The following is a 72,089-nucleotide window of genomic DNA, read 5'->3' as shown; positions in this document are numbered from 1 at the left end:
TCATCATTCACGAGAAAAATGGCTGGTAACTGGGATGCCCAGTCCCATGATCAAAAGATCAAAATCAAAAATAATTGCAAACAAAACTCCCCCAGGATTGATGTTAGTTGGAGGCACCCGTTGTTTCGGGCAAGCCATGGATTGATGATTGTTGGTGGAGGGGGAGTAAAAACTTCACCATTTTGTTTGGGAACCACCTATAATGTATGTAGTATATGGAAGATATTGGGAACTCTTGGTTGTTATGTTGACAATGAGATCATACCTCTCAAAATTATTTATCTCTATTTCAAAATCGAGCTCTGGCACCTCTACAAATCCCTGCTTCCCTCTGAGAAGGGCCTATCTTTTACTTTTATGCAAGAGTCAGTAGTATTCCTTTTCATTCCAATCTACTCTTTAGTTGGCAAGCATCGTGTGTTGGGGAAAGATCTAAGCATATATGGCCATGCAAATATATTTGATCATGAATTATTATTGTTGACAATTATCTATATGATAAGTGAGTTGGGAGGCGAAACACTAAGCCCCTATCTTTCTCTGTGTTTGATGGATGCTATTTGTTCTAAGAATATGCTCTGAGTGATAGCAATCATGGAAGACTATATGATAGTTGAGTATGTGGAGTTTGCTAAATCAAAGCAATGACATAGACCCTTCCTGAAAATAAGATGAATTGTAATTGTTTGATGACTGAGAATGAAGTTTGCTAGTTTTCAAGAAAGTTTATGGTCTATGCTTTAACATGTGAATAGCTTGTTACTTGATCTTGAGAAGTTTTATGAGATGAGCTACTGTTATGACATATAATCATGCTAGGAAAGGTGATTGAAATTATCATTGATCAAACTTGTGCACCTGCTAGCATTCACACTTCATAAATTCTTTCTTTTATCATTTACCTACTCGAGGACGAGCAAGAATTAAGCTTGGGGATGCTGATACGTCTCCAACGCATCTATAATTTATGATGCATTCATGCTATTATATTATCTGTTTTGGATGTTTACGGGCTTTATTATACACTTTTCTATTATTTTTGGGACTAACCTATTAACCGGAGGCCCAGCCCATATTGTTGTTTTCTTGCCTATTTCAGTGTTTCGAAGAAAAGGATTATCAAACGGAGTCCAAACAGAATGAAACCTGCTGGGAAGTTATTTTTGGAACGGAAGCAATCCAGGGGACTTGGAGTGCACGTAAGGGAAGATTCGAGGAGGCCATGACGCAGGGGGTGCGCCCACCCCCTGGGCGCGCCCTCCACCCTCGTGGGCCCCTCGTGGCTCCCTTGACCGACTTCTTTCGCCTATATATCTCCATATACCCTAAAAACATCGAAGGACACAATAGATCGGGAGTTCCGCCACCGCAAGCCTCTGTAGCCACCAAAAACCTATTGGGACCCTATTCCGGTACCCTGCCGGAGGGGGGATCCCTCACCGATGGCCATTTATCCAGATGATCTCCATGACGAGGAGGGAGTAGTTCACCCTCGGGGCTGAGGGTATGTACCAGTAGCTATGTGTTTGATCTCTCTCTCTCTCTCTCTCTCTCTCTCGTGTTCTTGAGGTGATACGATCTTGATGTATCGCGAGCTTTGCTATTATAGTTGGATCTTATGATGTTTCTCCCCCTCTACTCTCTTGTAATGGATTGAGTTTTCCCTTTGAAGTTATCTTATCGGATTGAGTCTTTAAGGATTTGAGAACACTTGATGTATGTCTTGCCGTGCTTATCTATGGTGACAATGGGATATTCACGTCATCTACTTGATGTATGTTTTGGTGATCAACTTGCGGGTTCAATGAATCTATGCATAGGGGTTGGCACACGTTTTCGTCTTGACTCTCCGGTAGAAACTTTGGGGCACTCTTTGAAGTACTTTGTGTTGGTTGAATAGATGAGTCTGAGATTGTGTGATGCATATCGTATGATCATGCCCACGGATACTTGAGGTGACAATGGAGTATCTAGGTGACGTTAGGGTTTTGGTTGATTTGTGTCTTAAGGTGTTATTCTAGTACGAACTCTATGATAGATTGAACGGAAAGAATAGCTTCATGTTATTTTACTACCGACTCTTGAATAGATAGATCAGAAAGGATAACTTTGAGGTGGTTTCGTACCCTACCATAATCTCTTCGTTTGTCTCCGCTATTAGTGGCTTTGGAGTGACTCTTTGTTGCATGTTGAGGGATAGTTATATGATCCAATTATGTTATTATTGTTGAGAGAACTTGCACTAGTGAAAGTATGAACCTTCGGCCTTGTTTCCTACCATTGGAATACCGTTTACACTCACTTTTATCATTAGTTACCTTGCTGTTTTTATAATTTCAGATTACAAATACTCATATCTATCATCCATATTGCACTTGTATCACCATCTCTTCACCGAACTAGTGCACCTATACAATTTACCATTGTATTGGGTGTGTTGGGGACACAAGAGACTCTTTGTTATTTGGTTGCAGGGTTGTTTGAGAGAGACCATCTTCATCCTACGCCTCCACGGATTGATAAACCTTAGGTCATCCACTGGAGGGAAATTTGCTACTGTTCTACAAACCTCTGCACTTGGAGGCCCAACAACGTCTACAAGGAGAAGGTTGTGTAGTAGACATCACTTACCAGAGGCGCAAGAAACTGAGGCTACCATCACCCCCTCCCCCCCGTCCAGCTTCACCAATTGTGCCACTCCATCCAACTTCACCAGTTCTGCCCCCAGCCCATCGCAAAGGCCATCTTCACCAAATGCACTGTCAGCATCTAAAATTCATTTAGCTACGAAGAATGTTGTGGTCCAGGAGCTTGGTATACGTGTGGCTGAAAAGGGAATTGGTGTTGCCGTCCCACTATCCACCATGCGGAAGGAGGCCCCACGCAGGTGAATGATTTTTCCATGGTCTTTTTATTAATGTTGTGCCTGATACAACATGGTAAATCCAGTTGTTTGAGTATTGTAGTTTGGGTAATTTCATGCTGCACCTGGCAAACAATCTGCTGCTGCTAAGGATTTAGAAATTGCACCACTAAAAACGTATTCATGTTCTTACTTTCGTTTATGTTCAGTAGTTCTTTTCTGTTTTTCTATACTATTTTCATGTGCACTGAAACTATAGTTATGTTTTACACCTACCAACACGCTGGTTATTTTTGTTCTTTTTGTCTGATAACTTATTCTGATGAACATTGATAACTCAAATATGCCCCCCTGATAATTTAGAGTTACCAATCTTAGTAACTGTTTGTGTTTGTAACATTTGATTTTTTTTCATGCAGTCCACCTATGAAACAAGTTGCTGCTGCTAAGGGTTCACCAAGTGTATCGGGAAAAAGGTGTTTATATACCTTTCTTGTTTGGAGTTATACAAAACAAATTGCTGGTTTTTTGTTCATATCATTTGATAACTTTATATTTCTAGCCTTAATAACTTTGTATTTTTTTCCCCAGGGTGTTAGTTACACTTGAAGTATGTGACATCTTTTTTTGTTTGTAACATGCGGTAACATAGGTTTAACAACATGCGTAATCTCACTACTACTCTCGTGTACCCATATTTCAGTCGTTCAAAAGATTAATCCGCTATGAAAAAGGTGCAATTCGCCAAGACCAGATCCTCTCCACGACTAAGGGAAACATTGTCGCAGACAACATCATCGGAGACAACAGAAGTTATCCATCTTGATGAATCTCCCACGGCGACATCTCCGTCTGATAAAGTAGAAGCAGCTAGCAAGGGCGCATCTCATGCTGTTGCAGCGATATCAGTTGGTGTTTTTGATGACCCTGTAGGTCAGCTCGTTGCAGCGGCAACTGTTACTGCTGTTGTTGAAGATATTGCCAGCATGGCTGAGGCTGTTGAATGTGAAAATGAAGTCGTTGCCAATGTAGGGCATGATGAAGGTGAAGGTATTTCTGTCTCCCATCACCTTTTTTTCTTGTATGTAATGATGGTTTATGTTGACGATGTGTTAAGTCTTTTTCCGCTGTAGCCATTCGTGTCATTGAAGAAGTTGTGGAAGGTACTCGAGTCAATATGCCTATTGATACGGCTACAGCTGGAGGTCAAGAGAATGATGCCCAGAATCCTGCGGCCACAGGTTGGTAACTTCACTTTCTTCTGTTGATAACTTGTCTGTTTAAGCCATGATAACTCTAGTTAATGTTCTGACATTAACAAATACAATGTCCACTTCATGTTTACCTGATGCATTTTTTCCATTTTGTGTGTTACTTTGGGTGTTTGTTGCAGTAGCTGACCCTGTGTTGGAGTCAAGCACCCCTGGAGCTGCAGAATACGATGGTAATTTTACGCCACCCAGCTGCTCTCTTGGGCTTGATGCCATCTTTAGTGCGAGTCCACAAGTGCCACCATCTACTAAAGCAACTCCAACGGCTCAAGCTGCACTAGCATTGGCTCAAGTACCACCTGTAGCACCAGAAGCATCGGCGGCGGCGCCATCGGCTCAAGTTCCACCTGCAGCACTAGAAGTATCGGCGACAGCGCCCTCTTCTCAAGTACCACCTGCAGCACTAGAAGGACTGGCGGAAGAGGGATCGGATCAAGTTCCACCTGCAGCACCAAAAGCACCTGCGGCAGCGCCATCGGCTCAAGTACTACCTGCAGCACCAACTACTAGCCCTGTCGCTGTTCTAGGGCTTGCATCTCCTGTTGCTGCTGGCTCCAAGGGCAAGACAGTTGTGAAATTTGTCAATGCGCAACCGGTTGCTCGGGCTCCGCCACCCAACTCTGGTAAGTGAAGACCTTGCGTCTTGCTTTCTGCAGCGAGAGTGATGGATTGACATATGTCAGCGTACATCTTCTGTTTGTGGTTTGGTGTGCTCCCTTATTTATGTGTTTGGAATTAGCTATGCTTTCGTGTGTATGGATGATTGTAATACTACTTCTATGCTTTTTTGTGATGTAAATGAACATATGTGCTTTCAGTACCCGAAATATATATTTCTGTTGTGTTCCCTACAATATTTTGTACGAAGCTAGCATAGATGATAACTCCAACCTCTTTCCCCTGGTAACTTTGTCAGTTTTGAAAGCTGAAGTTATTCGTTACTAACTTTTATCCGTTGCTAACTTAGTAAGCGCGTGATACATACATCTCCTATCACTGCCTATTTATTTTCCTTAATTTGTTGTCATGCTTACAAAACATTATTGCACTGGTAGTAGCAGGCGTGTACTCTTATTCATCTGAAATTTGTTATTATTCCCTCATTTTTTAATTACCCTGATAAGTCTATTTAACACTATCTTGGTAACTCAAATGTTCAAATCCTGATAATTTATGAACCATTGACATGATAACTCCAGCCACATATATATTCTTTACCAATTCTAGGCTATACAATTCTTTTTGGTCTTCTTTTTAATACATGTTTTGATGTTATCACACCTATTCCTCATTATGCACCAGTGCTATCTAATTTGTTCTTTAAAAAGCCCATACCAGTGTGCTGGTAATCCACATTCACATCACCTGGTATTTTCTGTAATGTGGGCCTGATAACTTATTGTATATTGTCTCAATTTTTAATACTTGTTTCTTTTAATATATTATCTTGTTTATCACTACTGTTCATGTCCTCATCACTCTTTCTTTTATTTATGTAACACCGAAGGTGGTCGTGTGCAAGTGTATGATGTCGAGATTGACGATGATGAGGTTCTCATGTGGTGGGAAGAATTTGAACATGACATTCCAACATTAAAAGGGAAATCTAATGTTTAAATAGGTGATTTTGTTTCCTGCTCCATGAACATTGCAACCCTTGCATAAACCCCTTTCTTTGTTTTTCAACTATGGACCACCACTTGATAATTAAAACATGTGGCAGTTGATAAGTTATGACCCACCACTTGATAATTCTTTCACCCTTCTGCTGATAACTCATGTTTTCAATGTTTTTTTTTACTTTTTGCTTTACTCATGTCCTTATTACATTATACATCTTAGTTATGTTTTTTCTGTTTTTACCAGACAACCCTCAAAGTCCAACATTTGTTACACTAGAGTTACAACCTCACACAGATCATTTAGTTCACAGTTCAACCCCTAAATCCTTTATTCGAAAAGTTAGGGTCACCCACCCGTCCAAATACCTTCTCCCGACTTTTGCCACCCTCACACCGACCGAGGAGGAAGAGTTTGCTTACAATGAAGTTATCAAGCATACTACTAATTCTAACTCTAAGATTAAAGAGTATGTTTCCATCCTTTTCTCATTTTTAACATAAATCATTATTTGTATGCCATTTTTTGAAATGTATTTTTAAATCATTTTTGTATTTGTAGTGTTAGGGTCATCGACATTGATGGTAGGTGGGTCACCCTCGGTGAGCTTGCCAATTGTGTGAAGGGAATTGGGTAACTATCAACCAACATTGCCGAGTTACATGTTCACATTCTTCAGCATAAAGAAACCCCAAACAGGCTCATCTTCCCTTGGGTGATATCTGTGTATCTGTTGATAGGAGACTTCACATCTAAGTGTCTATTGAAGTATTTCGGATGGGATCAGTTTTACATTCTTAGTCTCCAGGATCAGGTATGTTATGTTTTCTAGTTCTAGTAACTTTACAGTTAGTGTCTTGGTAACATCCTGTTAATATCAGTACTCTTTTTTTATTTTTTTACCCTGACATTGTTTGTTCTTCATGTCATGATAATCTCTATCCTGCACACTGGCAACTTTGACCTTTATGTCCTGATAATTTTTTTCTAGTTGCATCCCATGTGAATTTCATGACCATTTGTTATCTTGGTAATTTTGTTTCTTTCTCTCCTTCCATGCTTATTGCATTTTACTTTTTTGCAGCTGATATTCCTTGCTTTGCAAAAGTTGGGCCTCGGTCCAAATGACGGGCATTGGTATGTGTTCACTAAATCTCAGGGCGAAGCGGTTCAAAGTTCTAGATTCATTACGTGAACAAGATAGTCCTTCTCTTCTCGAGCATGCGACACGATACATGAACGCTATAAAGAAGGCTTGGTTGATAAATTACAAGGACTCGCATAAGCAGATTCAGGACTATGAACTTGTGTACATTGATGTGTTGAAACAGGATAATGGGTTAGTTGTGGATTATTCACTCTCTTTTTAACACCCCATTATATGTTCTTATCCTTGTTTATTGACCCGGCCGCAAACTCTTGTGTGTTGTTTTTTTCATCACAAATGTTTCAGCATTGATTGAGGATTTTTTTGCCTGCACGTATCTTGAGGTGTGGGATGGCAAAAATGTTCCGACCTTAACTCATGATCAAATTCCAGCTCTCCGGAAAATTTTGACATTGAGGTGGTTAGATCATGATCAAAACAAATGCAAGCAGTGGCGTTATCATCTGTTCGGCAGTGGGTGATGAGGTGATAATGTTTTTACGACAGTGTGACAACTTCTACCAAAATGTGCTGATAACTTTTTTGCATGAATCTGTCATGACAATGTCATGGGGCAAAGTGTTGGCATGCTATTTTACTATAGTATACATAGTCCAAAGTCAATGACCAGATGATAAATTCACTGTTGTCATTATAATTTGGATCACATTTTATTTGATAACTGCAATCATCTTCTGGTTGAAGACCGGGATTAGTTGATTCTAATTTTTAGAAGTCCAAGCAGGCATAATTTTTTGTTCATAAGTAATACAATGCAGTGCCGGTAGCCTTCAAAAAACGTAGATATAAACTTTTTGGATTTACAACTCCATGACAATTCCATCATACATTGCTGGTAACTGGCATAATAGGGTACTGATAGCTTGCATAAAATATAGATATACACCTTTTTGCATTACAAAGCCACGATAAATCCATGATACAATGCTGATAACTGGAATGTTATGGGGCTTGTAGGTTGCACATTATGGTCCATGAAAAGAATGTAGCCACCATCTTCCCTTTTCATAGCGCCTTCTTTCATTTATCTTGCTAGGGGAGATTTGCATTTGCGTTTGTCATGGTCCAGACTCCCGCACACACCACATTTCCTTTTTGTCTTGGGTTTTGCAATCTCAAAACCTGACTAATTCCTTTTTGACTTTGGCCACCCCTTCGTTGTAGTCTTGGGAGGGTCTAGTATGAACTTTGTGTTTGAGGACGGAGCTGCATCAGGATGTGGGGGCTGGATGACAAAAGCATGATTGTTTTTGCTAGCATGTATCATCACACACACACTTTCTTGCTGTGTGGCGGGGTTACCCTGTCGTTGCACATTAGTATCACTTTCTTGTTATGTGGCGGGGTTCTCCTGTCGCTGCACATTACTGGCACTTGTTTTCTGTGTGGCTAGGTTCTCCTGTTGTTTTGCATGGGGAGCGTTTTGGTGCTCTGTGACGGAGTTGTCTTCATTCACCCGCCCCACAGGTATCAAGCAGGGATCCGGCTGTCCTTGAAATGATCCTTTTGCTTCTTCCTTTTCCTTTCTTGCTTTTCTAAGTTGATTGTTCTTCAGGGTTTCAAGCTCCCCCTTGAAATTATACAGGTGTTTTCTTGCCAATCTGGTCCCGTCATCTGTTAGGCAAGCGTCTTTGGCTGATGCCTTAAATTCTTTAAGAATTGACGTTTATCGCATGACGCTTTCCCCCTCCTCTAGCATCGACTTCTTAACTGTTGGATGTTCGAAATCAGGTTGAATAAGATCCTCCTCTGGATCCCAGGTCCACCTTTTTAGGATGTACTTTTCAGGTATGTCGTATACCCCAATCTGGTCCATAACTCGTAGTACGTGTGCTTTTCAGGTATCTCGTATACCCCAATCTGGTCCATAACTCGTAGTACGTGTGCGCACAGTAGTCCGTCACGATCAAACTTGCAGCAAGTACATGAGTATGTCTCTTCATCCATGTTTGCTTGCACATGGTAGTCCATCTCTCCATATTTTGGTATTATCCCCCGCACTGAGCTGACCTTGAAAGTACCATCATCCAATGCGTCGCATCTATAGGCTGATTTCACCTTCATCTCCACCTGGAACTTGCAAAACAGGTTATGTGTGTACAACCCCCGCACCTGCATCTCCAGCGGGTTCATCGAGTACATTTCTGTTTCTTTGTACACTGTTTCCAACTGCTCTTTTGACACTCTAGCCATCACCTTATCCTGTATCGCAGTGTACTATTGTGCTAATTCGACCAGTGAGTTGTTTGGGTTGACATACTTCTTGAGCACAGAGTTAAAACCCTCGCTTCTTGTCGTGGTCTGCAAGAACGGAAAAAATGTGCATATAGTATACCGGGACCCAACACTTCCTGTTCTCCCATAACCATTGGAAATGCTCGTTCTCGGTTTGGCCATACGCTTCCATCATCACCCACCACTTGTGCTCAAACTCCTCAACTGCATTCATAACATAAACATGGTAACATCAAGTATTGAAGGCTGGTAACCTTGGTTCGAACATATTGGTAATTAGGAATACCACTGCTGTTGATTATTCTATCACACACACTTGGTTACTTTAGTTCAAGCATCATGGTAAGTACTCTGCACACATGATGATTTTTTTGTCCACAACGAATACCACTCTGTGTGTGTAGTACAAGCAACATTTTTAACTAGCAACAAAAAGAGATTCCTATCAATCACCACTAGCTGGTGATTGAAAAGTTTTGTTGTAACTAGTGGGGTGAACAACTGAAATGCGTTCAACAAACATGAACATGATATGGGTAGTACAAAAAATAATCAATGTAGGTAATTTTGTTATAATCCTCTGGTAACCTGTCACCTTATCACATGGTAACTGTTGATATCATGCATGTAAACCCATTTCTTGTGTTTTAAGTTAGTGAGGGTGGGAAGTAAAATACCAGTTAGGATGTATTCAACACAATACTTGAATGCATTGTTTAGTGGCTCATCGTCAGCCATTAGCTTCCCAAGCTTCTCCTATGCTTTTTTCATTATATGCCAGCGGCAATTCCTGTGTACTATCCCGATGAACACCTCATTAATAGCCTCCTCGTTGCAAAAACTTGATGTGTTATTATGTTCTTTGGCACAATTCCACCCATTGCATGCAAGAATGCATGAAACAACCACACATAGTTACCAGATAGTTTGTTTCGAACAAACCCACAACCAAACTGGATTGACTGCCCATGGTTATTAATGCCAATGAAGGGCGCACAAGGCATCTCGTACATGTTTGTCATGTCTGTTGTGTCGAATGAGATGACATCATTGTATCTAGCATATGCCCTGCGCGACGCACCATCTATCCAGAACAAATTTTCCACTCTGTCCTCATCATCTAGCTTTATTCTCCAATAGAAATCTGGATCTTGTACCTTCATATCTTGGAAGTATGAGATTGTGCTCCCCACATCAGCATGGCGGTACTCCATGCGGAACTTAGCTCGCTGGTTTGCGATGACCTTCGTCGTGTATGGTACATCTTTAGGAGACCCATAGAACCATGACATTAATTGCATCTGTCTTGCTGTCTCTATGTTGCATCCGTGCAATATCTTCAAGAAGTCCTGCTCATCCTTTGGAATGTTCCTATGTGATGTTAGGAACTTTGTCAAGGACGACTTTCTTATTAGAGGGTGGTTATGTTCATTGTTGAAGCGTTTGACTCTCCACCACGCATCCGTGTGGGTGATGTAAAGGTGGGTCGGACATCCTGACCTCACAACCTTCCCTCTTTTCCTCTTCTTCATGATGCCTTTTGGGTCCTGCACATCCTCTATCTCCTCCTTGTTTGCTTTTGGCTTGCCGTATTTCCCACAAACCAAGAGGACTCTGCTTACAGTATCGTCTTTAATTGTTTTTCTGTATTCCAGTCTTATTCCAAACCCAGGTCTGAGTGCATATTGCTTGTAGTGATCATAAGCTTCCTCAAAAGTATCAAACTTTATCATTTCAGCAGGAGGATTTGGTGTGGAGTATGCCTCGGTGTTTTTGTCTCCCTGTTCAGCATTCTCTGCTCCTGTTTCTGGACTCGCTGGCTCGCTGACTGAATGATCAAAGAAGCTTTCTCTCCCCCCTATGCTGCTAGTAGTCGGTTCTTTGCTTGTCTCTCGGACCATCAGGTTGCTTCTAGATGTAACACCTGTAATGTTTTTGAAGTTGTTAATTTGTGTTATATTTCTGCACGCCAAAACTAGTGGTAACTTGTACTCCAATTGCTTGGTAAAGTTTGCATGCATTAAGATGTTTTTGTAGCTGTAAAGTGAAAGAATGTAGTTCCATTTGTAATACAGATTGCAATGATAATTCGTATGCAGCAAGAGTGGTAATTCTACCTAATTTCATGGTAACTTTTTTTGTGTGCATCAAGCTTGGTGATTGTGAATTGATTCATGGTGAATGTGGTAGTTGTAAATAACATAGGTGGTAGTTGCAATTCAAGTATGATGGTAACAAGTCTGTGTATAAAAATGTGGTAGCATGGTAAATGTTTTTACCTTCATCTGTTTTGTTGTTGCTGGTAGAACCAAAGCTTGTTGTGTGTGCACATTCGCACTGTTGGTTTGTCCCCACAGCACACATCATGATATCCACATTACCCCCGTTGTCATGCGCCATTTTTTTGTGTTGCAGCACCTGCTAGCACATACAATTGCATCCATCAATTCCACACTTACAAGCAATTTTGATTTTTTTTTGCAACAACTTTTTTTTTTCTACACTGATTACTTCTTTTTTATAACAGGTATCATTTTGGGAGTAACCAACGTATGGGAGTATGATAGCGATAGTTCCTATCAATCTTATTTAATCAACATCATTTCTTTATCAAAAAAATTCTGGTGGCAACAATGTAAATCAACACATGGTATTATTGGAGTGTTTTAGCACCTTTGGTTATGAGATTTCCTGGTATATTGTAATGAATTAGCATGATACATTGTTCAATAAAAAAAGATCTTTTTTATGTTGAATAAGTGTTAAAGGATGCTGATTACTCAATGCACACACTCTGGTAATCTATATTCAATCGAAATGGCAACTCAGTTATTAATGAGAAATTTCATACATGTAGTTCTAACATGCTTCAAAAAAGATAGCTTAATAGAGTGATGATGATAACCTATATGGATTTATGATGGTAACTCAATGATGTAATCTGTAGGTAGGAACATTGATCAATTTTACCAACTTTTTGGCTGTAAAAGAGGAAAATCTATTCAATTTTTTGTTGGTAACCTGACTGAATTTGAATGGTAACTCAACTACAACCGAAGAATTACACACATGCAGTAAAAGGGCTACCTTCTTCTGCATCTTTTTGGCTTTCTTATTTAGTTCTTGTTGTTCTTTCCTCATGTTTCTTTCCCTTGATTTTGTTTGTATGAAATGCAAATGCAACATGTGTATATAAGTTGAATCACTTACCTCCTTGCTTTTTTGCCTGATTATAGTGAAATTGAGATGAACTGATGTATTTGTCCTAGTAGCATGCGGTAACCCTTGTGATGTTGTTATGGTAAACCAGATCCTCTCTCAAATCCTTGTGTTTGGTAGTGTTTTTCGTGGTTTTTTGGTGGATCAGATCTGGGGCGCACGTCGCTGGCTGATACATCTCCAATGTATCTATAATTTTTAATTGTTCCATGCTATTATATTATCTGTTTTGAATGAGTATGGGCTTTATTATACACTTTTATATTACTTTTGGGACTAAGCTACTAACCGGAGGCCCGGCCCATATTGTTGTTTTCTTGCCTATTTCAGTGTTTCAAAGAAAAGGAATATCAAATGGAGTCCAAACGGAATGAAACCTTCGGGAGCGTGATTTTTGGAAAGAATATGATCCGGGAGACTTGGAGTTCACGTCAGAAGAGCCTCGAGGAGGCCAGGAGATAGGAGGGCGCCCCCCCCTACTCGAAACACCCCTGTCTCCTGGGCCCCTCGAGCACCCCCCGACCGACTTCTTTCACCTATATAATCCTACATACCCTAAAACATCGATAACAAAGATAGATTGGGAATTCACCGCCGCAAGCCTCTATAGCCACCAAAAGTCAATCGGGACCCTGTTCCGGCACCCTGCCGGAGGGGGATCCTTCACCGGCAGCCATCTTCATCATCCCGACGCTCTCCATGACGAGGAGGAGTAGTTCACCCTCGGGGCTGAGGGTATGTACCAGTAGCTATGTGTTTGATCTCTCTCTCTCTCGTGTTCTCTCTCGTGTTCTCTCTATGGCACGATCTTGATGTATCGCGAGCTTTGCTATTATAGTTGGATCTTATGATGTTTCTCCCCCTCTACTCTCTTGTAATGGATTGAGTTTTCCCTTTGAAATTATCTTATTGGATTGAGTCTTTAATGATTTGAGAACACTTGAGGTATGTCTTGCAGTGCTTATTTGTGGTGACAATGGGATATTCACATGATCCACTTGATGTATGTTTTGGTGATCAACTTGCGGGTTCTACCCATGAACCTATGCATAAGGGTTGGCACACGTTTTCGTCTTGACTCTCCGGTAGAAATTTTGGGGAACTCTTTGAAGTACTTTTTGTTAGTTGAATAGATGAATCTGAGATTGTGTGATGCATATCGTATAATCATGCCCACCGATACTTGAGGTGACAATGGAGTATCTAGGTGACATTAGGGTTTTGGTTGATTTGTGTCGTAAGGTGTTATTCTAGTATGAACTCTATGATAGATTGAACGGAAAGAATAGCTTCATGTTATTTTACTACGAACTCTTGAATAGATCGAGCAGAAAGGATAACTTTGAGGTGGTTTCGTACCCTACCATAATCTCTTCGTTTGAGTTGTTTGGCTATTAGTGTCTTTGGAGTGACTCTTTGTTGCATGTTGAGGGATAGTTATATGATCCAATTATGTTATTATTGTTGAGAGAACTTGCACTAGTGAAAGTATGAATCTTAGGCCTTGTTTCCTACCATTGCAATACCGTTTACGCTCACTTTTATCATTGGTTACCTTGCTGTTTTTATAATTTCAGATTACAAATACCTTTATCTACCATCCATATTGCACTTGTATCACCATCTCTTTGCTGAACTAGTGCACCTATACAATTTACCATTGTATTGGGTGTGTTGGGGACACAAGAGACTCTTTGTTATTTGGTTGCAGGGTTTTTTGAGAGAGACCATCTTCATCCTATGCCTCCCACGGATTGATAAACCTTAGGTCATCCACTTGAGGGAAGTTTGCTACTGTCCTACAAACCTCTGCACTTGGAGGCCCAACAACGTCTACAAGAAGAAGGTCGTGTAGTATACATCAAGCTCTTTTCTGGCGCCGTTGCCGGGGAGGTGAGTGCTTGAAGGTATATCTTTAGATCTTGCAATGGAATCTTTTTGTTTCTTGTTTTATCACTAGTTTAGTTTATAAAAGAATACTACAAAAAAATGGAATTGAGTTTGTCTCATACGCTTCATCTTTTTAATATCTTTCGTAAGAATGATGGTAAGGAAAATTGTGCTCAAGTGCTAGAAGAAGAAATCTATAAAATGTTTTGCACTAAATAATTGAATGATGAGAATGATTGCAATGTTGTTAGTATGAACTCGTTGAATATCCATAGTACTAATGACGATTGCTCTAGTCATGATGAAAATATCTTTTATAAGCATGTCAACTTTTGTGGAGTGCATGTTTGCATGAACACACCAAATAGAGAAGATAGATATTGCAAGAAGCATAAGCATTTAGAAACTAAATTGTTGCAAGAAAGGTTAAATGTGAGTGATGAAAATTTACATTTCCTTTGCCGTACTTGTGAACTTTGCAATGAATGCGGTCATTTACATCTCCGATGCAAATTATTTCATGATTGAATCGTGTCCAAAAATTGTGATGATTTGATTTCCCTTGCACATTATAATGAACTTAGTTTGCTTTTGGATTATGAAGAAATGAAATGTTTAACTAAGCATCTTCCTGAATTTGTCCTTGAGAAGCTCTTTGATTTTGATCTAGAGGAAATTTATATGTATTGTGCGGTGAATTGCATTGAAAATCCTTATATTGCCAATTACCTAAAGAAAATAAAACAAATGGAAGATGAAGAGAATACTAATGAAAGGGAAGATACTTCCCAATATCCTCCTATTATTTCTTATGATGAATCAAGTATCGAGGAGGTGCCTTCTATTCAACCAATCTCATCAATAAGGAGCTCAAAGAAGAGGGTTGAACCCACACATAATGTGAAGAAAAAAAGGAAGAGAAGGAGAAGCAAAGGTAAAAGGTATCCCTCCCAAATGATGTTGCTCATACTACTCATTGTGATGATGATAATTGCTATACTATTGGTGCTATCCATACTATTAATGATGAGAGTGATTGTGCTTATGATATGAAAAGGCCCAAGCTTGGGGATGCTATGTTTGATGAGGATGACATATTTGAGAATATATTTTCTGAAATTAATGTTTGTCCCAAGCTTGAGGAAGCTACGTTTAATGAAGATGATATTTTTAGCCTCCCAAGTTTTGTTATGCAAAGTTGTTATGATGATAGCATGCCTCTTATATATGATGATTATATTAATGAAAGTGGGTTTGGAAGAGTGTCAACTTTAGGAAGTAATGATCCCACTATTCTGGAGGATGTTGAATCTTATTGTGATGAATATGAAAGTGGATTTGGAAGTGTGTCAACTTTATTTAGTGATGATTCCACTATCTTGGAAGAGGTTTCAATCGATTATGATGAGAACAAAGTTGCTACTTATGATGATTTTTGTGATGAAACTTATGCTATAAAAAGTAGTGATGATTATATTTATAAAACTTGTCATGGTTATGATTATCCTTTTTCTGAACATTACTCTTTTAATGTGGAAACAATATATAGTATTCAAGTCTCTTATGATACTCCCACCATTCCGAATGAGAAGAAATTCGATTATGTGGAGAGTAATAAAAATTCTATGGTTGTAGAACATGAAAATAATGCTTTATGTGCTGGTTATATTGTTGAATTCATTCATGATGCTACTGAAAACTATTATGAGGGAGGAACTTATACTTGTAGGAATTGCAATAATATCAAGTTTCCTCCCTATGTGCTTAAAATCATGAAGTTATGCTTGTTTTGCCTTCCTATGCTAGTTGATTATCATTCCCATAAGTTGTTTGCTCACAAAATACCTATGCATAGGAAGTGGGTTAGACTTAAATGTGATAGTCATATTCTTCAGGATGCTCTCCTTATGTTTCAATTCTTATCTTTTATGTGAGCAACATTGTCATCATCATGCCTAGCTAGAAAGGCATTAAAGAAAAGCGCTTGTTGGGAGACAACCCAATATTTACCCTTACTATTTTTGTGTGCTCACATGATTATTCTACTGTATTAATCATGTTTTATAACTCTTGTTTCAATAAAGTGCCAAGTAGAATCTTTGGGAAGACTTGGGTGAAGTCTTTATGATCTTGCTATAAAAAATAGAAACTTTAGCGCTCACGAGAATAGCTGCCATTTTTTACTGGAGAGTGATTTTAGGTTGATTATTTTTGCAGATGATTAATAGACAAATTCCTCAGGTCCACCAATTTATTTAGGAATTTTTGGAGTTTCATAAGTATACGTTTGATACATATTACTACAGACTGTTCTGTTTTTGACAGATTCTGTTTTCATTGTGTTGCCTGCTTATTTTGATGAATTTATGAGTAGTATCGGAGAGTACGAACCATAGAGAAGTCGGAATACCGTAGTTTTAACACCAATATAAATAAAGAATGAGTTCATTACAGTACCTTAAAATGGTGGTTTGTTTTCTTATACTAACGGAGCTTACGAGTTTTGTTTTGAGTTTCGTGTTGTGAAGTTTTCAAGTTTTGGGTAAAGATTCGATGGACTATGGAATAAGGAGTGGTAAGAGCCTAAGCTTGGGGATGCCCAAGGCACCCCAAGGTAATATTCAAGGACAACCAAGAGCCTAAGCTTGGGGATGCCCCGGAAGGCATCCCCTCTTTCGTCTTCGTTCATCGGTAACTTTACTTGGAGCTATATTTTTATTCGCCACATGATATGTATTTGCTTGGAGCATCATTTTATTTTGTTAGTATTTGCTTGCTGTTATTTATAATAATGTTTTGCATCCTTATTTTCAATAAAAATGTCAAGGATATCCTTTACCATGCTTATTTTGCAAAGTATACATGTTGCTGTTTCAAAACAGAAAGTTTACTGCTGTTGCAAAAATTCCCTAGAAAGGTCAGAGAATAATATAATGTTGAATCTTTTTTCATAATGAGATCTGATAAATCTTATACAGCTTATTATTTTTCTTATAATTTTTGGAGTTAGGGAAGTATGATGAATCTTGCATTCTTTACAGACTATACTGTTTTGGCAGATTGCTGTTATGTTTGCATTGTTTGCATATGTTTGCTTGTTTAATGATTCTATTTAAGGATAGGAGTGTTAAATATGCAGAGACATTTAGTATGCAATGTTGAATAATAATGTTAGTAATTTGTTACAGTAGAAAATGATAAGGTTTTTGCATTGTTTTATAGTAACTTATGTCACGAGTTCTTGTTGAGTTTGGTGTGGATGAAGTTTTTGAGATTTAGGAAAACCGTGATATAAAAGGAATTAAGGAGACACAAAAGCTCAAGCTTGGGGATGCCCAAGGCACCCCAAGATAATATTCTGAGAAGTCTCAAGCATCTAAGCTTGGGGATGCCCCGGTAGGCATCCCACCTTTCTTCTTCAACAATTAATGGTTAGTATCGGTTGAACCTAAGTTTTTGCTTCTTCACATGAGTTGTGCTATCTTTGCAGTGTCATTTGTTTTGCTTTGATTTCTATTTGAATAAAGTACCAAGATCTGAAATTCTTAAATGAGAGAGAGTCTTCACATAGTTACACAATTATTTAACTACTCATTGATCTTCACTTATATCTTTTTCGGAGTAGTTTATCATTTGCTCTAGTGCTTCACTTATATCTTTTAGAGAACGGTGGTGGTTTAATTTTGAAGAAATTGTGGATCTCTCATGCTTCACTTATATTATCTTGAGAGTCTTTTAGAACAGCATGGTAGTTGCTATGTTTATAAAATTGGTCCTAGAATGATGGGCATCCAAGTTGGGTATAATAAAAACTATCATAGAAAGTGAATTGGATGCTATGATCAATTTGATACTTGATAATTGTTTTGAGATATAGAGGTGGTGATATTAGAGTCATGCTAGTTGGGTAATTGTGAATTTAAAGAATACTTGTGTTGAAGTTTGTGATTCCCGTAGCATGCACGTATGGTGAACCGCTTTGTGATGAAGTTGGAGCACAATTTTATTTATTGATTGTTTTCCTTATGAGTGGCGGTCGGGGACGAGCGATGGTCTTTTCCTACCAATCTATCCCCTTGATACGTCCATTTTGCATCATGCTTTTATATTGATATTTATCGCATTATGGGCTGTTATTTCATGTTATGTCACAATACTTATGGCTATTCTCTCTTATTTTACAAGGTTTACATGAAGAGGGAGAATGCCGGCAACTGGAATTCTGGGCTGGAAAAGGAGCAAATATTGAAGGGCTATTCTGCGCAACTCCAAAAGTCCTAAAACTCCACGGAATACCTTAAAATAAATAAAGAAAAATTGTCGCCAAAGATGAAGGCCAGGGGGCCCACACCCTGCTCACGAGGGTGGGGGGCGCGCCTCCCTACCTCGTGGGTCCCCTGGTGGCTCTCCGACGTCCATCTTCTCCTATATGAAGTCTTTCATGAGAAAAAAATGGCAAGCAACCTTTTGGGACGAGACTCCGCCGCCACGAGGCGGAACCTTGGCGGAACCAATCTAGGGCTCTGGCAGAGCTGTTCTGCTGGGGACACTTCCCTCCGGGAGGGGGAAATCATTGCCATCATCATCACCAACGCTCCTCTCATCGGGAGAGGGCAATTTCCATGAACATCTTCACCAGCACCATCTCATCTCCAAACCCTAGTTCATCTCTTGTATCCAATTCTTGTCTCCAAGTCCGGGATTGGTGCTAGTAGGTTGCTAGTAGTGTTGATTACTCCTTGTAGTTGATGCTAGTTGGTTTACTTGGTGTAAGATCATATGTTCAGATCCTTTATGCATATTATTACCCCTCTGATTATGAACATGAATATGCTTTGTGAGTAGTTACGTTTATTCCTGAGGACACGGGAGAAGTCTTGCTATTAGTAGTCATGTGAATTTGGTATTCGTTCGATATTTTGATGAGATGTATGTTGTCTAACCTCTAGTGGTGTTATGTGAACGTCGACTACATAACACTTCACCATTATTTGGGCCTAGAGGAAGGCATTGGGAAGTAATAAGTAGATGATGGGTTGCTAGAGTGATAGAAGCTTGAACCCTAGTTTATGCGTTGCTTCGTAAGGGGCTGATTTGGATCCATATGTTTCATGCTATGGTTAGGTTTACCTTAATACTTTTGTTGTAGTTGCGGATGCTTGCAATAGAGGTTAATCATAAGTGGGATGTTTGTTCAAGTAAGAATAGCACCCAAGCACCGGTCCACCCACATATCAAATTATCAAAGTACCGAACGCGAATCATATGAGCGTGATGAAAACTAGCTTGATGATATTCCCATGTGTCCTCGGGAGCGCTTTTCTTATTATAAGAGTTTGTTCCGGCTTGTCCTTTGCTACAAAAAGGATTGTGCTACCTTGCTGCACCTTATTTAATTTTGTTACTTGTTGCTCGTTACAATTTATCTTATCACAAAACTATCTGTTACCACTTATTTCAGTACTTGCAGAGAATACCTTGCTGAAAACTGCTTATCATTTCCTTCTGCTCCTCGTTGGGTTCGACACTCTTACTTATCGAAAGGACTACGATAGATCCCCTATAATTGTGGGTCATCACCCCCTAGGAGCATGCACGTAATACTTTGTTTTCAATGGCTTGTAGATTTTTGCAATAAGTATATGAGTTCTTTATGACTAATGTTGAGTCCATGGATTATACGCACTCTCACCCTTCCACCATTGCTAGCCTCTCTTGTACCGCGCAACTTTTGCCGGTGCCATACACCCACCATAATCCTCCCTCAAAACAGCCCCCATACCTACCTATCATGGCATTTTCATAGCCATTCTGAGATATATTGCCATGCAACTTTCCACCGTTCCATTTATTATGACACGATCATCATTGTCATATTGCTCTTTGCATGATCATGTAGTTGACATCGTATTTGTGGCAAGGCCACCTCATAATTTTTCATACATGTCACTCTTGATTCATTGCATATCCCGATACACCGCCGGAGGGATCTATATAGAGTCATATCTTGTTCTAAGTATCGAGTTGTAATCATGAGTTGTAGATAAATAAAAGTGTGATGATTTTCATTATTAGAGCATTGTCCCAGTGAGGAAAGGATGATGAAGACGATGATTCCCCCACAAGTTGGGATGAGACTTCGAACTTTATAAAAATAAAAGAGGCCAAAGAAGCCCATGAAATAAAAGAGGCCAAAGAAGCCCACCAAAAAGAAAAAAAAGAAAGAAAGAAAAAAATAAGAGAAAAAGATAGAAGGGACAATGCTACTATCTCTTTTTCCACACTCGTGCTTCGAAATAGCACCATGGTCTTCATGCTAGAGAGTCTCTTATGTTGTCACTTTCATATACTAGTGGGAATTTTTCATTATAGAACTTGGCTTGTATATTCCAATGATGTGCTTCCTCAAAATGCCCTAGGTCTTCGTGAGCAAGCAAGTTGGATGCACACCCACTTAGTTTCTTTTGTTGAGCTTTCATACATTTATAGCTCTAGTGCATCTATTGCATGGCAATCCCTACTCACTCACATTGATATCTATTAATGGGCATCTCCATAGCCCGTTGATACGCCTAGTTGATGTGAGACTATCTTCTCCTTTTTGTCTTCTCCACAACCACCCTTCTATTCCACATATAGTGCTATGTCCATGGCTCACGCTCATGTATTGCGTGAAAATTGAAAAAGTTTGAGATTACTAAAGTATGAAACAATTGCTTGGCTTGTCATCAGGGTTGTGCATGATTAAATACTTTGTGTGATGAAGATAGAGCAACAGCCAGACTATATGATTTTGTAGGGATAAATTTCTCCAGCCATGTTATTTTGAGAAGACATGATTGCTTTATTAGTATGCTTGAAGTATTACTATTTCTTATGTCAATATCAACTTTTATTTTGAATCATTTGGATCTGAACATTCATGTAACAATAAAGAGAAATTACATTGACAAATATGCTAGGTAGCATTCCACATCAAAAATTCTATTTTTATCATTTACCTACTCGAGGACGAGCAGGAATTAAGCTTGGGGATGCTTGATACGTCTCCAACGTATCTATAATTTTTGAATGTTCCATGCTATTATATTATCTGTTTTGAATGAATATGGGCTTTATTATACATTTTTATATTACTTTTGGGACTAACCTACTAACCGGAGGGCCAACCCATATTGTTGTTTTCTTGCCTATTTCAGTGTTTCGAAGAAAAGGATATCAAACGGAGTCCAAACGGAATGAAACCTCCGGGAGCGTGATTTTTGGAAAGAATATGATCCGGGAGACTTGGAGTTCACGTCAGAAGAGCCTCGACGAGGCCAGGAGATAGGAGGCCCCCCCTACTGGGCGCGCCCCCTGTCTCCTGGGCCCCTCGAGCACCCCCGGCCGACTTCTTTCACCTATATAATCCCACATACCCTAAAAACATCGATAACAAAGATAGATCGGGACTTCCGCCGCCGCAAGCCTCTGTAGCCACCAAAAGTTAATCGGGACCCTGTTCCGGCACCCTGCTGCAGGGGGGATCCTTCACTGGTGTCCATATTCAACATCCCGACGCTCTCCATGACGAGGAGGGAGTAGTTCATCCTCGGGGCTGAGGGTATGTACCAGTAGCTATGTGTTTGATCTCTCTCTCTCGTGTTCTCTCTATGGCATGATCTTGATGTATCGCGAGCTTTGCTATTATAGTTGGATCTTATGATGTTTCTCCCCCTCTACCCTCTTGTAATGGATTGAGTTTTCCCTTTGAAGTTATCTTATCGGATTGAGTCTTTAATGATTTGAGAACACTTGATGTATGTCTTGCCGTGCTTATCTGTGGTGACAATGGGATATTCACGTGATCCACTTGATGTATGTTTTGGTGATCAACTTGCAGGTTCCGCCCATGAACCTATGCATAAGGGTTGGCACATGTTTTCGTCTTGACTCTCCAGTAGAAACTTTGGGGCACTCTTTGAAGTACTTTGTGTTGGTTGAATAGATGAATCTGAGATTGTGTGATGCATATCGTATAGTCATGCCCACGGATACTTGAGGTGACAATGGAGTATCTAGGTGACATTAGGGTTTTGGTTGATTTGTGTCTTAAGGTGTTATTCTAGTATGAACTCTATGATAGATTGAACGGAAAGAATAGCTTCGTGTTATTTTACTACAAACTCTTGAATAGATCGAGCAGAAAGGATAACTTTGAGGTGGTTTCGTACCCTACCATAATCTCTTCGTTTGTTCTCCGCTATTAGTGTCTTTGGAGTGACTCTTTGTTGCATGTTGAGGGATAGTTATATGATCCAGTTATGTTATTATTGTTGAGAGAACTTGCACTAGTGAAAGTATGAACCCTAGGCCTTGTTTCAACGCATTGCAATACCGTTTGTGCTCACTTTTATCATTACTTACCTTGCTATTTTTATATTTTCAGATTACAAATACCTTTATCTACCATCCATATTGCACTTGTATCACCATCTCTTCGCCGAACTAGTGCACCTATACAATTTATCATTGTATTGGGTGTGTTGGGGACACAAGAGACTCTTTGTTATTTTGTCGCGGGGTTGCTTGACAGAGACCATCTTCATCCTACGGCTCCCACAGATTGATAAATCTTAGGTCATCCACTTGAGGGAAATTTGCTACTGTCCTACAAACCTCTGCACTTGGAGGCCCAACAACGTCTACAAGAAGAAGGTTGTGTAGTAGACATTACCGACGATGGAGGCGCGTCGGGGAGAGAGAGAGGAGGGAACAGATCGGGGCAGGTGGCTATTTCTTGCGATGGCGGTAAGAAACTAGGTTTTGGGTAGGTAAGTCACGTGCGCGGGAGGGGGGGGAGGGGGGTGGTGAGCCAAAAGGGGCTGTGTTTTTTGTCCTGGGCCTCATGCGTTGCGCATGGTGGGCCTTGCGAAAGAAGGCTGGGTCGTGGGTGGCTCTGTCGAAGTGGGTAGCGCGCGGGAGGGACGCGGTTGTACGATCGTGCGGATCTGATGTTTATCGTCTAGTTGACTGGTGGTTACTCGCTTCCATTTTTTAATACTTGAAGTTGTGTTACTGCTTTCATCTGGGGCTGTTAGCTTCGAAATCGGTAGATTTCAGCCGGCAAGATAAATCTTGCCAGTCTCTCGTTGCCGCGCAGCGGCGGTGCTGCCTCTATTCTATTTTCCTCTTTGTAGCGCAAGGAAACACAAGGATGGTCGTGATGGGAGCGATGCTCGCCACCCCACCTTCATGGCTACTCCGAAGCACTGACGATGTGGTGGTCGTCGCTGGCAATCATCCAGTGAGCTAATCAACAAGGAAACACAAGGATTGTGGTGAACTCGAAAACCGGACAGCGTCTCCCGCGAGTCCCCCACGACTCCGCCTAGGGTTCCCACCCGCCGCCGCCGCCGGCGGCCTCGCCCCCAGCCGCCGCCGACCGTCGGGCGCGCCTCCCCTGCCTCGCTCTCCCTCCCCCCTCCTCCCCCCTTTCCTCCCGCGGCGCGCCCGCGCGCACCGGGGAGGATCCCCTCCTACCGCGGCCCTCGCCTCGCCTCCCTCCCCTCTCCCCCCGCCGCCGCCGGCGAGCTCCGTCGGGCAAAGCCCGGTGGGCATGGCAGCGGCGGGGCCTCTCTTCCCCCTCCGCTTGTAGGCGCCGACGCGGGGCGGCCCCTTCGAGCGGTGGCGCTAGTTGTCGCAGGATCCAGCGGTGCGGCGGCGGTCTCGCTGGGCGGCGGGGTGGCCTGCTGGTGGCAGCACTCTGGCTCCCTTCGTTCCGCGCGCGGCGGGGCGGCTGCGTCGCTCCCGTCTTGGGAGGTGGCGCATGGCCGGTCTCTTGCCGGATCCGGCCAGATCTGGCGTTGGGGGCCGACCGGCGGCGCGTGGCCCTGGTAGTGCGTGCCCGGCGGCTCTGGTAATTGGAGGTCGTCGGGCGACGCGGGTTGGGCAGTGGTCAAGCGTGGCCGCTGCTCCGGTCGTGGGCGGCGGCGTGGGCAGGTCTCGGTGGTGGCCTCTCGGTGTCGTGGCGGCTTCACGGTGGCTCTAGGATCTGTCCGCGGCAGCGGCCGGCTTCTCCGACGTCGGCTCGCCGTTGGTCGGGCCGTCTCGACCTTCATCCCATCTCCTCGTCGCCCGGGCGCTTCTCCCATCAATGGGCTGGTCCTCTCACAGTTGTGGTCCATCGCTCGTCTCACGCCCGGTGCCGCAGGACCGAGCTCGTCTCGCGCACGATGCAGCAGGACCGAGCTCGTCTCGCGCACGGTGCAGCAGGACCGACCTCGTCCCCCTCTCGATGCTGCAGGACCAAGCTCGTCTCGTGCTAGGGGCAACAGGACGGGTCGGTGGATGCCAGTTCTGGCCGACCTATTGGGTCTCGACGCTGGGGGTGGCCTAGGGGCGCAAAAGGTGAGACCTTTCCGCTCGTCTCTTTCGTTGGGATGCGGCGGGTCTCGGGTGAGGTGGTGTTGAGGTCTTGGATGCTGGGGCGGCGGCCCTGGTGGTGGTTGCGCAGTGCTCTTGGGCAGAGCCCGTGCCTTGGTGCTGCCCGGTCACCATGGTCGTGTGGGCGGCGTTGTTGCCGGGGTGTGGCGTTCGGTGGCAGTGATGGTGATGGTTGGCCGAGGTGAAAACCTGCTCTATCTTCGGACGGACTGGCGGCGGCGAAGATCGTTCCCTTCTTGAAGGAGTCATCGCGGCTCTCATTGCCCGTCATGCGGCTCCGGGGGAAACTCTGATCCTTGGATCGGGCGGTGGCGGCGCTCCGGTGTCGTATCCTTCCTGAAGGCGCCGTCTTGGAGCGCATGGTTCGTCATATGTAGTCTCACCTCTTCTGGGCCGTAGTGTTTGTGGTGGTGTTGCTGCGCTCAGCGCCTACGTATCCTGTCCTGGGTGTGTGCGTGTGTTGCGGTGACGTGGCGTGTATTTGTACTGGATGCTTGTGATTTGATGTTTTATATATAAAGCGGGGCGAAAGCCTTTTTCAGTAATCAACACCCTCGTCTTTGTAAAATGAGATTTATATAACAGGAGTCTTGTGAAATTGGAGTGCATCGCCTAAGATTTTTTTTTTGCTGATGCTTTTCACAATACAGGTTGATAATTAGGAGGATGTCTTCCCTTCCTTTTGTAGTGTTGTTGGATGAGAGAACAATAATCTAGGGCGTCAATTAGAGGTGCACATACTTCATCGCTGAGATCCTGGGTCTTCACATGCACTGAATTTGTTTGTTTTCCGAGTCAGGTGCAACACATGCTGCCATATGAAAAATCATTACTTCCACGGTGTATTCCCTTGGCATGTACATCAAAGATGGGATAAAAATTCATGATGGAAGGGCTGGTTTATTGCTGGTCGTGTTTGGTGGTAACTGGTAAGTTGCTTTGTTTTCCTTCCATGGAACTAAGTAAATCAAGTTAGAGTAGAATTTTGGCAGAACAAGAGACGATTCTTGTTGTCTGCTATTCTTAAATGAGTATAGGTCTGTTACCAGTGATTTGCAATATGTTTCATTTGTATCTGTTCTGATACTTAAGTGTGTTTGTGTGATGCTTTATTTCTTCGATAACATGATGTTTCATGCTTATGGACATGAATAAGGTATGGGTTTTGGATGGACGTTTGCTCCAATGGTGTGCTTATGGGTATGCCGTGGAACTAAGTGCCTCTGCTGATGCTATATTAAAAGCTAAGGCTGCTAGTGAAGCAATCGCAAAAGTTTATCAGGGCATTGTTTTAAACCTCTTCTCATTTTTTGTTTTGGGAACACTTCATCACGAATCTCAGTGAACGTTACTAGCACTACTGACTTATCAACCTCTTAATTGTGATAGCTACTATTGTACTAGGTGTTCCTCTTCAACTTTTAGTTATGAAAAAAAAATCATATTATCTATTCTATGTAGGTTGCCCCCCGCCCCAACACACAGACACGCATTTCAAGCGAAGTTCCAGCCCCATCTTCTTTGAAATCTTGGTCAGGTTAGAAGTTTTTTTCGATAAAGGGCGCTTTTATTATCTCAAAATGTAGCATCAAGCGATACAAAGCATTTAGAGTATCACCCGGCCTCTGCATAATTTGGATGCACACAGCCAAACATCAAAAATCTGACAAGAAAAAAAAATGACAATTCGGCAAAAGTAGAGTCCTATAGACCGACACTATGCCTATGTCAAAACGGTTGGTGGACCGATGTGGAGATTATGCTGCCATCCATGTCGGGTAAAAAACTCCATAGCCACCTGCTCCAATCGCGTACACACCGCCTTGAATAGCGATTGGTACTCTGCACGTTGTAGCATAGACCACATACGAAGCGAGTGCGTACAACGGAAAATAACCTGCAAAGGAGAATCATTTTTGTCATTAAAAACCAAATCGTTTCTACATAGCCAAAGCGACCATAGTAAGGCGTACGCTCCCACCCTTATTAGGGTTTTGAACCTATTTGAAATACCGTCCAACCAATGACCAAAAATATGGGCAACACTTGTGGGCGGATACAAATTTGACGTTATTTGGATGACTGACCACGTAGAACGCGCAAACTTGCATTGAAAAAAGAGGTGTTTGATTGTCTCGTTATGAGTACAAAAACAACACTTCTTACTTCCTGGCCAGTTGCGTCGTGCAAGGTTGTCTTTGGTTAGCACAACACCTGTACGAAGATACCACATGAATATTTTAACTTTTAGTGGAATCTTTGTCTTCCAGATTTTTTTGTTATTGCTCTCCGGTACCTCAGAATGCGTGAGCGCACGATACATAGAGTCTACCGTGAAAGACCCCGATGTAGTAAGGTTCCAGCGAAACACATCACGGCCTTGCGTCAGGTTATTCAGATCCAGACGGGATAAGAGATTATGCCATGACATAAGTCGGGCACCAACCAAATCCCGCCTGAACAAAATATTCGACGGGGATGAGCTGAGCACCTGCGCAATAGTATTGTTCTTATCGCGAACAATGTTGTACAAGGCTGGATATTGCTCTCGGAGACTGGCATTGCCTAGCCAGATGTCTTCCCAGAAACGAATCTCCGACCCGTCCTTTATCGCGAAAGACCCAAAGCGAAAGAGTTGTTTCTTTGCCGCCATTAGGCCAGCCCAAAAGTGTGAGTCGCCAGGTTTCCAATATGCCTGAGACACCGCCTTTTGGCCTAGATACTTGTTGCGCAGCATGGTTTGCCAAACACCATCCTTAGTAAGAAGTTTGAACAACCATTTACTAAGTAGGGCCTCATTCTTGACCTGCAGGTCATGAATTCCAAGGCCACCTTGGTCTTTTGGCCTACAAACCACGCTCCATTTGGTCAGCCGATATTTTTTCTTTTCACCATCTCCTTGCCAAAAGAATCTGGACCTAAAATAGTCCAATCTTTGCAAGATCCCTTTTGGGAGTTGGAAGAAAGAAAGCATATAGATAACCATATTTGTGAGGACAGAGTTTATCAAAACCAGTCGTCCTCCAACTGAGAGCAACTTGCCTTTCCAACTGCTCAACCGTTTCTCTAGCCGCTCCTCTACATGCTTCCACTCCGCAATGGTGAGACGTCGATAATGAATTGGTATTCCCAGATATTTGATCGGGAATTGGCCAAGTGCGCAACCAAATAGGTCCGCGTAATCGGCCGCTACCTCGACGGCTTCTCCAAAGCAGAACACTTCGCTTTTATGGAAGTTAATTGTAAGACCTGACATTTGCTCAAACGCTGACAACAGGAGTTTCATGTTTCGAGCCTTGTCCAGGTCATGTTCCATAAAAAGTATTGTGTTACCAGCATATTGCAGAATAGAGAGGCCACCATCCACAAGGTGTGGCACTACCCCAGCAATTTGCCCGTCCTGCTTGGCGCGCTCAATTAGAATTGTCAACATGTCAGCCATAATGTTAAATAACATTGGGGACATGGGGTCACCCTGCCGTAGTCCTTTTTTTGTTTGGAAGTAATGACCTACATCATCATTGACTTTGATGGCCACGCTACCTCCAGTTACAAAATTTTGGATCCAATGACACCATTTTTCAGAGAAACCTTTCATCCTTAGGGCCTGTTGGAGGAAAGACCATTTGACCTTGTCATAGGCTTTTTCAAAGTCAATTTTGAATACTACTCCACTTAGGTTTTTCCGATGCATCTCGTGGACGGTCTCATGCAGGATTACTACACCATCAAGTATATTCCTTCCTTGCATGAAAGCCGTTTGAGATGGTCGGACAACATGGTCCGCTACCGAGTTAAGCCGATTCATAGCCACTTTGGTGAAAATCTTGAAACTGACATTAAGGAGGCATATGGGTCTAAACTGCTGGATCCGTTCAGCCTCCTTAATCTTTGGCAACAAGACAATCTCGCCAAAATTAAGCCTAAATAGCTCAAGTCGGTCGGCATGAAGACAATTGAACAACTCCATAAGGTCAGCCTTGATGATATCCCAGAAATTCTGATAGAATTCTGCGGGGAAACCATCTGGACCTGGAGCTTCGTTATATTCCATTTGGAACATTGCAGCTTTCACCTCCTCTTCTGAGAATGGTGCCGTCAGAATATCGTTTTCTTCTGTCGTGACTTGTGGAATATCATCTGTTCGAGTCTCATCAAGGGTGAAATTCCCTTCAGCCGGCGCTCCGAACAGCCGGTCTCATGCAGGTTAGAAGTTTTACGGGGCCAAAAATATGCCTACAACATTCCCCACTCAGTCACCATGACGCAATTCATTAAATCCATTCTGTGTGTTGCACATAACCGATGGACATAATTTACTCTGGTAAAAGAGAAGATCAAATCTGAGACGCATCAACTTATAGATACTCGATCAAAGCTTAGGTACTTGTAATATTTTATTCCAGAAAGCTATGCTACAGATTTATGCGCTATAAAGCGTTCTCCTTAATTCTCATGTTTCAGTTTCGTATTGTGGTGATTTATGTTGGCTTAAGAGGCACTTCTGTTTTCTCTTTTTGGCCTGGTTGCTGGACACTATGGTAAACAATCTTTTTTTGAAACCACAACAGAAAGTCTCTGAATTTGGTAATATTCAGTAGCTAAATAGATAGTTGTAGTACTGCAGTGCACATCATAGAGATATGACACAGTGATCCGAAATTTTTATAGTCAACAGACTTATTTCTATAATTTCTAGTCATAGACTCGTCATAGTATTCTTTGAGATTCTAAAATATGCAAATAAATAATTGCAGCTTTTGCATTTTGAGTATCTATTATCCATTTACCCCCTGCCCAACCGTGATACTGGACGTATCACTAACCTTTTAACATTGCATACATTGTTAAACCTATATCACCTGGTCAACCTCTTGTGACCTGCGGCGGCGCCGATGTGACATCAAGTGTATTGAGTTTGGTATAGGTGCAGCTGGAGCTTGAGATCGCTAGGTTTCTTTTGCAGATGCCAAACTGTGTTGCTATAACTTACATTCCCATTTTAGGGTCTGCATAGCCTTGGCAAAATCGATGTTGCTATATACTGTATGATGGATCATGGACTGATGAATGGGGTGCTCACCCTGACGCTCCAGTTGGTATTGCACTTGCAGTTTGTGTAGGATAATCTTTTGTACTATGCAATGGTGGTCAGGAGTCAGGAAATTGGAGAGATTGGGTTGTTGTTTGACGTTTTTGTCTAAAAATGAAAATTGTAGTATGTGAAACCACCTGGCGAAAGGATAACGGTGAAGCGCGCCTGGTTCTCTGCTAGCTAGCCCCGCCCCGCACGCCTCGCCGACGGCCATTCCGGCCCCGGCGACCACCAAACAGCGCTCGCCCGCGCGCCTGCGACCGATGGCCTCCCCCGCCTCCGGCGGGCGCCCTCGTGCGCTCCGCTGGCAGGAGTCCAGCACCTCCTCTGCCGACCCCGCCCACCGGCACTCCGAATGCCGTCGTTGCCGCTACTTTGGGCACGTCGCCCGCGGTGCCCCGCCTCCTCCGCCAGCGCCTCCGCGCTGCACCCTCCAGCTCGGCTGGCTTCGCCCCTCGCAGCTCCGATGGCGGCTCCAGGCCCGCGTCCTCCGGGTCTGGCTCCGTGCAGCTGTCCGACGCCGCGCCGTCCCGCTCAGCTTGGCATCGCCTTCGGCTGGGCCATCGCTTCCGCCCTCCCCACCGGCATCTTTTGCATCCCAGGCCTCCGCCATGTCAGGACACCCCTCCCTCAGGCCGGCTGCGGCGGTCTGCTTCCTGCCTCGGACTCCGGCCATCGCCGCCGTGGAGCTGGCCCTCGAGCAGCGCGCCTTGCTCGCGATTGCGGCCGGCGCTCGCTCAGGCATCTCCGCCTCCGAGGTGCAGTCCTTCCTCTGCGACAGATTCCGGCTCCCAGCGGACGCGTTTTCCGTCCATCGCCGGCCCCCCGATGAGTTCCTCCTCCGCTTCCGCGACGCTGCCGATCACGCGCGCGTCGCCGCGGGCAACCCCCGGGGGTCGCGCTTCAGGCTGATGAAGCAACCTTGGTGCAGGCTCACCGGCGGCGAACCGGTCACCACACGCTTCCATGTCTCTATCGAGATTGGGGGCATCCCAGACCATGCTTGGCACCGCTCCTCGGCTGAGACATTGCTCTCCCCATTCTGCGACATTGACGAGCTGGCGCCGGAGACGCTGGACATGTCGGACTTGTCCTCCTTCCGCCTCTTCGCTTGGACGCTCAACCCGGACGCCATTCCTCGTCTCTCCGAGCTGCTGCTGCCCGTCCCTGAAGCTGGCCTGGAAGACGCCGACCCGAGTATGGTCTTCCACTTCGGGCGCCCCTTGCTGCGCTTCCCGATCTCCATTCACATTTCAAGCTCTGAAGACTACCGCCTCCCCGGTGCCCCCGCTCCGCAGCCGGGCTCCGGCGAGGAGGGGCAGGCACCTCCATCGTCTCCGCCCGTCCCGCCTCCTTACCCGCGCCGCCACGACTTGCCACCGGGCTCCGGGTTTGGCGGTGCTCCCACTGCGCGGCGCGGCTTCGGGGCGGGCGCTCATCGGCGGCGCCGTCGCGCCTCGCCGCCGGCGGCCTGTGTTTGGGGCGGGATTCTGGGGCCACACCCCTCCGCTCTCCCCAGGACGGCTGGCCCCATCGCGCTCTGTCGCATGACCTTTACCCCCTGCCCGCAACAGGCGACCTGCCACTTTTGGAGCCTACGACTGGCCCACTTTTGGAGGTTTCCAAGCACGCGGGCCCGCCTGAGTGCACGGACGGGTCTCCCTCACCTAGGCCCACCCACTCGGTCGCCATGCTGGTTGATGCTGACCAACATGTGGCCAATGAGAGGCCGTCTCCCCCAGCTGAGGTGGATAACGGGCCGATTTCCATTTGTCAACCCGCGCCTGTCGGCCCTGCTGATGCTGCTCTATGGGGCGCTGCCTCACTGCCCGACCCCGCGCCTCTGGCCTGCCCCCCGACAGCGGTGGGCTGTCTCTCTGATGTGATCGTCATGGACCCCGCCATCCGTACTCTTGGCGGAATCTCTGCAGCCTACCACAACTCCTATTCATGCCAGCAGGCGGGGTCACAGGCATGCAACAGCGCTGGCTCCATCCTCGAGGCGGGCCCCTCTCTTCGTCCGGTGGGCGAATCGCTGGCCTTGGTTCCCATGCAGCCCATGCAGGATCCTGACCACGTCCCCACCACAGCTCCGGCTGGCTCAGCGGTTCCGCAAGACGCCCTAAACGCTTTTATGCTATCTGTGCAACACAGTTTGAACCTGGTGGTGCTGCCCCTGGCTCGGCGTCGTAGACATGAAGTGCCACCCAACTTCACCCTGCGCAGGAGCGACAGAATTGCCAAGGCCGACCGTGGCCTTGACTCGGAAACGGAGGCCAAAAGGGTTCTCTTGCAGCGCCTGGGCCTCCTACAAGACGATGAGGCCGTTGACCCCGTCGCATAGGACAAATATGCCAAGCTGTTCAAAGGATCTCTCGCCCCGGATGTCCTGCAGGCTTTCGCTGACTTTTACGGGTGGGATGTCCCCGCAGATGGTGCGCTGCCCATCCCCGCCTCGTCCTCGCCGGGCATTACGGTGGCTTAGCTATCCCTCCCGCCAGCCTCTCTCCCTGGGATCCAAATCGTGTTTTATGGAGTGCAACCCTAAGATTATTTTCTGGAATGTCCGTGGCCTCAACTCGGGTGCCAAGCATGTTGCCGTCCGTAGTGTCATCTCCTCAGACCCCCCGGCCATCATCTGCCTACAAGAAACGAAGCTTGAGCTCTTCACGCCCCCTCTCGTCTCAGAGACACTGGGCCCGGCCTTCGACGCCTTCTTATTCTTGCCCGGGGTGGGCACGTGTGGTGGCATCCTTCTTGTTGGAAATATGCCCTAGAGGCAATAATAAATTAGTTATTATTATATTTCCTTGTTCATGATAATCGTTTATTATCCATGCTATAATTGTATTGATAGGAAACTTAGATACATGCGTGGATACATAGACAACACCATGTCCCTAGTAAGCCTCTAGTTGACTAGCTCGTTGATCAATAGATGGTCACGGTTTCCTGACCATGGACATTGGATGTCGTTGATAACGGGATCACATCATTAGGTGAATGATGTGATGGACAAGACCCAATCCTAAGCCTAGCACACAGATCATGTAGTTCGTATGCTAAAGCTTTTCTAATGTCAAGTATCATTTCCTTAGACCATGAGATTGTGCAACACCCGGATACCGTAGGAATGCTTTGGGTGTACCAAACGTCACAACGTAACTGGGTGGCTATAAAGGTGCACTACAGGTATCTCCGAAAGTGTCTGTTGGGTGGGCACGAATCGAGACTGGGATTTGTCACTCCAGTTGACGGAGAGGTATCTCTGGGCCCACTCGGTAGGACATCATCATAATTTGCACAATGTGACCAAGGGGTTAATCACGGGATGATGTGTTATGGAATGAGTAAAGAGACTTGCCGGTAACGAGATTGAACAAGGTATCGACATACCGATGATCGAATCTCGGGCAAGTGCAATACCGCTAGACAAAGGGAATTGTATATGGGATTGATTGAGTCCTTGACATCGTGGTTCATCCGATGAGATCATCGTGGAACATGTGGGAGACAACATGGGTATCCAGACCCTGCTGTTGGTTATTGACCGGAGAACGTCTCGGTCATGTCTTCATGGTTCCCGAACCCGTAGGGTCTACACACTTAAGGTTCGATGACGCTAGGGTTATAAAGGAAGTTTGTATGTGGTTACTGAATGTTGTTCGGAGTCCCGGATGAGATCCCGGACGTCACGAGGAGTTCCAGAATGGTCCGGAGGTAAAGATTTATATATGGGAAGTCCTGTTTTGGTCACCGGAAAAGTTCCGGGTGCTATCGGTAATGTATTGGGACCACCGGGAGGGTCCCGGGGGTCCACCAAGTGGGGCCACCGGCCCAAAGGGCTGCATGGGCCAAGTGTGGGAGGGGACCAGCCCCAGGTGGGCTGGTGCGCCCCCCACCAAGGCCCAAGGCGCCTAGGGCTTGGGGGAAACCTTAAAAGGGGGCGCACCCCTTGCCTTGAGGGGCAAGGCAACCCCCCTGGCCGCCACCCCCTCCTCAGATTGGATCTGAGGGGGACGGCCCCCCTCTCCTTTGCCCCTATATATATTTGGGGGTTGGGAGGGCAGCCGCACCCAAGTTCTGGCGCAGCCCTCCCCCTCTCCCAAGTACTCCTCCTCTCCCGCGGTGCTTGGTGAAGCCCTGCAGGATTGCCACGCTCCTCCATCACCACCACACCGTTATGCTGCTGCTGGACAGAGTCTTACTCAACCTCTCCCTCTCTCCTTGCTGGATCAAGGCATGGGATACGTCACCGGGCTGTACGTGTGTTGAACGCGGAGGTCCGTCCGTTCGGCACTAGGATCTCCGGTGATTTGGATCACGACGAGTACGACTCCTTCAACCCCGTTCTCTTGGACGCTTCCGCTTAGAGATCTACAAGGGTATGTAGATGCACTCTACTTCCCCTCATTGCTGGTTTCTCCATAGATAGATCTTGGTGACACGTAGGAAAATTTGAATTTCTGCTACGTTCCCCAACAGTGGCATCATGAGCTAGGTCTATTGCGTAGATTCTTTGCACGAGTAGAACACAAAGTAGTTGTGGGCGTTGATTTTGTTCAATATGCTTACCGTTACTAGTCCAATCTTGTTTTGACGGTATTGTGGGATGAAGCGGCCCGGACCGACCTTACACGTACACTTACGTGAGACAGGTTCCACCAATTGACATGCACTTGGTGCATAAGGTGGCTAGCGGGTGCCAGTCTCTCCCACTTTAGTCGGAACGGATTCGATGAAATGGGTCCTTATGAAGGGTAAATAGCAATTGGCATATCACGTTGTGGTTTTGCGTAGGTAAGAAACGTTCTTGCTAGAAACCCATAGCAGCCACGTAAAACATGCAAACAACAATTAGAGGACGTCTAACTTGTTTTTGCAGGGTATGCTATGTGATGTGATATGGCCAAGAAGAATGTGATGAATGATATGTGATGTATGAGATTGATCATGTTCTTGTAATAGGAATCACGACTTGCATGTCGATGAGTATGACAACCGGCAGGAGCCATAGGAGTTGTCTTTATTTATTGTATGACCTGCGTGTCATTGAACAACGCCATGTAATTACTTTACTTTATTGCTAACCGGTAGCCATAGTAGTAGAAGTAATAAGTTGGCGAGACAACTTCATGGAGACACGATGATGGAGATCATGATGATGGAGATCATGGTGTCATGCCGGTGACGATGATGATCATGGAGCCCCGAAGATGGAGATCAAAAGGAGTAAAATGATATTGGCCATATCATGTCACTATTTTGATTGCATGTGATGTTTATCATGTTTCTACATCTTATTTGCTTAGAACGACGGTAGTAAATAAGATGATCCCTCATTAAAATTTCAAGAAAGTGTTCCCCCTAACTGTGCACCGTTGCGAAAGTTCGTCGTTTCGAAGCACCACATGATGATCGGGTGTGATAGATTCTTACGTTCGCATACAACGGGTGTAAGCCAGATTTACACACGCGAAACACTTAGGTTAACTTGACGAGCCTAGCATGTACAGACATGGCCTCGGAACACAATAGACCGAAAGGTCGAGCATGAGTCGTATAGTAGATACGATCAACATGAAGATGTTCACCGATGATGACTAGTCCGTCTCATGTAATGATCGGACACGGCCTAGTTGACTCGGATCATGTAATCACTTAGATGACTAGAGGGATGTCTATCTTAGTTGGAGTTCATTAGATGAACTTAATTATCCTGAACATAGTAAAAAATATCTTTGCAAATTATGTCATAACCCGCGCTTTAGTTCTACTATTTTAGATACGTTCCTAGAGAAAAAATTTAGTTGAAAGTTGATAGTTGAAATTATGCGGACTGGGTCCATAAACTGAGGATTGTCCTCGTTGCCTCGTAGAAGGCTTATGTCCTTAATGCACGCTCGGTATGCTGAACCTCGAATGTCGTCTGTGGATGTTGCGAACATTTGACATACACGTTTTGATAACTACGTGATAGTTCAGTTAAACGGTTTAGAGATGAGGCACCAAAGCCGATTTCGAAACGTCGAGGAACATGTGAGATGTTTCGAGGGCTGAAATTGGGATTTCAGGCTCGTGCCCACGTCAAGAGGTATAAGACCTCCGACGATTTTCTTAGCCTGCAAACTAAGGGAGAAAAGCTCAACGTTGAGCTTGTGCTCAGATTGTCTGAGTACAACAATCACTTGAATCGAGTGGGAGTTGATCTTCCAGATGAGACAGTGATGTTTCTCCAAAGTCATTGCCACCAAGCTACTAGAGCTTCGTGATGAACTGTAACATATCAGGGATAGATATGATGATCCTTGAACTATTCACGATGTTTGACACCGCGAAAGTAGAAGTCAAGTAGGAGCATCAATTGTTGATGGTTAGTAAAACCACTAGTTTCAAGAAGGGCAAGGGCAAGAAGGGATGCTTCATGAAACGGCAAAACAGTTGCTGCTCTAGTGAAGACCCAAGGTTGAACCCAAACCCGAGACTAAGTGCTTCTGTAATGAGAGGAACGGACACTAAAGCAGAACCACCCTAGATACTTGGTAGATAAGAAGGCAGGCAAGGTCGACGGAAGTATAATTGATATACATTATGTTAATGTGTACTTTACTAGTACTCCTAGTAGCACCAGGGTATTAGATACAGGTTCGGTTGCTAAGTGTTAGTAACTCGAAATAAAAGCTACGGAATAAACGGAGACTAGCTAAAGGTGAGCTGACGATATGTGTTGGAAGTGTTTCCAAGGTTGATGTGATCAAGCATCGCACGCTCCCTCTACCATCGAGATTGGTGTTAAACCTAAATAATTGTTATTTGGTGTTTGCGTTGAGCATAGACATGGTTGGATTATGTCTATTGCAATACGGTTATTCATTTAAGGAGAATAATGGTTACTCTGTTTATTTGAATAATACCTTCAATGGTCTTGCACCTAAAATGAATGGTTTATTGAATCTCGATCGTAGTGATACACATGTTCATGCCAAAAGATATAAGATAGTAATGATAGTACCACTTACTTGTGGCACTGCCATGTAAGTCATATTGATGTAAAAACGCATGAAGAAGCTCAATGTTGATGGATCTTTGGACTCACTCGTTATTGAAAAGTTTGAGACATGTGAACCATGTCTATTGGTGTATATGCATGAAGAAACTCCATGCAAATGGACCATTTGGACTCACTTGATTTTGAATCACTTGAGACATGCAAATCATACCACATGGGAAAGATGACTGAAAGCCTCGTTTTCAGTAAAATGGAACAAGAAAGCAACTTGTTGGAAGTAATACATCTTGAGGTGTGCAGTCCAATGAGTGCTGAGGCACGCAGTGGATATCGTTATGTTCTTACTTCACGGATGATTTGAGTAGATACTGAGTGTATTTACTTGATCAAACACAAGTCTGAATTATTGAATGGTTCAAGTAATTTCAGAGTGAAGTTGAAGATCGTCGTGACAAGAGGATAAAATGTCTATGATATGATCATAGAGATGAGTATCTGAGTTACGAGCTTTGGCACGTAATTAAGACATTGTGGAAATTATTTCATAATTAATACCGCCTGGAACACCATAGTGTGATGGTGTGTTCCAACATCATAGTTGCACCCTATTGGATATGGTGCGTACCATGATGTCTCTTATCGAATTACCACTATCGTTCATGGGTTAGGCATTAGAGACAACCGCACTCACTTTAATAGGGCACCACGAATTCCGCTTGAGACGACACCGTTTGAACTATGGTTTGGAGAAACCTAAGTTGTCGTTTCTTAAAAGTTTGGGGCTGCGACGCTTATGTGAAAAAGTTTCAGGTTGATAAGCTCGAACCCAAAGCGGATAAAATACATCTTCATAGGACACCCAAAACAGTTGGGTATACCTCCTAATTCAGATCCGAAAGCAATAGGGATTGTTTCTTGAATCAGGTCCTGTTTCTCTCGAAAGAATTGAGTGGGAGGATGGTGGAGACTTGATGAGGTTACTGAACCGTCACTTCAACTAGTGTGTAGCAGGGCACAGGAAGTTGTTCCTGTGGTGCCTACACCAATTGAAATAGAAGCTTATGATAGTGATCATGAAGTTTCGGATCAAGTCACTACAGTACCTCGTAGGGTGACAAGGATGCGTACTACTTCAGAGTGGTACAGTAATCCTGTCTTGAAGGTCATGTTGCTAGACAACAATGAATCTACGAGCTATGGAGAAGCGATGGTGGGCCCATATTCCGACAAATGGTTAGAAGCCATGAAATCCGAGATAGGATCCATGTATCAAAACAAAGCATGGACTTTGGTGGACTTGCCCGATGATCGGCAAGCCATTTAGATAAATGGATCTTTAAGAAGAAGACGGACGTGGACGGTAATGTCACCGTCTATGAAGCTCGACTTGTGGGGAAGAGTTTTTCACAAGTTCAAGGAGTTGACTACAATGAGATTTTCTCATCCGTAGCGATGCTTAAGTTCGTCAGAATCATGTTAGCATTAGCTGCATTTATGAAATCTGCCAAATGGATGTCAAAACATTGTTTCCTCGACGATATCCTTGAGGAAAGGTTGTATGTGATACAACCAGAAGGTTTTGTCAATCCTGAAGAACGCTAACAAATATGCAAAGCTCCAGCAATCCTTCTAAGGACTGGAGTAGGCATCTCGGAGTTGGAATGTACTCTTTGATGAGATGATCAAAGATTTTGGGTTTATACAAAGTTTATGAGAAACTTGTATTTCCAAAGAAGTGAGTGGGAGCACTATAGAATTTCTGATGAGTATATGTTGTTGACATATTGTTGATCAGAAATGATGTAGAATTTCTGGAAAGCATATAGGGTTATTTGAAAAGTGTTTTTCAATAGAGAACCTGGATTAAGCTGCTTGAACATTGAGCATCAAGATCTATGAGGATAGATCAAAAACCGCTCAATGGTACTTTCAAATGAGCACATACCTTGACATGATCTTGAAGTTTTTCAAGATGGATCAGTCAAAGAAGGAGTTCTTGCCTGAGTTGTAAGGTATGAAGTTAAGAGTTAAAGCTCGACCACGGCAGAAGAGAGAGAAAGGACGAAGGTCTTCCCCTGTGCTTCAAACGTAGGCTCTATAGTATGCTATGTTGTGTACCGCACCGGAAGTGTGCCTTGCCATGAGTCAGTCAAGGGGTACAAGAATGATCCAGGAATGGGTCATTGGACATCGGTCAAAATTGTCCTTGGAGTAAATAAAGGACATGTTTCTCGTTTATGGAGGTGATAAAGAGTTCGGCGTAAAGGGTTACATCGATGCAAGCTTTAACACCTATCCGAATGACTCTGAGTAGCAAACCGGATACCTATAGTGGAGCAACCATTTGGAATAGCTCCAAGTGGAGCATGGAAACATCATTTACAATATGACATAGATAATTGCAAAGTACGAACGGATCTGAATGTTGCAGACCCGTTGACTAAATCCTCTCTCACAAGCAAAACATGATCAAACCCAAGAACTCATTGAGTCTTAATCACATGGTGATGTGAACTAGTTTAGTGACACTAGTAAACTCTTTGGATGTTGGTCACATGGTGATGTGACCTATCAGTGTTAATCACATGGCGATGTGAACTAGATTATTGACTCTAGTGCAAGTGGGAGACTGTTGGAAATATGCCCTAGAGGCAATAATAAATTAGTTATTATTATATTTCCTTGTTCATGATAATCGTTTATTATCCATGCTGTAATTGTATTGATAGGAAACTCAGATACATGTGTGGATACATAGACAACACCATGTCCCTAGTAAGCCTCTAGTTGACTAGCTCGTTGATCAATAGATGGTCACGGTTTCCTGGCCATGGACATTGGATGTCGTTGATAACGGGATCACATCATTAGGAGAATGATGTGATGGACAAGACCCAATCCTAAGCCTAGCACAAAGATCATGTAGTTCGTATGCTAAAGCTTTTCTAATGTCAAGTATCATTTCCTTAGACCATGAGATTGTGCAACTCCCGGATACCGTAGGAATGCTTTGGGTGTACCAAACGTCACAACATAACTGGGTGGCTATAAAGGTGCACTACAGGTATCTCCGAAAGTGTCAGTTGGGTTGGCACGAATCGAGACTAGGATTTGTCACTCCGGTTGACGGAGAGGTATCTCTGGGCCCACTCGGTAGGACATCATCATAATGTGCACAATGTGACCAAGGGGTTTATCACGGGATGATGTGTTACGGAACGAGTAAAGAGGCTTGCCGGTAACGAGATTGAACAAGGTATCGGCATACCGACGATCGAATCTCGGGCAAGTGCAATACCGCTAGACAAAGGGAATTGTATACGCGATTGATTGAGTCCTTGACATCGTTGTTCATCCGATGAGATCATTGTGGAACATGTGGGAGCCAACATGGGTATCCAGATCCCGCTGTTGGTTATTGACCGGAGAACGTCTCAGTCATGTCTGCATGGTTCCCGAACCCGTAGGGTCTACACACTTAAGGTTCGATGATGCTAGGGTTATAAAGGAAGTTTGTATGTGGTTACCGAATGTTGTTCGGAGTCCCGGGTGAGATACCGTACGTCACGAGGAGTTCCGAAATGGTCCGGAGGTAGAGATTTATATATGGGAAGTCATGTTTTGGTCACCGGAAAAGTTTTGGGTTTTATCGGTAACGTACCGGGACCACCGGGAGGGTCCCGGGGGTCCACCAAGTGGGGCCTGTTGGAAATATGCCCTAGAGGCAATAATAAAAGCATTATTATTATATTTCCTTGTTCATGATAATTGTCTTTTATTCATGCTATAATTGTATTATCCAGAAATCGTAATACACGTGTGAATACATAGACCATAACATGTCCCTAGTGAGCCTCTAGTTGACTAGCTCATTGGTCAACAGATAGTCATGGTTTCCTGACTATGGACATTAGATGTCATTGACAACGGGATCATATCATTAGGAGAATGATATGATGGACAAGACCCAATCCTAAGCATAGCACAAGATCGTGTAGTTCGTTTTGCTAGAGCTTTTTTCAATGTCAAGTATCTCTTCCTTAGACCATGAGATCGTGTAACTCCCGGATACCGTAGGAGTGCTTTGGGTGTACCAAACATCATAGGTATCTCCGAAAGTGTCTGTTGGGTTGACACGGATCGAGACTGGGATTTGTCACTCCGTATGACGGAGAGGTATCTCTGGGCCCACTCGGTAATGCATCATCATAATGAGCTCAAAGTGACCAAGTGTTTGGTCACGGGATCATGCATTACGGTTCGAGTAAAGTGACTTGCCGGTAACGAGACTGAACGAGGTATTGGGATACCGACGATCGAGTCTCGGGCTTGTAACGTACCGATTGACAAAGGGAATACTATACGGGGTTGCTTGAATCCTTGACATCGTGGTTCATCCGATGACATCATCGAGGAGCATGTGGGAGCCAACATGGGTATCCAGATCCCGCTGTTGGTTATTGATCTGAGAGCCGTCTCGGTCATGTCTGCGTGTCTCTCGAACCCGTAGGGTCTACACACTTAAGGTTCGGTGACGCTAGGGTTATTAGGAAGACTTGTATGTGATTACCGAATGTTGTTCGGAGTCCCGGATGAGATCACGGACGTCACGAGGAGTTCCGGAATGGTCCGGAGGTAAAGATTTATATATGGGAAGCTGTCATACGGACACCAGAAGGTTTCGGGGGCATATCGGTATTGTACCGGGGCCACCGGAAGGGTTCCGGGGGTCCACCTGGAGGGGCCACCCCTCCCGGGGGGCCACATGGGCTGCGTGGGGCAGGAGCCAGCCCCTGGAGGGCTGGGCGCCCCCTCCCTTGGGCCCATGCGCCTAGGGTTTTGGGGGGAACCCTAGAGGGGGCGCCCCCCTTGCTTGGGGGGCAAGTCCCCCCTCCCTGGCCGCCGCCCCCCCTCTAGATCCCATCTAGAGGGGCCGGCCCCCCTTGCCCCTTCCCCTATAAATAGAGGGGTGAGGGGAGGGATGATTACCTAAGCCAAGGCGCAGCCCCTCCCCTCCCCAACACCTCTCCTCCTCCGTACGTGCTTGGCGAAGCCCTGTCGGAGTACTGCTGCACCAACAACACCACGCCGTCGTGCTGCCGTTGGAGCTGTCTTCCTCAACCTCTCCTTCCTCCTTGCTGGATCAAGACGGAGGAGACGTCGTCCGTACCGTACGTGTGTTGAACGCGGAGGTGCTGTCCGTTCAGCACTTGGTCATCGGTGATCCGAATCACGTCGAGTACGACTCCATCATCACCATCCCCTTGAACGCTTCCGCACTCGATCTACAAGTGGTATGTAGATGCAAACTCACTCCCTTGACTCGTTTCTTAGATGAACTCATAGATGGATCTTGGTGAAACCGTAGGAAAAAATTTAATTTTCTGCAACGTTCCCCAACAGTGGCATCATGAGCTAGGTCTATGCGTAGTTCTCTATTGCACGAGTAGAACACAATTTAGTTGTGGGCGTAGATCTTGTCAACTTGCTTGCCGCTACTAGTCTTATCTTGCTTCAGCGGTATTGTGGGATGAAGCGGCCCGGACCAACCTTACACGTACGCTTACGTGAGACCGGTTCCACCGACTGACATGCACTAGTTGCATAAGGTGGCTGGCGGGTGTCTGTCTCTCCCACTTTAGTTGGAGCGGATTCGATGAAAAGGGTCCTTATGAAGGGTAAATAGAAGTTGACAAGATCACGTTGTGGTTATTCGTAGGTAAGAAAACGTTCTTGCTAGAACCCAATTGCAGCCACGTAAAAGATGCAACAACAATTAGAGGACGTCTAACTTGTTTTTGCAGCAATTGTCTTGTGATGTGATATGGCCAGAAGTTGTGATGAATGATGAATGATATATTGTGATGTATGAGATCATGTTCTTGTAATAGGAATCATGACTTGCATGTCGATGAGTATGACAACCAGCAAGAGCCATAGGAGTTCTCTTTATTTTTGTATGACCTGCGTGTCATTGAAGAACACCATGTAAATTACTTTACTTTGTTGCTAAATGCGTTAGCCATAGAAGTAGAAGTAGTCGTGGGCATGACAACTTCATGAAGACACGATGATGGAGATCATGATGATGGAGATCATGGTGTCATGCCGGTGACGAAGATGATCATGGAGCCCCGAAGATGGAGATCGAAGGAGCTATATGATATTGGCCATATCATGTCACTATTATATAATTGCATGTGATGTTTATTATGTTTATGCATCTTGTTTACTTAGAACGACAGTAGTAAATAAGATGATCCCTTACAAAAATTTCAAGAAGTGTTCTCCCCTAACTGTGCACCGTTGCTAAAGTTCGTCGTTTCGAAGCACCACGTGATGATCGGGTGTGATAGATCCTTACGTTCACATACAACGGGTGTAAGACAGTTTTACACATGCAAAACACTTAGGGTTAACTTGACGAGCCTAGCATGTACAGACATGGCCTCAGAACACGGAGACCGAAAGTTCGAACACGAGTCGTATGGAAGATACGATCAACGTGAGAATGTTCACTGACGATGACTAGTCCGTCTCACGTGATGATCGGACACGTCCTAGTCGACTCGGATCATGTAACACTTAGATGACTAGAGGGATGTCTAATCTGAGTGGGAGTTCATTATATTAATTTGATTAGATGAACTTAATTATCATGAACTTAGTCTTAAACCTTTGCAAAATATGTCTTGTAGATCAAATGGCCAACGCTCATGTCAACATGAACTTCAACGCGTTCCTAGAGAAAACCAAGCTGAAAGATGATGGCAGCAACTATACGGACTGGGTCCGGAACCTGAGGATCATCCTCATAGCTGCCAGGAAACAATATGTCCTAGAAGGACCGCTAGGTGACGCTCCCGTCCCAGAGAACCAAGACATTATGAATGCTTGGCAGTCTCGTGCTGATGATTACTCCCTCGTTCAGTGCGGCATGCTTTACAGCTTAGAACCGGGGCTCCAAAAGCGTTTTGAGCAACACGGAGCATATGAGATGTTCGAGGAGCTGAAACTAGTTTTCCAAGCTCATGCCCGGGTCGAGAGATATGAAGTCTCCGACAAGTTCTATAGGTGTAAGATGGAGGAAAATAGTTCTGTCAGTGAGCACATACTCAAAATGTCTGGGTTGCACAACCGCCTGTCCCAGCTGGACATTAACCTTCCGGATGAGGCGGTCATTGACAGAATCCTTCAGTCGCTCCCACCAAGCTACAAGAGCTTTGTGCTGAACTACAATATGCAGGGGATGCTGAAGACCATTCCTGAAGTATTTTCAATGCTGAAGTCAGCAGAGGTTGAAATCAAGAAAGAACATCAAGTGTTGATGGTCAATAAGACCACTAAGTTCAAGAAGGGCAAGGGTAAGAAGAACTTCAAGAAGGACAGCAAAGATGTTGCCGCACCCGGTAAGCCAGTTGCCGGGAAGAAGTCAAAGAATGGACCCAAGCCTGAGACTGAGTGCTTTTATTGCAAGGGGAAGGGTCACTAGAAGCGGAACTGCCCCAAATACTTAGTGGATAAGAAGGCCGACAACACCAAAGGTACATTTGATATACATATAATTGATGTGTACCTTACCAGTACTCGTAGTAACTCCTGGGTATTTGATACCGGTGCCGTTGCTCATATTTGTAACTCACAGCAGGAGCTGCGAAATAAGAGGAGACTGTCGAAGGACGAGGTGACAATGCGCGTCGGGAATGGTTCCAAGGTTGACGTGATCGCCGTCGGCACGCTACCTCTACATTTACCTACGGGATTAGTTTTAAACCTCAATAATTGTTATTTGGTGCCAAGTTTGAGCATGAACATTGTATCTGGATCTCGTTTGATACGAGATGGCTACTCATTTAAATCCGAGAATAATGGTTGTTCTATTTATATGAGAGATATGTTTTATGGTCATGCCCCGATGGTCAATGGTTTATTCTTAATGAATCTCGACCGTAGTGTTACACATATTCATAGTGTGAATACCAAAAGATGTAAAATTGATAATGATAGTCCCACACACCTGTGGCACTGCCGCCTTGGTCACATTGGTGTCAAGCGCATGAAGAAGCTCCATGCTGATGGACTTTTAGAGTCTCTCGATTATGAATCATTTGACACATGCGAACCATGCCTCATGGGCAAAATGACCAAGACTCCATTCTCCGGAACAATGGAGCGAGCAACCAACTTGTTGGAAATCATACATACCGATGTGTGCGGTCCAATGAGTGTTGAGGCTCGCGGAGGATATCGTTATGTTCTCACTCTCACAGATGACTTGAGTAGATATGGGTATGTCTACTTGATGAAACACAAGTCTGAGACCTTTGAAAAGTTCAAGGAATTTCAGAATGAAGTAGAGAATCAACGTGACCGAAAGATAAAATTCTTACGATCGAATCGTGGAGGAGAATATTGAAGTCACAAATTTGGTACACACTTAAGAAAATGTGGAATCGTTTCACATCTCACGCCGCCTGGAACACCTCAACGAAACGGTGTGTCCGAACGTCGTAATCGCACTCTATTAGATATGGTGCAATCTATGATGTCTCTTACCGATTTACCGCTATCATTTTGGGGATACGCTCTAGAGACAGCTACATTCACTTTAAATAGGGCACCGTCTAAATCCGTTGAGACGACACCGTATGAATTATGGTTTGGGAAGAAACCTAAGCTGTCGTTTCTAAAAGTTTGGGGATGCGATGCTTATGTCAAGAAACTTCAACCTGAAAAGCTCGAACCCAAGTCGGAAAAATGCGTCTTCATAGGATACCCTAAAGAAACCATTGGGTATACCTTCTACTTAAGATCCGAGGGAAAGATATTTGTTGCCAAGAACGGATCTTTCTGGAAAAAGAGTTTCTCTCGAAAGAAGTAAGTGGGAGGAAAGTAGAACTCGCTGAAGTACTACCTCTTGAACATGATAGTAGTGCAGCTCAGGAAAATGTTCCTGTGATGCCTACTCCAACTGGAGAGGAAATTAATGATGATGATCAAGGTACTTCTGATCAAGTTGCTACTGAACTTTGTAGGTCCACAAGGACACGTTCCGCACCAGAGTGGTACGGCAACCCTGTCCTGAAAATCATGTTGTTAGACAACGGTGAACCTTCGAACTATGAAGAAGCGATGGCGGGCCCAGATTCCAACAAATGGCTAGAAGCCATGAAATCCGAGATAGAATCCATGTATGAAAACAAAGTATGGACTTTGACTGACTTGCCCGATGATCGGCGAGCGATAGAAAATAAAGTATGGACTTCGACTAACTTGCTAGAAGCCACAAGGTAGGGGGGCACGCCCACCCCCATGGGCGTGCCCACCCCCCTGGGCGCGCCCTCTACCCTCATGGGCCCCTCGTGGCTCCCCTGACCGACTTCTTTCACCTACATATCTCCATATACCCTAAAAACATCAAAGGACACAATAGATCGGGAGTTCCGCCGCCGCAAGCCTCTGTAGCCACCAAAAACCAATTGGGACCCTGTTCCGGCACCTTGCCGGAGGGGGGATCCCTCACCGATGGTCATCATCCTGGCGATATCCATGATGAGGAGGGAGTAGTTCACCCTCGAGGGCTGAGGGTATGTACCACTAGCTATGTGTTTGATCTCTCTCTCTCTCTCTCTCTCTCTCGTGTTCTTGAGGTGATACGATCTTGATGTATTGTGAGCATTGCTATTATAGTTGGATTTTATGATGTTTCTCCCCCTCTACTCTCTTGTAATGGATTGAGTTTCCCTTTGAAGTTATCTTATCGGATTGAGTCTTTAAGGATTTGAGAATCCTTGATGTATGTCTTGCCATGCTTATCTGTGGTGACAATGGGATATTCATGTGATCTACTTGATGTATGTTTTGGTGATCAACTTGCGGGTTCAATGAATCTATGCATAGGGGTTGGCACACGTTTTCGTCTTGACTCTCCGGTAGAAACTTTGGGGCACTCTTTGAAGTACTTTGTGTTGGTTGAATAGATGAATCTGAGATTGTGTGATGCATATAGTATGATCACGCCCTCAGATACTTGAGGTGACGATGGAGTATCTTGGTGACATTAGGGTTTTGGTTGATTTGTGTCTTAAGGTGTTATTCTAGTACGAACTCTATGATAGATTGAACGGAAACAATAGCTTCATGTTATTTTACTACGGACTCTTGAATAGATAGATCAAAAAGGATAACTTTGAGGTGGTTTCGTACCCTACCATAATCTCTTCATTTGTTCTCTGCTATTAGTGGCTTTGGAGTGACTCTTTGTTGAATGTTGAGGGATAGTTATATGATCCAATTATGCTATGATTGTTGAGAGAACTTGCACTAGTGAAAGTATGAACCTTAGGCCTTGTTTCCTACCATTGCAATACCATTTAGGCTCATTTCTATCATTTGTTACCATGCTGTTTTTATAATTTCAGATTACAAATATTCATATCTATCATCCATATTGCACTTGTATCACCATCTCTTCGCCGAACTAGTACACCTATAAATTTACCATTGTAATGGGTGTGTCGGGGACACAAGAGACTCTTTGTTATTTGGTTGCAGGGTTGTTTGAGAGAGACCATCTTCATCCTACGCCTCCCACGGAATGATAAACCTTAGGTCATCCACTTGAGGGAAATTTGCTACTGTCCTACAAACCTCTGCACTTGGAGGCCCAACAACGTCTACAAGAAGAAGGTTGTGTAGTAGACATCAAGCTCTTTTCTGGCGCTATTGCCTGGGAGGTGAGTGCTTGAAGGTATATCTTTAGATCTTGCAATCGAATCTTTTTGTTTCTTGTTTTATCACTAGTTTAGTCTATAAAAGAAAACTACAAAATGGAATTGAGTTTGTCTCATATGCTTCATCTTTTTAATATCTTTCGTGAGAATGATGGAAAGGAAAATTGTGCTCAAGTGCTAGAAGAAGAAATCTATAAAATGTTTGGCACTAAATATGTGAATGATGAGCATGATTGCAATGTTATTAGTATGAATTCTTTGAATACCCATGATGCTAATGATATGCATAGCCACAAGCTTGGGGATGCTATGTTTGATGAATATGATATTTTTTGTCCCCCAAGTCTTGATGAGAAAATTTATTATGATGAAAGCATGCCTCCTATTTATGATGATTATATTGATGAAAGTGGATTTGGAGAGGTCATGACTTTATTTAGTGACGAATCCACTATTTCGGAAGAGGTTCCAATTGATTATAGGAACAAAGTTGCTATTTATGATGATTATTGTGATGACTTGTATGCTATTGAGAATAATGATAACCATGAAACTTGTCATCATGATTTTAGTTTTCAATTGGATTATGCCTCACATGATAGTTATCTTGTTGAGTTTGCCCCCACTATTATTCATGAGAAGAAATTTTCTTATGTGGAGAGTAATAAAAATTCTATGCTTGTAGATCATGAAAAGAATGCTTTATGTGCTGGTTATATTGTTGAATTCATTCATGATGCTACTGAAAATTATTATGAGGGAGGAATATATGCTTGTAGGAATTGCAATAATATCAAGTTTCCTCTCTATGTGCTTAAAGTTTTGAAGTTATGCTTGTTTTGCCTTCCTATGCTAGTTGATTATTGTTTCCATAAGTTGTTTTCCCACAAAATCCCTATGCATAGGAAGTGGGTTAGACTTAAATGTGCCAGTCATATTCTTCATTATGCTCTCTCTATGTTTCAGTTCTTATCCTTTTATGTGAGCATCATTGAAATCATCATGCCTAGCTAGGGGCGTTAAACGTTAGCGCTTGTTGGGGGGCAACCCAATTTTATTTTTGTTCCTTGCTTTTTGTTCCTGTTTATTAATAAATAATCCATATAGCCTCTGGTTAGATGTGGTTTTATGTTTTAATTAGTGTTTGTGCCAAGTAGAACCTTTGGGAAGACTTGGGTGAAAGTCAATGTGATCTTGCTGTAAAAAACAGAAACTTTAGTGCTCACGAGATTAGCTTCCATGTTTTACAGGAGAGTGATTTTAGGTTGATTCGTTTTTCAGATGATTAATATACAAATGACTCACGTCCACCAATTTATTTCATATTTTTTGGAGTTACAGAAGTATTCTAATGATACAGATTACTACAGACTGTTCTGTTTTTGACAGATTCTGTTTTCTATGTGTTGTTTGCTTATTTTGATGAATCTATGAGTAGTATCAGATGGTATGAGCCATAGAGAAGTTGGAATACAGTAGGTTTAACACCAATATAAATAAAGAATGAGTTAATTACAGTACCTTAAAGTGGTGGTTTGTTTTCTTGTACTAACGGAGCTTATGAGATTTTTTGTTAAGTTTTGTGTGGTTGAAGTTTTCAAGTTTTGGGTAAAGATTCGATGGACTATGGAATAGGGAGTGGCAAGATCCTAATCTTGGGGATGACCAAGGCACCCCAAGGTAATATTAAAGGACAACCAAGAGCCTAAGCTTGGGGATGCCCCGGAAGGCATCCCCTCTTTCGTCTTTGTTCATCGATAACTTTACTTGGAGCTATATTTTTATTCACCACATGATATGTGTTTTGCTTGGCGCATCAATTTATTTTGTTAGTATTTGCTTGCTATTATTTAGAATAATGTTTTGCATCTTTATTTTCAATAAAAATGTCAAGGATAGCCTTTACCATGCTTATTTTGCAAGTATACATGTTGCTGTTTCAAAACAGAAAGTTTACCGCTGTTGCAAAAATTCCCTACAAAAGTCAGAGAGTGATATAATGTTGAATCTATTTGCAAATTGAGATGTGATAAATCTTCTACAACTTAGTATTTTTTCTTCTAATTTTTGGAGTTAGGGAAGTATGATGAATCTTGCATTCTTTACAGACTATACTGTTTTGGCAGATTGCTGTTATGTTTGCATTGTTTGCATATGTTTGCTTGTTTAATGATTCTATTTGAGGATAGGAGTATTAAATATGCAGGGAGATTTAGTATACAATGTTGAATGATAATGTTAGTAATTTGTTACAGTAGAAAATGATAAGGTTTTTGCATTGTTTTATACTAACTTATCTCACGAGTTCTTGTTGAGTTTGGTGTGAATGAAGCTTTCGAGATTTAGGAAATCGAGATATAAAAGGAATTAAGGAGACACAAAAGCTCAAGCTTGGGGATGCCCAAGGCACCGCAAGATAATATTTCAAGAAGTCTCAAGCATCCAAGCTTGGGGATGCCCCGGTAGGCATCCCACCTTTCTTCTTCAACAATTATCGGTTAGTATCGGTTGAACCTAAGTTTTTGCTTCTTCACATGATGTGTGCTATCCTTGAAATGCCAGTTTATTTTGTTTTGCTTGCTGTTTGAATAAAATATCAAGATCTGAAATACTTAAATGAGAGAGAGAGTCTTCACAGAGCTACATAATTATTTAACTACTCATTGATCTTTACTTATATCTTTTTGGAGTAGTTTGTCATTTACTTTTGTGGTTCACTTATATCCTATCAGTAAATGGTTGAATGAGTTGAATGTCATAAATCTGAAATTATATATGTTTTATATGCTTACCCTGTTGGGAGTAATGACTTCACATCTAAGAAGTAGAGGTAGTAAATTTATTGAAGGTTAGCAAGCATTGTACTGGTCACTTGAACAATTCATGAAAGAATATTGATGGAAGAGAGATTTCACATATAAATATACTATCTTAGACATCTTCTATGATTGTGAGCCCCATGAATTATTTATAAACCTAAGCAAATTAGTTGAAGTTGTACAAGGAAAACAACGTAATGAGTTATGCTTGGGTGTATTTGTATAGAAGTTATATTGTTATAGATCCTCCAACATGTGGTGCTTGCTATTTAGAATCCTTTGCTAGCCAAAATATCTGTACTAAGCGGGAATACTGCTTGTGCATCCAAATCCCTTGAACCAAGTTTCTTCCATGAGTGTCCACCATATCTACCTATTTGCGGTATTTACCTGCCGTTCCAAGTAAATTTGCATGTGCCAAACTCTAAACCTTCAAATAATAATCTGTTTTGTATGCCCGAATCGCTCATGTAGCGACTAGGGGCTGTCAGTATCTTCCATGCTAGGTGGGTTATTCTCACGATGAGTGGACTCCGCTCATCATTCACGAGCAAAATGGCTGGTAACTGGGATGCCCAGTCCCATGATCAAAAATCAAATCAAAATAATTGCAAACAAAACTCCCCCAGGATTGATGTTAGTTGGAGGCACCCATTGTTTCGGGCAAGCCATTGATTGATGATTGTTGGTGGAGGGGGAGTAAAAACTTCACCATTTTGTTTGGGAACCACCTATAATGTATGTAGTATATATGGAAGATATTGGGAACTCTTGGTTGTTCTGTTGACAATGAGATCATACCTCTCAAAATTATTTATCTCTATTTAAAAATCGAGCTCTGGCACCTCTGCAAATCCCTGCTTCCCTCTGTGAAGGGCCTATCTTTTACTTTTATGCAAGAGTCAGTAGTATTCCTTCTCATTCCTACCTACTCTTTAGTTGGCAAGCATCGTGTGTTGGGGAAAGATCTAAGCATATATAGCCATGCAAATATATTTGATCATGAATTATTATTGTTGACAATTATCTATATGATAAGTGAGTTGGGAGGTGAAACACTAAGCCCCTATCTTTCTTTGTGTTTGATGGATGCTATTTGTTCTAAGAATATGCTCTGAGTGATAGCAATCATGGAAGACTATATGATAGTTGAGTATGTGGAGTTTGCTAAATCAAAGCAATGACATAGACCCTTCCTGAAAATAAGATGAATTGTAATTGTTTGATGACTGAGAATGAAGTTTGCTAGTTTTCAAGAAAGTTTATGGTCTATGCTTTAACATGTGAATAGCTTGTTACTTGATCTTGAGAAGTTTTATGAGATGAGCTACTGTTATGACATATAAACATGCTAGAAAAGGTGATTGAAATTATCATTGATCAAACTTGTGCACCTGCTAGCATTCACACTTCATAAATTCTTTCTTTTATCATTTACCTACTCGAGGACGAGCAGGAATTAAGCTTGGGGATGCTGATACGTCTCCAACGTATCTATAATTTATGAAGCATTCATGCTATTATATTATCTGTTTTGGATGTTTACGGGCTTTATTATACACTTTTATATTATTTTTGGGACTAACCTATTAACCGGAGGCCCAGCCCATATTGTTGTTTTCTTGCCTATTTTAGTGTTTCGAAGAAAAGGATTATCAAACGGAGTCCAAACAGAATGAAACCTGCCGGGAAGTTATTTTTGGAACGGAAGCAATCCAGGGGACTTGGAGTGCACGTAAGGGAAGCTTCGAGGAGGCCATGAGGCAGGGGGTGCGCCCACCCCCTGGGCGTGCCCTCCACCCTCGTGGGCCCCTCGTGGCTCCCCTGACCTACTTCTTTCTCCTATATATCTCCATATACCCTAAAAACATCGAAGGACACAATAGATCGGGAGTTCCGCCACCGCAAGCCTCTGTAGCCACCAAAAACCTATCGGGACCCTATTCCGGTACCCTGCCGGAGGGGGGATCCCTCACCGGTGGCCATTTATCCCGATGATCTCCATGACGAGGAGGGAGTAGTTCACCCTCGGGGCTGAGGGTATGTACTAGTAGCTATGTGTTTGATCTCTCTCTCTCTCTCTCGTGTTCTTGAGGTGATACGATCTTGATGTATTGCGAGCTTTGCTATTATAGTTGGATCTTATGATGTTTCTCCCCCTCTACTCTCTTGTAATGGATTGAGTTTTCCCTTTGAAGTTATCTTATCGGATTGAGTCTTTAAGGATTTGAGAACACTTGATGTATGTCTTGCCGTGCTTATCTATGGTGACAATGGGATATTCACGTCATCTACTTGATGTATGTTTTGGTGATCAACTTGCGGGTTCAATGAATCTATGCATAGGGGTTGGCACACGTTTTCGTCTTGACTCTCCGGTAGAAACTTTGGGGCACTCTTTGAAGTACTTTGTGTTGGTTGAATAGATGAGTCTGAGATTGTGTGATGCATATCGTATAATCATGCCCACGGATACTTGAGGTGACAATGGAGTATCTAGGTGACATTAGGGTTTTGGTTGATTTGTGTCTTAAGGTGTTATTCTAGTATGAACTCTATGATAGATTGAACGGAAAGAATAGCTTCATGTTATTTTACTACCGACTCTTGAATAGATAGATCAGAAAGGATAACTTTGAGGTGGTTTCGTATCCTACCATAATCTCTTCGTTTGTCTCCGCTATTAGTGGCTTTGGAGTGACTCTTTGTTGCATGTTGAGGGATAGTTATATGATCCAATTATGTTATTATTGTTGAGAGAACTTGCACTAGTGAAAGTATGAATCTTAGGCCTTGTTTCCTACCATTGCAATACCGTTTACGCTCACTTTTATCATTGGTTACCTTGCTGTTTTTATAATTTCAGATTATAAATACCTTTATCTACCATCCATATTGCACTTGTATCACCATCTCTTTGCTGAACTAGTGCACCTATACAATTTACCATTGTATTGGGTGTGTTGGGGACACAAGAGACTCTTTGTTATTTGGTTGCAGGGTTTTTTGAGAGAGACCATCTTCATCCTATGCCTCCCACGGATTGGTAAACCTTAGGTCATCCACTTGAGGGAAGTTTGCTACTGTCCTACAAACCTCTGCACTTGGAGGCCCAACAACGTCTACAAGAAGAAGGTCGTGTAGTATACATCAAGCTCTTTTTTGGCGCCGTTGCCGGGGAGGTGAGTGCTTGAAGGTATATCTTTAGATCTTGCAATCGAATCTTTTTGTTTCTTGTTTTATCACTAGTTTAGTTTATAAAAGAAAACTACAAAAAAATGGAATTGAGTTTGTCTCATACGCTTCATCTTTTTAATATCTTTCGTAAGAATGATGGTAAGGAAAATTGTGCTCAAGTGCTAGAAGAAGAAATCTATAAAATGTTTTGCACTAAATATTTGAATGATGAGAATGATTGCAATGTTGTTAGTATGAACTCGTTGAATATCCATAGTACTAATGATGATTGCTCTAGTCATGATGAAAATATCTTTTATAAGCATGTCAACTTTTGTGGAGTGCATGTTTGCATGAACACACCAAATAGAGAAGATAGATACTGCAAGAAGCATAAGCATTTAGAAACTAAATTGTTGCAAGAAAGGTTAAATGTGAGTGCTGAAAATTTACATTTCCTTTGCCGTACTTGTGAACTTTGCAATGAACGCGGTCATTTACATCTCCGATGCAAATTATTTCATGATTGAATCGTGTCCAAAAATTGTGATGATTTGATTTCCCTTGCACATTATAATGAATTTAGTTTGCTTTTGGATTATGAAGAAATGAAACGTTTAACTAAGCATCTTCCTGAATTTGTCCTTGAGAAGCTCTTTGATTTTGATCTAGAGGAAATTTATATGTATTGTGCGGTGAATTGCATTGAAAATACTTATATTGCCAATTACCTAAAGAAAATAAAACAAATGGAAGATGAAGAGAATACTAATGAAAGGGAAGATACTTCCCAATATCCTCCTATTATTTCTTATGATGAATCAAGTATCGATGAGGAGCCTTCTATTCAACCAATCTCATCAATAAGGAGCTCAAAGAAGAGGGTTGAACCCACACATAATGTGAAGAAAAAAAGGAAGAGAAGGAGAAGCAAAGGTAAAAAGGTATCCCTCCCAAATGATGTTGCTCATACTACTCATTGTGATGATGATAATTGCTATACTATTGGTGCTATCCATACTATTAATGATGAGAGTGATTGTGCTTATGATATTAAAAGGACCAAGCTTGGGGATGCTATGTTTGATGAGGATGACATATTTGAGAATATATTTGCTGAAATTAATGTTTGTCCCAAGCTTGAGGAAGCTACGTTTAATGAAGATGATATTTTTAGCCTCCCAAGTTTTGTTATGCAAAGTTGTTATGATGATAGCATGCCTCTTATCTATGATGATTATATTAATGAAAGTGGGTTTGGAAGAGTGTCAACTTTAGGAAGTAATGATCCCACTATTTTGGAGGATGTTGAATCTTATTGTGATGAATATGAAAGTGGATTTGGAAGTGTGTCAACTTTATTTAGTGATGATTCCACTATCTTGGAAGAGGTTTCAATCGATTATGATGAGAACAAAGTTGCTACTTATGATGATTTTTGTGATGAAACTTATGCTATAAAAAGTAGTGATGATTATATTTATAAAACTTGTCATGGTTATGATTACCCTTTTTCTGAACATTACTCTTTTAATGTGGAAACAATATATAGTATTCAAGTCTGTTATGATCCTCCCACCATTCCGAATGAGAAGAAATTTGATTATGTGGAGAGTAATAAAAATTCTATGGTTGTAGAACATGAAAATAATGCTTTATGTGCTGGTTATATTGTTGAATTAATTCATGATGCTACTGAAAACTATTATGAGGGAGGAACTTATACTTGTAGGAATTGCAATAATATCAAGTTTCCTCCCTATGTGCTTAAAATCATGAAGTTATGCTTGTTTTGCCTTCCTATGCTAGTTGATTATCATTCCCATAAGTTGGTTGCTCACAAAATCCCTATGCATAGGAAGTGGGTTAGACTTAAATGTGATAGTCATATTCTTCAGGATGCTCTCCTTATGTTTCAATTCTTATCTTTTATGTGAGCATCATTGTCATCATCATGCCTAGCTAGAAAGGCATTAAAGAAAAGCGCTTGTTGGGAGACAACCCAATATTTACCCTTACTATTTTTGTGTGTTCACATGATTATTCTACTGTATTAATCATGTTTTATAACTCTTGTTTCAATAAAGTGCCAAGTAGAATCTTCGGGAAGACTTGGGTGAAGTCTTTATGATCTTGCTGTAAAAAATAGAAACTTTAGCGCTCACGAGAATAGCTGCCATTTTTTACTGGAGAGTGATTTTAGGTTGATTATTTTTGCAGATGATTAATAGACAAATTCCTCAGGTCCACCAATTTATTTAGGAATTTTTGGAGTTTCATAAGTATACGTTTTATACATATTACTACAGACTGTTCTGTTTTTGACAGATTCTGTTTTCATTGTGTTGCCTGCTTATTTTGATGAATCTATGAGTAGTATCGGAGAGTATGAACCATAGAGAAGTCAGAATACAGTAGTTTTAACACCAATATAAATAAATAATGAGTTCATTACAGTACCTTAAAATGGTGGTTTGTTTTCTTATACTAACGGAGCTTACGAGTTTTGTTTTGAGTTTCGTGTTGTGAAGTTTTCAAGTTTTGGGTAAAGATTCGATGGACTATGGAATAAGGAGTGGTAAGAGCCTAAGCTTGGGGATGCCCAAGGCACCCCAAGGTAATATTCAAGGACAACCAAGAGCCTAAGCTTGGGGATGCCCCGGAAGGCATCCCCTCTTTCGTCTTCGTTCATCGGTAACTTTACTTGGAGCTATATTTTTATTCGCCACATGATATGTGTTTTGCTTGGAGCATCATTTTATTTTGTTAGTATTTGCTTGCTGTTATTTATAATAATGTTTTGCATCCTTATTTTCAATAAAAATGTCAAGGATAGCCTTTACCATGCTTATTTTGCAAAGTATACATGTTGCTGTTTCAAAACAGAAAGTTTACTGCTGTTGCAAAAATTCCCTAGAAAGGTAAGAGAATGATATAATGTTGAATATTTTTGCATAATGAGGTCTGATAAATCTTATACAGCTTATTATTTTTCTTATAATTTTTGGAGTTAGGGAAGTATGATGAATCTTGCATTCTTTACAGACTATACTGTTTTGGCAGATTGCTGTTATGTTTGCATTGTTTGCATATGTTTGCTTGTTTAATGATTCTATTTAAGGATAGGAGTGTTAAATATGCAGAGACATTTAGTATGCAATGTTGAATAATAATGTTAGTAATTTGTTACAGTAGAAAATGATAAGGTTTTTGCATTGTTTTACAGTAACTTATCTCACGAGTTCTTGTTGAGTTTGGTGTGGATGAAGTTTTTGAGATTTAGGAAAACCGTGATATAAAAGGAATTAAGGAGACACAAAAGCTCAAGCTTGGGTATGCCCAAGGCACCCCAAGATAATATTCTGAGAAGTCTCAAGCATCTAAGCTTGGGGATGCCCCGGTAGGCATCCCACCTTTCTTCTTCAACAATTAATGGTTAGTATCGGTTGAACCTAAGTTTTTGCTTCTTCACATGAGTTGTGCTATCTTTGCAGTGTCATTTGTTTTGCTTTGATTTCTATTTGAATAAAGTACCAAGATATGAAATTCTTAAATGAGAGAGAGTCTTCACATAGTTACACAATTATTTAACTACTCATTGATCTTCACTTATATCTTTTTCGGAGTAGTTTATCATTTGCTCTAGTGCTTCACTTATATCTTTTAGAGAACGGTGGTGGTTTAATTTTGAAGAAATTGTGGATCTCTCATGCTTCACTTATATTATCTTGAGAGTCTTTTAGAACAGCATGGTAGTTGCTATGTTTATAAAATTGGTCCTAGAATGATGGGCATCCAAGTTGGGTATAATAAAAACTATCATAGAAAATGAATTGGATGTTATGATCAATTTGATACTTGATAATTGTTTTGAGATATAGAGGTGGTGATATTAGAGTCATGCTAGTTGGGTAATTGTGAATTTAAAGAATACTTGTGTTGAAGTTTGTGATTCCCGTAGCATGCACGTATGGTGAACCGCTTTGTGATGAAGTTGGAGCACAATTTTATTTATTGATTGTTTTCCTTATGAGTGGCGGTCGGGGACGAGCGATGGTCTTTTCCTACCAATCTATCCCCCTGATACGTCCATTTTGCATCATGCTTTTATATTGATATTTATCGCATTATGGGCTGTTATTTCACGTTATGTCACAATACTTATGGCTATTCTCTCTTATTTTACAAGGTTTACATGAAGAGGGAGAATGCCGGCAACTGGAATTCTGGGCTGGAAAAGGAGCAAATATTGAAGGGCTATTCTGCGCAACTCCAAAAGTCCTAAAACTCCATGGAATACCTTAAAATAAATAAAGAAAAATTGTCGCCAAAGATGAAGGCCAGGGGGCCCACACCCTGCTCACGAGGGTGGGGGGCGCGCCCCTCCCCCCTGGGCGCGCCTCCCTACCTCGTGGGCCCCCTGGTGGCTCTCCGACGTCCATCTTCTCCTATGTGAAGTCTTTCGATGAGAAAAAAATGGCAAGCAACCTTTTGGGACGAGACTCCGCCGCCACGAGGCGGAACCTTGGCGGAACCAATCTAGGGCTCCGGCAGAGCTGTTCTGCTGGGGACACTTCCCTCCGGAAGGGGGAAATCATTGCCATCATCATCACCAACGCTCCTCTCATCGGGAGAGGGCAATTTCCATGAACATCTTCACCAGCACCATCTCATCTCCAAACCCTAGTTCATCTCTTGTATCCAATTCTTGTCTCCAAGTCCGGGATTGGTGCTAGTAGGTTGCTAGTAGTGTTGATTACTCCTTGTAGTTGATGCTAGTTGGTTTACTTGGTGTAAGATCATATGTTCAGATCCTTTATGCATATTATTACCCCTCTGATTATGAACATGAATATGCTTTGTGAGTAGTTACGTTTATTCCTGAGGACACGGGAGAAGTCTTGCTATTAGTAGTCATGTGAATTTGGTATTCGTTCGATATTTTGATGAGATGTATGTTGTCTAACCTCTAGTGGTGTTATGTGAACGTCGACTACATAACACTTCACCATTATTTGGGCCTAGAGGAAGGCATTGGGAAGTAATAAGTAGATGATGGGTTGCTAGAGTGATAGAAGCTTGAACCCTAGTTTATGCGTTGCTTCGTAAGGGGCTAATTTGGATCCATATGTTTCATGCTATGGTTAGGTTTACCTTAATACTTTTGTTGTAGTTGCGGATGCTTGCAATAGAGGTTAATCATAAGTGGGATGTTTGTTCAAGTAAGAATAGCACCCAAGCACCGGTCCACCCACATATCAAATTATCAAAGTACCGAACGCGAATCATATGAGCGTGATGAAAACTAGCTTGACGATATTCCCATGTGTCCTCGGGAGCGCTTTTCTTATTATAAGAGTTTGTTCCGGCTTGTCCTTTGCTACAAAAAGGATTGGGCTACCTTGCTGCACCTTATTTAATTTTGTTACTTGTTGCTCGTTACAATTTATCTTATCACAAAACTATCTGTTACCACTTATTTCAGTACTTGTAGAGAATACCTTGCTGAAAACCGCTTATCATTTCCTTCTGCTCCTCGTTGGGTTCGACACTCTTACTTATCGAAAGGACTACGATAGATCCCCTATAATTGTGGGTCATCACCCCCTAGGAGCATGCACGTAATACTTTGTTTTCAATGGCTTGTAGATTTTTGCAATAAGAATATGAGTTCTTTATGACTAATGTTGAGTCCATGGATTATACGCACTCTCACCCTTCCACCATTGCTAGCCTCTCTTGTACCGCGCAACTTTTGCCGGTGCCATACACCCACCATAATCCTCCCTCAAAACAGCCACCATACCTACCTATCATGGCATTTTCATAGCCATTCTGAGATATATTGCCATGCAACTTTCCACCGTTCCATTTATTATGACACGCATTATCATTGTCATATTGCTCTTTGCATGATCATGTAGTTGACATCGTATTTGTGGCAAGGCCACCTCATAATTTTTCATACATGTCACTCTTGATTCATTGCATATCCCGATACACCGCCGGAGGGATCTATATAGAGCCATATCTTGTTCTAAGTATCGAGTTGTAATCATGAGTTGTAGATAAATAAAAGTGTGATGATTTTCATTATTAGAGCATTGTCCCAGTGAGGAAAGGATGATGAAGACTATGATTCCCCCACAAGTCGGGATGAGACTTCGAACTTTATAAAAATAAAAGAGGCCAAAGAAGCCCATGAAATAAAAGAGGCCAAAGAAGCCCACCAAAAAGAAAAAAAAGAAAGAAAGAAAAAAATGAGAGAAAAAGATAGAAGGGACAATGCTACTATCTCTTTTTCCACACTCGTGCTTCGAAATAGCACCATGGTCTTCATGCTAGAGAGTCTCTTATGTTGTCACTTTCATATACTAGTGGGAATTTTTCATTATAGAACTTGGCTTGTATATTCCAATGATGGGCTTCCTCAAAATGCCCTAGGTCTTCGTGAGCAAGCAAGTTGGATGCACACCCACTTAGTTTCTTTTGTTGAGCTTTCATACATTTATAGCTCTAGTGCATCTGTTGCATGGCAATCCCTACTCACTCACATTGATATCTATTAATGGGCATCTCCATAGCCCGTTGATACGCCTAGTTGATGTGAGACTATCTTCTCCTTTTTGTCTTCTCCACAACCACCCTTCTATTCCACATATAGTGCTATGTCCATGGCTCACGCTCATGTATTGCGTGAAAATTGAAAAAGTTTGAGATTACTAAAGTATGAAACAATTGCTTGGCTTGTCATCGGGGTTGTGCATGATTAAATACTTTGTGTGATGAAGATAGAGCAACAGCCAGACTATATGATTTTGTAGGGATAACTTTCTCTAGCCATGTTATTTTGAGAAGACATGATTGCTTTATTAGTATGCTTGAAGTATTACTATTTCTTATGTCAATATCAACTTTTATTTTGAATCATTTGGATCTGAACATTCATGCAACAATAAAGAGAAATTACATTGACAAGTATGCTAGGTAGCATTCCACATCAAAAATTCTATTTTTATCATTTACCTACTCGAGGACGAGCAGGAATTAAGCTTGGGGATGCTTGATACGTCTCCAACGTATCTATAATTTTTGAATGTTCCATGCTATTATATTATCTATTTTGAATGAATATGGGCTTTATTATACATTTTTATATTACTTTTGGGACTAACCTACTAACCAGAGGGCCAACCCATATTGTTGTTTTCTTGCCTATTTCAGTGTTTCGAAGAAAAGGATATCAAATGGAGTCCAAACGGAATGAAACCTCCGGGAGCGTGACTTTTGGAAAGAATATGATCCGGGAGACTTGGAGTTCACGTCAGAAGAGCCTCGATGAGGCCAGGAGATAGGAGGCCCCCCCTACTGGGCGCACCCCTGTCTCCTGGTCCCCTCGAGCACCCCCCCGGCCGACTTCTTTCACCTATATAATCCCACATACCCTAAAAATATCGATAACGAAGATAGATCGGGACTTCCGCCGCCGCAAGCCTCTGTAGCCACCAAAAGTTAATCGGGACCCTGTTCCGGCACCCTGCTGGAGGGGGGATCCTTCACTGGTGGCCATCTTCAACATCCCGACGCTCTCCATGATGAGGAGGGAGTAGTTCACCCTCGGGGCTGAGGGTATGTACCAGTAGCTATGTGTTTGATCTCTCTCTCTCTCGTGTTCTCTCTATGGCATGATCTTGATGTATCGCGAGCTTTGCTATTATAGTTGGATCTTATGATGTTTCTCCCCCTCTACTCTCTTGTAATGGATTGAGTTTTCCCTTTGAAGTTATCTTATCGAATTGAGTCTTTAATGATTTGAGAACACTTGATGTATGTCTTGCCGTGCTTATTTGTGGTGACAATGGGATATTCACGTGATCCACTTGATGTATGTTTTGGTGATCAACTTGCGGGTTCCGCCCATGAACCTATGCATAAGGGTTGGCACATGTTTTCGTCTTGACTCTCCGGTAGAAACTTTGGGGCACTCTTTGAAGTACTTTGTGTTGGTTGAATAGATGAATCTGAGATTGTGTGGTGCATATCGTATAATCATGCCCACGGATACTTGAGGTGACAATGGAGTATCTAGGTGACATTAGGGTTTTGGTTGATTTGTGTCTTAAGGTGTTATTCTAGTACGAACTCTATGATAGATTGTACGGAAAAAATAGCTTCATGTTATTTTAGTACGAACTCTTGAATAGATCGAGCAGAAAGGATAACTTTGAGGTGGTTTCGTACCCTACCATAATCTCTTCGTTTGTTCTCCGCTATTAGTGTCTTTGGAGTGACTCTTTGTTGCATGTTGAGGGATAGTTATATGATCCAGTTATGTTATTATTGTTGAGAGAACTTGCACTAGTGAAAGTATGAACCCTAGGCCTTGTTTCAACGCATTGCAATACCGTTTGTGCTCACTTTTATAATTACTTACCTTGCTATTTTTATATTTTCAGATTACAAATACCTTTCTCTACCATCCATATTGCACTTGTATCACCATCTCTTCGCCGAACTAGTGCACCTATACAATTTATCATTATATTGGGTGTGTTGGGGACACAAGAGACTCTTTGTTATTTTGTTGCAGGGGTGCTTGACAGAGACCATCTTCATCCTACGCCTCCCACAGATTGATAAATCTTAGGTCATCCACTTGAGGGAAATTTGCTACTGTCCTACAAACCTCTGCACTTGGAGGCCCAACAACGTCTACAAGAAGAAGGTTGTGTAGTAGACATTACCGACGATGGAGGCGCGTCGGGGAGAGAGAGAGGAGGGAACAGATCAGGGCTGGTGGCTATTTCTTGCGATGGCGGTAAGAAACTAGGTTTTGGGTAGGTAAGTCACGTGCGCGGGGGGGGGGGGGGGGGGGAGGTGAGCCAAAAGGGGCTGTGTTTTTTGTCCTGGGCCTCATGCGTTGCGCGTGGTGGGCCTCGCGAAAGAAGGCTGGGTCGTGGGTGGCTCTGTCGAAGTGGGTAGCGCGCGGGAGGGACGCGGTTGTACGATCATGCGGATCTGATGTTTATCGTCTAGTTGACTGGTGGTTACTCGCTTCCATTTTTTAATACTTGAAGTTGTGTTACTGCTTTCATCTGGGGCTGTTAGCTTCGAAATCGGTAGATTTCAGCCGGCAAGATAAATCTTGCCAGTCTCTCGTTGCCGCGCAGCGGCGGTGCTGCCTCTATTCTATTTTCCTCTTTGTAGCGCAAGGAAACACAAGGATGGTCGTGATGGGAGCGATGCTCGCCACCCCACCTTCATGGCTACTCCGAAGCACTGACGATGTGGTGGTCGTCGCTCGCAATCATCCAGTGAGCTAATCAACAAGGAAACACAAGGATTGTGGTGAACTCGAAAACTGGACAGCGTCTCCCGCGAGTCCCCCCACGACTCCGCCTAGGGTTCCCACCCGCCGCCGCCGCCGGCGGCCTCGCCCCCAGCCGCCGCCGACCGTCGGGCGCGCCTCCCCCGCCTCGCTCTCCCTCCCCCCTCCTCCCCCCTTTCCTCTTGCGGCGCGCCCGCGCGCACCGGGGAGGATCCCCTCCTGCCGTGGCCCTCGCCTCGCCTCCCTCCCCTCTCCCCCCGCCGCCGCCGGCGAGCTCCGTCGGGCAAAGCCTGGTGGGCATGGCAGCGGCGGGGCCTCTCTTCCCCCTCCGCTTGTAGGCGTCGACGCGGGGCGGCCCCTTCGAGCGGTGGCGCTAGTTGTCGCAGGATCCAGCGGCGCGGCGGCGGTCTCGCTGGGCAGCGGGGTGGCCTGCTGGTGGCGGCACTCTGGCTCCCTTCGTTCCGCGCGCGGCGGGGCGGCTGCGTCGCTCCCGTCTCGGGAGGTGGCGCGTGGCCGGTCTCTTGCCGGATCCGGCCAGATCTGGCGTTGGGGGCCGACCGGCGGCGCGTGGCCCTGGTAGTGCGTGCCCGGCGGCTCTGGTAATTGGAGGTCGTCGGGCGACGCGGGTTGGGCAGCGGTCGAGCGTGGCCGCTGCTCCGGTCGTGGGCGGCGGTGTGGGCAGGTCTCGGTGGTGGCCTCTCGGTGTCGTGGCGGCTTCACGGTGGCTCTAGGATCTGTCCGCGGCAGCGGCCGGCTTCTCCGGCGTCGGTTCGCCGTTGGTCGGGCCGTCTCGACCTTCATCCCATCTCCTCGTCGCCCAGGCGCTTCTCCCATCAATGGGCTGGTCCTCTCACAGTTGTGGTCCATCGCTCGTCTCACGCCCGGTGCCGCAGGACCGAGCTCGTCTCGCGCACGATGCAGCAGGACCGAGCTCGTCTCGCGCACGGTGCAGCAGGACCGACCTCGTCCCCCTCTCGATGCTGCAGGACCGAGCTCGTCTCGTGCTAGGGGCAGCAGGACGGGTCGGTGGATGCCAGTTCTGGCCGACCTATTGGGTCTCGACGCTGGGGGTGGCCTAGGGGAGCGAAAGGTGAGACCTTTCCGCTCGTCTCTTTCGTTGGGATGCGGCGGGTCTCAAGTGAGGTGGTGTCGAGGTCTTGGATGCTGGGGCGGCGGCCCTGGTGGTGGTTGCGCGGTGCTCTTGGGCAGAGCCCGTGCCTTGGTGCTGCCCGGTCACCATGGTCGTGTGGGCGGCGTGGTTGCCGGGGTGTGGCGTTCGGTGGCGGTGATGGTGATGGTTGGCCGAGGTGAAAACCTGCTCTATCTTCGGACGGACTGCCGGCGGCGAAGATCGTTCCCTTCTTGAAGGAGTCATCGCGGCTCTCATTGCCCGTCATGTGGCTCCGGGGGAAACTCTGATCCTTGGATCGGGCGGTGGCGGCGCTCCGGTGTCGTATCCTTCCTGAAGGCGCCGTCTTGGAGCGCATGGTTCGTCATATGTAGTCTCACCTCTTCTGGGCCGTAGTGTTTGTGGTGGTGTTGCTGCGCTCAGCGCCTACGTATCCTGTCCTGGGTGTGTGCGTGTGTTGCGGTGACGTGGCGTGTGTTTGTACTGGATGCTTGTGATTTGATGTTTTATATATAAAGCGGGGCGAAAGCCTTTTTCAGTAATCAACACCCTCGTCTTTGTAAAATGAGATTTATATAACAGGAGTCTTGTGAAATTGGAGTGCATCGCCTAAGATTTTTTTTTTGCTGATGCTTTTCACAATACAGGTTGATAATTAGGAGGATGTCTTCCCTTCCTTTTGTAGTGTTGTTGGATGAGAGAACAATAATCTAGGGCGTCAATTAGAGGTGCACATACTTCATCGCTGAGATCCTGGGTCTTCACATGCACTGAATTTGTTTGTTTTCCGAGTCAGGTGCAACACATGCTGCCATATGAAAAATCATTACTTCCACGGTGTATTCCCTTGGCATGTACATCAAAGATGGGATAAAAATTCATGATGGAAGGGCTGGTTTATTGCTGGTCGTGTTTGGTGGTAACTGGTAAGTTGCTTTGTTTTCCTTCCATGGAACTAAGTAAATCAAGTTAGAGTAGAATTTTGGCAGAACAAGAGACGATTCTTGTTGTCTGCTATTCTTAAATGAGTATAGGTCTGTTACCAGTGATTTGCAATATGTTTCATTTGTATCTGTTCTGATACTTAAGTGTGTTTGTGTGATGCTTTATTTCTTCGATAACATGATGTTCCATGCTTATGGACATGAATAAGGTATGGGTTTTGGATGGACGTTTGCTCCAATGGTGTGCTTATGGGTATGCCGTGGAACTAAGTGCCTCTGCTGATGCTATATTAAAAGCTAAGGCTGCTAGTGAAGCAATCGAAAAAGTTTATCAGGGCATTGTTTTAAACCTCTTCTCATTTTTTGTTTTGGCAACACTTCATCACGAATCTCAGTGAACGTTACTAGCACTACTGACTTATCAACCTCTTAATTGTGATAGCTACTATTGTACTAGGTGTTCCTCTTCAACTTTTAGTTATGAAAAAAAATCATATTATCTATTCTATGTAGGTTGCCCCCCGCCCCAACACACAGACACACATTTCAAGCGAAGTTCCAGCCCCATCTTCTTTGAAATCTTGGTCAGGTTAGAAGTTTTTTTCGATAAAGGGCGCTTTTATTATCTCAAAATGTAGCATCAAGCGATACAAAGCATTTAGAGTATCACCCGGCCTCTGCATAACTTGGATGCACACAGCCAAACATCAAAAATCTGACAAGAAAAAAAAATGACAATTCGGCAAGAGTAGAGTCCTATAGACCGACACTATGCCTATGTCAAAACGGTTGGTGGACCGATGTGGAGATTATGCTGTCATTCATGTTGGGTAAAAAACTCCATAGCCACCTGCTCCAATCGCGTACACACCGCCTTGAATAGCGATTGGTACTCCGCACGTTGTAGCATAGACCACATACGAAGCGAGTGCGTACAACGGAAAATAACCTGCAAAGGAGAATCATTTTTGTCATTAAAAACCAAATCGTTTCTACATAGCCAAAGCGACCATAGTAAGGCGTACGCTCCCACCCTTATTAGGGTTTTGAACCTATTTGAAATACCGTCCAACCAATGACCAAAAATATTGGCAACACTTGTGGGCGGATACAAATTTGACGCTATTTGGATGACTGACCACGTAGAACGCGCAAACTTGCATTGAAAAAAGAGGTGTTTGATTGTCTCGTTATGAGTACAAAAACAACACTTCTTACTTCCTGGCCAGTTGCGTCGTGCAAGGTTGTCTTTGGTTAGCACAACACCTCTACGAAGATACCACATGAATATTTCAACTTTTAGTGGAATCTTTGTCTTCCAGATTTTTTTGTTATTGCTCTCCGGTACCTCAGAATGCGTGAGCGCACGATACATAGAGTCTACCGTGAAAGACCCCGATATAGTAAGGTTCCAGCGAAACACATCACAGCCTTGCGTCAGGTTAATCAGATCCATACGGGATAAGAGATTATGCCATGACATAAGTCGGGCGCCAACCAAATCCCGCCTGAACAAAATATTCGGCGGGGATGAGCTGAGCACCTGCGCAATAGTATTGTTCTTATCGCGAACAATGTTGTACAAGGCTGGATATTGTTCTCGGAGACTGGCATTTCCTAGCCAGATGTCTTCCCAGAAACGAATCTCCGACCCGTCCTTTATCGCGAACGACCCAAAGCGAAAGAGTTGTTTCTTTGCCGCCATTAGGCCATCCCAAAAGTGTGAGTCGCCAGGTTTCCAATATGCCTGAGACACCGCCTTTTGGCCTAGATACTTGTTGCGCAGCATGGTTTGCCAAACACCATCCTCAGTAAGAAGTTTGAACAACCATTTACTAAGTAGGGCCTCATTCTTGACCTGCAGGTCATGAATTCCAAGGCCACCTTGGTCTTTCGGCCTACAAACCACGCTCCATTTGGTCAGCCGGTATTTTTTCTTTTCACCATCTCCTTGCCAAAAGAATCTGGACCTAAAATAGTCCAATCTTTGCAAGATCCCTTTTGGGAGTTGGAAGAAAGAAAGCATATAGAGAACCATATTTGTGAGGGCAGAGTTTATCAAAACCAGCCGTCCTCCAACTGAGAGCAACTTGCCTTTCCAACTGCTCAACCGTTTCTCTAGCCGCTCCTCTACATGCTTCCACTCCGCAATGGTGAGACATCGATAATGAATTGGTATTCCCAGATATTTGATCGGGAATTGGCCAAGTGCGCAACCAAATAGGTCCGCGTAATCGGCCGCTACTTCGACGGCTTCTCCAAATCAGAACACTTCGCTTTTATGGAAGTTAATTTTAAGACCTGACATTTGCTCAAACGCCGACAACAGGAGTTTCATGTTTCGAGCCTTGTCCAGGTCATGTTCCATAAAAAGTATTGTGTTATCAGCATATTGCAGAATAGAGAGGCCATTATCCACAAGGTGTGGCACTACCCCAGCAATTTGCTCGTCCTGCTTGGCGCGCTCAATTAGAATTGCCAACATGTCAGCCACAATGTTAAATAACATTGGGGACATGGGGTCACCCTGCCGTAGTCCTTTTTTTGTTTGGAAGTAATGACCTACATCATCATTGACTTTGATGGCCACGCTACCTCCAGTTACAAAATTTTGGATCCAATGACACCATTTTTCAGAGAAACCTTTCATCCTTAGGGCCTGTTGGAGGAAAGACCATTTGACCTTGTCATAGGCTTTTTCAAAGTCAATTTTGAATACTACTCCACTTAGGTTTTTCCGATGCATCTCGTGGACGGTCTCATGCAGGATTACTACACCATCAAGTATATTCCTTCCTTGCATGAAAGCCGTTTGAGATGGTCGGACAACATGGTCCGCTACCGAGTTAAGCCGATTCATAGCCACTTTGGTGAAAATCTTGAAACTGACATTAAGGAGGCATATGGGTCTAAACTGCTGGATCCGTTCAGCCTCCTTAATCTTTGGCAACAAGACAATCTCGCCAAAATTAAGCCTAAATAGCTCAAGTCGGTCGGCATGAAGACAATTGAACAACTCCGTAAGGTCAGCCTTGATGATATCCCAGAAATTCTGATAGAATTCTGCGGGGAAACCATCTGGGCCTGGAGCTTTGTTATGTTCCATTTGGAACATTGCAGCTTTCACCTCCTCTTCCGAGAATGGTGCCGTCAGAATATCGTTTTCTTCTGTCGTGACTTGTGGAATATCATCTGTTCGAGTCTCATCAAGGGTGAAATTCCGTTCAGCCGGCGCTCCGAACAGCCGGTCTCATGCAGGTTAGAAGTTTTACGGGGCCAAAAATATGTCTACAACATTCCCCACTGAGTCACCATGACACAATTCATTAAATTCATTCTGTGTGTTGCACATAACCGATGGACATAATTTACTCTGGTAAAAGAGAAGATCAAATCTGAGACGCATCAACTTATAGATACTCGATCGAAGCTTAGGTACTTGTAATATTTTATTCCAGAAAGCTATGCTACAGATTTATGCGCTATAAAGCGTTCTCCTTAATTCTCATGTTTCAGTTTCGTATTGTGGTGATTTATGTTGGCTTAAGAGGCACTTCTGTTTTCTCTTTTTGGCCTGGTTGCTGGACACTATGGTAAACAATCTTTTTTTGAAACCACAACAGAAAGTCTCTGAATTTGGTAATATTCAGTAGCTAAATAGATAGTTGTAGTACTGCAGTGCACATCATAGAGATATGACACAGTGATCCGAAATTTTTATAGTCAACAGACTTATTTCTATAATTTCTAGTCATAGACTCGTCATAGTATTCTTTGAGATTCTAAAATATGCAAATAAATAATTGCAGCTTTTGCATTTTGAGTATCTATTATCCATTTACCCCCTGCCCAACCGTGATACTGGACGTATCACTAACCTTTTAACATTGCATACATTGTTAAACCTATATCACCTGGTCAACCTCTTGTGACCTGCGGCGGCGCCGATGTGACATCAAGTGTATTGAGTTTGGTATAGGTGCAGCTGGAGCTTGAGATCGCTAGGTTTCTTTTGCAGATGCCAAACTGTGTTGCTATAACTTACATTCCCATTTTAGGGTCTGCATAGCCTTGGCAAAATCGATGTTGCTATATACTGTATGATGGATCATGGACTGATGAATGGGGTGCTCACCCTGACGCTCCAGTTGGTATTGCACTTGCAGTTTGTGTAGGATAATCTTTTGTACTATGCAATGGTGGTCAGGAGTCAGGAAATTGGAGAGATTGGGTTGTTGTTTGACGTTTTTGTCTAAAAATGAAAATTGGAGTATGTGAAACCACCTGGCGAAAGGATAACGGTGAAGCGCGCCTGGTTCTCTGCTAGCTAGCCCCGCCCCGCGCGCCTCGCCGACGGCCATTCCGGCCCCGGCGACCACCAAACAGCGCTCGCCCGCGCGCCTGCGACCGATGGCCTCCCCCGCCTCCGGCGGGCGCCCTCGTGCGCTCCGCTGGCAGGAGTCCAGCCCCTCCTCTGCCGACCCCGCCCACCGGCACTACGAATGCCGTCGTTGCCGCTACTTTGGGCACGTCGCCCGCGGTGCCCCGCCTCCTCCGCCAGCGCCTCCGCGCTGCACCCTCCAGCTCGGCTGGCTTCGCCCCTCGCAGCTCCGATGGCGGCTCCAGGCCCGCGTCCTCCGGGTCTGGCTCCGTGCAGCTGTCCGACGCCGCGCCGTCCCGCTCAGCTTGGCCTCGCCTTTGGCTGGGCCGTCGCTTCTGCCCTCCCCACCGGCATCTTCTGCATCCCAGGCCTCCGCCATGTCAGGACACCCCTCCCTCAGGCCGGCTGCGGCGGTCTGCTTCCTGCCTCGGACTCCGGCCATCGCCGCCGTGGAGCTGGCCCTCGAGCAGCGCGCCTTGCTCGCGATTGCGGCGGGCGCTCGCTCAGGCATCTCCGCCTCCGAGGTGCAGTCCTTCCTCTGCGACAGATTCCGGCTCCCAGCGGACGCGTTTTCCGTCCATCGCCGGCCCCCCGATGAGTTCCTCCTCTGCTTCCGCGACGCTGCCGATCACGCGCGTGTCGCCGCAGGCAACCCCCGGGGGTCGCGTTTCAGGCTGATGAAGCAACCTTGGTGCAGGCTCACCGGCGACGAACTGGTCACCACACGCTTCCATGTCTCTATCGAGATGGGGGGCATCCTAGACCATGCTTGGCACCGCTCCTCGGCTGAGACGTTGCTCTCCCCATTCTGCGACATTGACGAGCTGGCACCGGAGACGCTGGACATGTCAGACTTGTCCTCCTTCCGCCTCTTCGCTTGGACGCTCAACCCGGACGCCATTCCTTGTCTCTCCGAGCTGCTGCTGCCCGTCCCTGAAGCTGGCCTGGAAGACGCCGACCCGAGTATGGTCTTCCACTTCGGGCGCCCCTTGTTGCGCTTCCCGATCTCCATTCACATTTCAAGCTCTGAAGACTACCGCCTCCCCAGTGCCCCCGCTCCACAGCCGGGCTCCGGCGAGGAGGGGCAGGCACCTCCATCGTCTCCGCCCGTCCCGCCTCCTTACCCGCGCCGCCACGACTTGCCACCGGGCTCCGGGTTTGGCGGCGCTCCCCCTGCGCGGCGCGGCTTCGGGGCGGGCGCTCGTCGGCGGTGCCGTCGCGCCTCGCCGCCGGCGGCCTGTGTTTGGGGCGGGATTCTGGGGCCACACCCCTCCGCTCTCCCCAGGACGGCTGGCCCCATCGCGCTCTGTCGCATGACCTTTACCCCCTGCCCGCAACAGGCGACCTGCCACTTTTGGAGCCTGCGACTGGCCCACTTTTGGAGGTTTCCAAGCACGCGGGCCCGCCTGAGTGCACGGACGGGTCTCCCTCACCTAGGCCCACCCACTCGGTCGCCGTGCTGGTTGATGCTGACCAACATGTGGCCAATGAGAGGCCGTCTCCCCCAGCCGAGGTGGATAACGGGCCGATTTCCATTTGTCAACCCACGCCCGTCGGCCCTGCTGATGCTGCTCTGTCGGGCGCTGCCTCGCTGCCCGACCCCGCGCCTCTGGCCTGCCCCCCGACAGCGGTGGGATGTCTCTCTGATGTGATCGTCATGGACCCCGCCATCCGTACTCTTGGCGGAATCTCTGCAGCCTACTACAACTCCTATTCATGCCAGCGGGCGGGGTGACAGGCATGCAACAGCGCTGGCTCCATCCCCGAGGCGGGCCCCTCTCTTCGTCCGGTGGGCGAATCGCTGGCCTTGGTTCCCATGCAGCCCATGCAGGATCCTGACCACGTCCCCACCGTAGCTCCGGCTGGCTCAGCGGTTCCGCAAGACGCCCTAAACGCTTTTGTGCTATCTGTGCAACGCGGTTTGAACCCGGTGGTGCTGCCCCTGGCTCGGCGTCGTAGACGTGAAGTGCCACCCAACTTCACCCCGCGTAGGAGCGACAGAATTGCCAAGGCCGACCGTGGCCTTGACTCGGAAACAGAGGCCAAAAGGGTTCTCTTGCAGCGCCTGGGCCTCCTACAAGACGATGAGGCCGTTGACCCCGTCGCATTGGACAAATATGCCAAGCTGTTCAAACGACCTCTCGCCCCGGATGTCCTGCAGGCTTTCGCTGACTTTTATGGGTGGGATATCCCCGCAGATGGTGCGCTGCCCATCCCCGCCTCGTCCTTGCCGGGCATTGCGGTGGCTTAGCTATCCCTCCCGCCAGCCTCTCTCCCTGGGATCCAAATCGTGTTTTATGGAGTGCAACCCTAAGATTATTTTCTGGAATGTCCGTGGCCTCAACTCGGGTGCCAAGCATGCTGCCGTCCGTAGTGTCATCTCCTCAGACCGCCCGGCCATCATCTGCCTACAAGAAACAAAGCTTGAGCTCTTCACGCCCCCTCTCGTCTCGGAGACACTGGGCCCGGCCTTTGACGCCTTCTTATTTTTGCCCGGGGTGGGCACGTGTGGTGGCATCCTTCTTGTTGGAAATATGCCCTAGAGGCAATAATAAATTAGTTATTATTATATTTCCTTGTTCATGATAATCGTTTATTATCCATGCTATAATTGTATTGATAGGAAACTCAGATACATGCGTGGATACATAGACAACACCATGTCCCTAGTAAGCCTCTAGTTGACTAGCTCGTTGATCAATAGATGGTCACGGTTTCCTGACCATGGACATTGGATGTCGTTGATAACGGGATCACATCATTAGGAGAATGATGTGATGGAC

Source organism: Triticum aestivum, chromosome 3B, assembly GCF_018294505.1.
Source record: "Triticum aestivum cultivar Chinese Spring chromosome 3B, IWGSC CS RefSeq v2.1, whole genome shotgun sequence".
Lineage (NCBI taxonomy): Eukaryota > Viridiplantae > Streptophyta > Magnoliopsida > Poales > Poaceae > Triticum > Triticum aestivum.
Note: the sequence above shows the minus strand (reverse complement) of the source record.